At 34.6% G+C, this 60,948-nt stretch overlaps 3 protein-coding genes and 1 long non-coding RNA gene across 6 annotated transcripts; all 4 read left to right on the top strand.

Annotated features, from left to right (window-relative positions):
- Positions 1-2,887: 2,887 nt before the first annotated feature.
- On the top strand, positions 2,888-5,033 carry LOC127806903 (uncharacterized). The gene is made up of 2 exons (XM_052344476.1): positions 2,888-3,075; positions 3,584-5,033. The coding sequence occupies exon 2, from the start codon at positions 3,639-3,641 to the stop codon at positions 4,743-4,745; it is 1,107 nt and encodes a 368-aa protein (XP_052200436.1). The 5' UTR covers positions 2,888-3,075; positions 3,584-3,638; the 3' UTR covers positions 4,746-5,033.
- A 14,207-nt stretch (positions 5,034-19,240) lies between these two features.
- Positions 19,241-20,809, top strand: LOC127806902 (uncharacterized). The gene has a single exon (XM_052344474.1). It carries the CDS (start codon positions 19,277-19,279, stop codon positions 20,615-20,617), a length of 1,341 nt encoding a protein of 446 aa, XP_052200434.1. The 5' UTR covers positions 19,241-19,276; the 3' UTR covers positions 20,618-20,809.
- A 7,706-nt stretch (positions 20,810-28,515) lies between these two features.
- LOC127806901 (uncharacterized) lies at positions 28,516-30,521 on the top strand. Its single transcript, XM_052344473.1, has 2 exons — positions 28,516-28,651; positions 29,150-30,521. The coding sequence occupies exon 2, from the start codon at positions 29,205-29,207 to the stop codon at positions 30,462-30,464; it is 1,260 nt and encodes a 419-aa protein (XP_052200433.1). The 5' UTR covers positions 28,516-28,651; positions 29,150-29,204; the 3' UTR covers positions 30,465-30,521.
- A 16,201-nt stretch (positions 30,522-46,722) lies between these two features.
- LOC127806900 (uncharacterized) lies at positions 46,723-60,494 on the top strand. 3 transcript variants are annotated; one of them, XR_008024532.1, is made up of 5 exons: positions 46,723-47,324; positions 47,532-53,428; positions 53,636-53,738; positions 57,636-57,776; positions 60,351-60,494. It is a non-coding gene; the product is annotated as an uncharacterized LOC127806900 (long non-coding RNA). The 3 variants fall into 3 exon arrangements; XR_008024531.1 differs by lacking the exon at positions 60,351-60,494 and having other exon boundaries at positions 47,532-47,634; positions 47,985-53,428; positions 57,636-58,020; XR_008024530.1 differs by lacking the exon at positions 60,351-60,494 and having other exon boundaries at positions 57,636-58,020.
- The last annotated feature ends 454 nt before the right edge of the window (positions 60,495-60,948 follow it).

Here is a 60,948-nt window from a genome sequence, read left to right as displayed (position 1 = left end):
TCATTTTGTACACACTCCATTTATATGAACGAGAAGTATTTTTAGAATCTCTTTCTCTCTCTACAGTTTCTAGCTTGTGGAGTTTAAAGGCTCAAAGGGAAAGGGTTACTTAGCACCAATGGAGCTTAATTGGTTTAATACTAAATGATACACGCTGACTCAGAGGAGTAATTAAGGCGTTACAAGTGGTAATATTAAAGCCACATTCGATTGCATGTTTGCCTTCATTTGCTACCTTACAAGAGTAAGCCATGGAGGAGTCTTACGTTGCTGATGGCAAGGCTATTGGAAAGTCTAGCAATATGCATAAAAAAAAAAAAAAGCCAAGGAGCAAGCCTGAAAAGCTAGAGAGGTGGACGGAAGATTGGAGGACACTACCAAAAAAATATAATATACATATATATATTTTTAGAGATGAAATTTATTTTTGTCTTTAATAGAGACAAATTTTAAACACGAAAATAAATTCTGTCTCTAATATAAATGGATGAGCAAAATAATCAAAATGTGTTTCATAGAGACAGGTGGATAGTTTTAGAGATAAATTTTTTCCATCTCTAAATCATATATAGAATTAGTAAACGTTTTCTTCAATCAGGGATGGAATTATAATTAAAATCTTTCATCTCTAATATCAGATAACGATGTTTTTGAAATTAGAGATAAAATTTTTTGTTCTATGAATTTTGCTTGATATTGAGATGAAATTAAAAATGAAAAAATTTTCGTCTATAAAATATTTTGGAATAAGAGAAAGAAATTATTCTATCTTCGATTTTTGCCTACTTTTAGTGATGGAAGAAAATTTTTCATCTTTAATTGTTTTTGTCAGAGATTGAAAAATTTCTATCGCTAATTTTAGAGATAATTTTTTTTTTGGTCTCTGATGATTATTTCAGTCAAAGATGAAAATTAACTTTCTGTCTTTAATTTAAATTTAAACAGAGAAAGAAATTAGATTTCAGTCAGAAGGAAAGAGGTTTTTCTTCTCCATTTATGGGTGATTGGAGTTGAGTGAGCTACGGAGATTTCACAGCTCTAAAGTGGAAAATAATTGACACTTTAAATCTGAAAGCGGCGTGATCTGAAACGACTGTGGACGAGTCAGATCTGAGGATGGTGGCGGCCATAACAAGATTTGCTAGTCAGCAGTCAAATTCACTGAACGAAGTGACAGATCCGAGTGGTGGCAGCCAGGTCTAGGGTGATTGAGGCGTTGGGCAGCAACGATAGCGAAGGGAGCCGCGGGTGCAGGTGACGATAGTGAAAACTACAGATCCGATGGTGAGATGGTCGCGGACGAGATCGGTAAGATGGGTGGGGACGAGGTCGCTGGCAGATCTGTTAGATCTGGCAACGCAGTAACTCTGCGACGTGGCGAGATCTGGTGTGCGACGGTAGGCGACAACAAGATCCGGCCTGTGTGGCGACGAGATCTAGTGATGGTCGCAAGTGAGGCTAGGCGAAGGGATCTGGCGGCCGGTAGTGGTTAACCTTGACCGATGGCAGCGACGGTGGCTAGAGCACTGATGGTAGCGACGGTGGTCAACCTTGGCCTTGGTGATTGATGCAAGCAGCCGACGATTGATTTGGAAAGACGAAGTGACGGTGCAGGATGCGGGCGTCAGATCTGGCTGGTGATGTGTTTGACGACGGATTAGAGCCGCGCGATATGGACGTCGGCAAAGAAGTTGCGCGATGGCAGTCAGGTTGGTTCAACCAAGCAACGAAGTGGTTGGTTTTAGCCAGCAACTGGAAGATGTAAGAGGGTGTGGCCAATGGGCGAAAGAGATGAGGGCTCTAGGATATCACAAATTGCTCTGATACCATGTAAAAATCTATCTCAAGAGTAAAAATCTATCAAAAAAAAATACAATCTACCTGTCTAGTCGGCCAACCTAAGTAATAGAGTAAAAACAGTAAGTCAAAATATACACTGAGAATCAAATCTGATTCTCAACAATCTTCAAAGGCAGCTCTTGGAGACCGCTAATACCTATGATGCTGGGGAAACCCCCAAGTTCACAATGAAGATGTAAGTAGATAGGGAAAAATATAAATGCATTTCTGTGGTTCTGGACTCGATTGTTTCCCGACTTCAATTCTCCCCAACAGCTCTCTTCGATTGTTTCCTTATTCTCCCACCACTCTTTTCGCATATAAATCTTAATAGTTGTATTCAAGTAATAATAAATGAAATACTAACGATAATTTTTAAAGAATAGGTTAAATATTAATGAGAATAAAAAAAATCAAGAGAAATCAATATAACTTAAAACAAACTTAAAAAATGATACGCAAATTAAAGTTAAATGCTAGTGATTAAAGACAATTTACTCTTCGTGAAAAAATGGTATAACCAACAACGAAGCATGTCACATGCTCCCCTTGGGTGGAGGACCTAAATTGGACTATATCAATTAATGGGCTGTTATATCATGACATTATTATTTTAATATTTAAGAGCTTGCATGTCACATGCTCCCCCTTGGGTGGAGGACCTAAATTGGACTATATCAATTAATGGGCTGTTATATCATGACATTATTATTTTAATATTTAAGAGCTTGCATGTCACATGCTCCCCCTTGGGTGGAGGACCTAAATTGGACTATATCAATTAATGGGCTGTTATATCATGACATTATTATTTTAATATTTAAGAGCTTGCATGTCACATGCTCCCCCTTGGGTGGAGGACCTAAATTGGACTATATCAATTAATGGGCTGTTATATCATGACATTTTTATTTTAATATTTAAGAGCTTGCATGTCACATGCTCCCCCTTGGGTGGAGGACCTAAATTGGACTATATCAATTAATGGGCTGTTATATCATGACATTTTTATTTTAATATTTAAGAGCCAAGCTCTGCAACGTCTCACCAGTTACGAGCAATACGCCCAATTCAACATTTAATTAAATATATATAGAAGATGAAAAGAGTAAGTTGGGGTTAGTCTATCTTTCTCATAGATATTAGTTCTTCAAAAGGTTTTATGCAGATCGATCCGCAGGAAGAACAACAACCGACGCAACCCCTAATTATTATTTTCACCCTCTTCTCTCTCAGGTGAGGCGATTACTTTTGATTAATGGTTTCTGTTGATTAGCATAGAGAGAAATGGTAGTAATGACTCTTTGACCAAAAAAAAAAAAAAAATCTTTGCTTCAGATCTGTTCGAATCTGGCTTCTCTTGTTGTATCGGTACCATATATACTCATTGAATGTGTATCTGTTTTGTATTTATACCAAATTCCAACGCGAAGACACTATTTTTAAGGAGAAAAAAAAGCTTTATATTGTTGTGTATTACTCAAAAGAAAGATTTTCTTTTCAGTAATTTAGAAGAGGCCAAAGCTAATAACGGTAGTTGAACTTCTGGAATTAGGAAGTCTTAAGACTGCATTAGTATTAGAACTGAGTAATATTTGACCCTCGATATGATCTGTCTTCTGCATTCTACGGATATTCATTGTGTTCTGCACAAGGAAATTTTAAAATTTGTATAAAAAAGAACATATATATACGTACATATATATTTACAATTCTTATACTAAAAAATATTGGTAATTTGCAGGTGACTATACAAATCCTTTCCTAGCAGAAATCCTTGCCAAAAAATAGAAGAAGATATGGAAGAAGAGCTTCAATTGCAATATAAAAGGGTGGTGCAAGAGGCCGCTTCCCTGAAAGATGTTACAAAAGGAATCTATCATCCAATCATTGTAGCAATGAAAGGGCCTCCGTGCACAGAAAGGAGATTAGTAGCCCTTTGGTTGGCAGCTTCGTTTAGATGTTTCCTTCTTAAGGAGGATGACTTTCACGATTGTATCAGCACAACCCAAGAATTTTACCACATGGTACCCCAAATTGTTGAATCCCAGCTCCAATTTGGGCTCTCTATTATTATTGATTCTGAGCTCTCTGATCATTCCCAGTTTAGTCAACTGAAGGACGTGGCCAAAGCTAATGAAACCCCACTGTTCATTGTTGAATGTATAATTCAGACGAATGAGTTGAAATTATGTCGGATTCAAGAAGAAGAAAAAGAAGACATAGTTATGGCGTATGATACGGGCGATATCCCCAAGTTTACAGCGGACATTACAACAACTGGTGACATTAGCAAGTGTGTCTCCGAGTTGCTGCAATCGTTTGTTGCCCATTTTAAACCGCCTGATCGAAGTTCAAAATGCAATTGGCATTTGGTTCGCTTTCAAGATGAGCAGGAGAAGGAGAACTGCAAACAGTGCCAACAAAGTATCTCAGCACCCTCTTATAGATGCAAACATTGCGACTTAATATTTCATAAGTCGTGCACTGACCTTCCACAAGAGTTTTCGATAGATATGGATATAAACAACTACGTTTTGTCCCTTCGATATGCAGATGATGACCACAATGAAGATGTTAGGTGCAGCTGTTGTGAACAACTGATCAAAGGATATTACTACGACGATTGTGGTATGAAGTTTGGTCAGCTTGACCTCGACTGCATTTTTCTGCCCTTCATACGCACAACAAAGTTTCACGAACACCCGCTGATTCTTTTTTTCGCGCGCGAGGATTATAAATGTGGTGCATGTGGGATTGATTCCAAGAAAAGGCCTCGCTACACTTGCTGGATATGTCAGTATGATAAGTACATAACGATAGATCCACATTGTGCTTTGTCACCAGAGACAGCAGAGTATGAAGGCCATCGACATCCCTTCGAGCTCACTGTCTCTCCAGTATAGGAACAGGATGATTCTGGTAAACCGGTTTACTGTGATTTCTGTACGGAAGAAAGAGACCCAAATTACTGGATGTACTGCTGCGCTGAGAACTGTTATACTGCTCATCTCCGCTGTCTCGTTCCAGCAGAAAAGGTTTGGCCTCGTCTGGATATAGTAGATCATGTGATTGTAGAAATATAATCTTCAAGAACTTTAGTTGGCAATTGCATTCGAGGTTAGGCTGTTAAAGCTTTTTATGGGTTTAGTATTTAACGAAGCGCATTTTAATGACATATGCATTCAACTTTCCTTATCCCCTTCTTGTCTTGAACATATATATGGAACTAATTCATGGGTAATCGGTAATGTTAAACTAAATTGCATTTATTATCATTTCTTTATAATTTTAAATAATTTTATTATTAATTTGATGATAAACATATTATGTCCTAAAACATTTAATTAATTAACACATATCTTAAAAATAAGATACACTTAAATTACGATTAATTGGGCATATATATGGTGGAGGGGAAGAGAATGGGATTGAAAATGATACTCACAAAATGTTGTTTAATTGTTATGAAAGAATGAAATAACTCATTTTTTAGTGAATGACCCTTTTTCTTCAAACTACGTACATATATAAACTTCTTGTCAACCACTAATTCAGTGATTTTTATTTACTATTACTCCTTTTTCTTCACGCTTTCTTTCTCTACTAACAATTACGTCGGTTTCTAAAAAAAAATCCATCATTGACGGGTTCCTTTATTGACGTCTAGCTAAAATAATTTAGTGTCTTTTCTGAAGTTTTTTTAATACCGATACTAGAAAAATGTGATGTAAATATAAAGAAATCAGTGTATTGAGAAAAATTGTGATTTTGTAGACATTTTAAGAGTACGATTAAACAAACATGCAAAAAGACACAAAAGCCAAAAAGATTTTGTAGACATTTTTCAGAAGTGATTTATGATAAGACATTTTTTTTTTTTTTGGGTCTTTTCAGAAGTTTTTCTGTTCTAAGATTTAACACAAAAAGATTTTGTGTAAAATTAAACAAACATGCATGGCCACTCCAATTATTTCAGTTAGGTTAATTGAGATCAAAATTAAATTATTGGCCAAATAAACTCAAACTTTTAATTTACGGGGTCAAATAAACTCAAATTTTGCTCAACTGTCATGTGTAACTTACACGTGCTGCTAACCCTAAAAAAAAATAAAATCAAAATGCTAACGATAAAAGCCTTGATTTCTCTAATCTTCCATCCAAAACAAAAAAATCTAACAAATCAAAGAATATAGAATCGATGGACTCACCAGGGAGATCGACTTCAAGTGTTTCCACTATATCACAACAATGTCAGAATAGCGGTCGACATAAATTCAACTACAAAAGGGGCGTACTGGATATTCCCATTGCGGTATGAGGGCACCAAGATGGGTATCTTGAAATATCAACAATCTAGGCAAAAATTCTACTCTTGTAAGGTATTTGCTTGCAAAATTATTATTATTTTTTCTTTAATTTATAAAAAAATTTAATAAGAAGCTTGTACGAATAAAATTACTTGATTTTATTTTTTATTTTTCTTTTTCAAATGATGAATTATCTATTTTTTGAGTGGTATAATCCTGAGTTCACAATAGGTATGTGAAAGTAATAAATGAACTCAGATTTAATATAAAGACTCTAAAAATGCAAATAAAGAAAATGAAGGGATGAATTTCAAGTCAGACAGAAGAAAGTGATAATAGAAAAGATTTGAAGATTTTGAAATTGAAGATAAAAGTGGTAGATAAAAAGGGATCAATATAGCAAATATATGTGGAGATTTATGTATAGATTTTATGTTTTTTGTGTTCATGAATTATATTTGTGAGTGTTGGTTTTGCTTAAAATGGGGTAAAAACTATGATAGGATAGGATCTAATAAACTAAAGGTGGTTGTGGTGGTATTAACAACAGTTGGAAAGTGTGTTTTGTAAAGAAATGATAGATTGGTCATTTAAATGCAATGGAATATGTTGTCAAACACAATTCTTATCAAATTATTTTTATCTTTATTGTTGCTATCTAAACTGCAAAATATTTCGTGAGAATGGAATGAAAAGTAAACCAACACAATAATTTGTTAGGTATGCGTAGAGTAATAGCCTAGTCAATAGTTTTATAGAAATTGGTCGACTATTTTGGAAACAGTCAACAATTTTATTTAGGCAGTTGACACAATGGAATATGTTGTCAAACACTCCCTCTTCTTGCGCATAAGGAGTGTAAGTCACGCATAGATGTTAAGTAATAATCTGTGAAGCACGGAAATAGATGTTAAGTAATAATCTGTGAAGCACGGAAAAGGCACGGTGACGCCGTTTCGGCATTTTTGAACCGTTTCTTGTTTCGAAAACATTTCCCGAAACCTTTTTTGGATCATTTGTGTAATTTTCAAAAATTTTTAGGCCATTTCATAATTTTAAAAGCTTGGCTGGAAACACGTTTCCAGCGCACGATTACAACACAGCTGTACTTAGATCAGATCTGGCTCATTCCCTCTCTTCTTCCTCTTCTTCTTTTTATTCTTCTTCTTCTTCCAGTTCAATCTCTCTCGCCGCCGCCATCTGCTTCCAGTCCAATTGCTTCGTCGCCGTCTGCTTTAGGCTGGAAACAAATAATCAGAAAAACCTTTCATGATTGCTTCGTCGTCGTCTGCTTCCAGTCCAATTGCTTCTTCTTCTTGTTGATTTATGTATCTTACCAGCATGGTATAAATGGTATTAGTTGATGGCCACAAAAGTGACACTGCTGTGCCCTTTTCGCAGTTATTTTTCTGATTATTTGTTAGTATAAAACAATTTGTTGATGGGTTTTGTTTGGGTAAATTGATGCTTTGTTGTACTGTAAGATCTATTTATTAAAGGTTTTTAGGGCTATAAACAAAAAATTGGAAGATTTCGAAGGTTATGTAATGGGTACTAGTAAAATTGTTTATATGTGTATATGATATGGTCCTCTTATTTTTTATGTCTTGAACATTGTAAAATTGCGTGCTTAGGATTTTCGTTTTTTAATCTTGGTTGATTTATGAAGTGTTGTGTTTTTAATTTTTCAAATCCTTACTATTTTAGTACTTATGTTTATTGTTTATATTTGTTTTATAATACTTATGTTTATTGTTTATATTTAATTTTTTTTATTTTTTATATTAAAAATTATATTTACAAAAAAATCTCTATATTTTTAAATTTACAATTTACCATGCGTTTCCGTTTTCAACCTTTTTGAAAAAAATATCGTTTTCATATTTTTGTTGCTTATCGAAAATGTCTCCTATTTTCGTTTCCGTACAACTTAGATAATAATTAAGTTTATTTGCCTCATAAATAAAATGTTTAAATTTATTTGGTTGAAATCTTAATTTTAAATTCAATTAACCTAATTAAAATAATTGAGGAGTGGATTTGAACTTTTTTTCATTTAAAAATGGAAAGTACTGGCATCAATAAATTGCCATTTATGATTGATCTTTCATGACTCTTGATATTCATGCTCATGATTATATCAGGAAAAATTATATGTATAAAGTTTTATTTCACTGCACATGGCGAGGATCGAACTCACGATCCACTGAACTAACATCGACATATCACTTATCCAATCGTTTAACCTATACTTTAAGTGTTTATCCCATGTAATTTATACTCTCTATATGGTATAATGTTATTATAAGTATTTTGACCCTATGCCTTAAGAAACGGAATAAAAAAAAGCCCTTAAAAATATATATTATTATATCCCTTAAACAAACTTATCTTTGAAGGCCCTATATATATGTCGAAAGACAAAGTCAAGGAATGAGATATTATATATTATCTGTCAGTGCGTGCCAGCCCGATCGGGCGCTTCCTCTCCTACAAACGAAGCCCGCTTCAATTGCAGATGAAGCTCGATCGAGCTTCGATTGCAGACGAAGCCCGATCGGGTGCGACTAAGCCCCACACCCAATTGGGCTCCCCCGACTGTTGGGCTATGACACAGCCCGATTATCGCTGCCCAACAAAGCCCAATCAAGTTTGGGTTGCGATGATAGGGTTGGGACAATTGGGCTTCTTCTTCTTTTACTTGTGCTTTTACATGTGCTAAGACAATTGTTGTTTTTGTATTTTTTTTTCTTACAGATGGCTGAACAACAAACTACAAAATTTACTTATGTTCATGCTCACCGAATATTACCCCCCAGAATGCGAGTTACTACTCATTGTGGGATCAAACACCTTGAGGCGATGCGTCGTGCTCTAGACCGATACAAGTTATTGGATAGATTCCTACAGGGCCCATTAGGACATTTCTTGAAGATGCCTTTGTCCTTCCATTTGACTGCACCACAGTTGATATATCATGTTCTACTTAGGAAGGTGACATTTTCGAGTGTCCGCCACGATGAGATGTGGTTCGAGATTGGCGGCACACCATACAGGTACGGGAGGCAGGAGTTCATACTTATTAGTGGACTCCGATTTGGGGCTATTGATAGGGAAAGCCTTGAACCGAAACCTATTGAGCCAGAGAGTTTACGTGCTCGACTATTTCCACAACATAAGAAGGGGGTGACTGGAGACGACCTTGAATTACTTATTAGTACCAAAGAGGACATGGTTTCAGAGGATGCCCTGAAACTGATTTACATTGCTGTGGTCGACATATTTTTGTTGGGCCAGGATGAGCGTGGGCATGTGGATGATTTCTTGTGGACTATGGCCGAGGATTTACAAGCATTTGAGATGTTCCCTTGGGGTACATATGTCTACAGTAAGAGTCAACATTACATCCGGTTGGCCACGAAAGAAAGAAAATTGACTGGTGAAGGTGGGCAGAAAATCAACCTTTATGATTTTGTATGGGCGTTTCAGGTACTCTCTCCTTATTGTAGATGATTTGTCGTACTCACTCCTTATTGTATATGATTTATCTATAGTAATTAAATGTTTGTTTTGTTTTTTAATTTTTATTTTCATTTCTTTTTTTCTTTTGCTTTCTACAGTGGTGGTTGATCGAAACGTTCCCATGGATTCAGAATAAATGGGCCGTCAGATTGTCCGACGCAGACATTCCAAGATGCAGAAAATGGCTATCCAAAAAAATGCCACAGATAAAAAATTACGACTACTGTCTTAGGAAAGAAGTAAGTCTGCAACTTACCTCTAAATTTAGTTTATTTTTAAATCATATCTATCTATATAATACAATTTTGCAGGCACGAGGATCGAGTCCGACTCTTGAACCCACTGATGATGAGAGGGAAATGAATTTTTGGAGATCTTTTAACCCTCAACACTCGGTTGGGGTCGACATCTATAAATTTGGGGGCGGAAGGGGTGAAAAAGAGGAAGAGAATGACGGGGATGAGGACGAGGCGAGTATGATACATTTAGATGAGGAGGGAAAGGAAAAGAATGGGGAGGAGAAGGATAAGGAGGAGACAAGATTCCCTGATAGTTCGCACCACGGACAATACGAGACAGGGGTATGATTTTTATTATAATAATGATTTTAATTTATAGTTTTTGTAATTGTTTATATATTTTTTATAGGAGGGAAAGGAGAAGAAGGATAATGAGGAGGCAAGGTTCCCTGACAGTTCACATCACAGACAATACGAGGTAGGGGTATGATTTTTATTATAATAATGGTTTTATATTTTTGTAATTGTTTATATATTTTTTGTTTGCCTTTTGTAGATCACCGAGATGCTGAAACAGACTCTAGATATGTTGCGGAGAATAGATGGGGAAATGAGTCAGGTGAGGACACAATTGTTGAGACTAGAGAGGGCGCAGGAATCACTAGAGAGGGGGCAGGCAACACTATGTGCTCATCTACGCATCCCACATATTTCCCCAGATCGCAGCGATCATGCTCATGAGCAGTCCCAGGGTGGTGATCAGGTAGATCTTGATCATCACGATGAGGAGCAGGCATCTACATCTAGAGTAAGTTCCAAATTTACTTTTATATGTTTTACTTCATTCTAAAATACTATTTTGTAACAGTTAGGTTTTGTTCAGCTACAGGAGGAGAAAGTGGTTAGGGTCGACAGACGACCTATGCGAGATAGATTACCATCGCAATTTCGTCGGCCACCCTTCACCGATCCAACAAAATATAAAAGAAGAAAGAAGGATGCCGCTTTGGAGGGGTCGGACGTGGACTCGACGCCACCGGTACTAGACCTAATCCCGCCGGACATAGAGACAGTGCCCCCTGAGGGCTATATTGAGTTCATAGGTTCCAATGAAAATATTAGGTAAGTAACAATATTTATATTTTTTCTATTTGCATCAACAATATATTCTTACTTTTATTTTTCTTGGTTGTTGTAGTCTTCACACTAGTTTCATTCTCAACCTAACACCGGATGACCTCCGAAACATAGAGAATGAGGCCAACTGGTTGGAGGGTTACCATATTGATAGTTACATGTGTTGCTTGAGACGTATACAGTCTCGGCGTCAATATGACACAAACTACGCTATCATGTCAACCTCGCTTTTTGTGAGTTTGCACTACTTATTTATTTTTTTATTTTTTTTGTATTTAATTTAGTTTATGACCAATATTTTTATTTTATTTTTCAGGCATCCATAGTAAGATTTTGGGAACAGGAGTACGGGGGCAACAGGAGGTTTTTTGCGCCTTCTATCGCATCTATCTCGGAAGAGTGAACCGATTTCGTCGACGGACGCACTGACAGGAGTCTCCCTTGGTGGACGATCAATTATGTAAGTCTTAATTCATTCCATTTAATGATTTATTTATTTATTTTCGTACTACTGACGTATTAAAATAAAATACAGGTGTTGCTCCCTTGTAATGTAGTGAATTCTCACTGGTTTCTCTTAAAGATTTGCTTGAAAGATAGGAGAATTGTCATATATGACTTCAATGCCATGAATGAAGACAGTCGTAGGAGCAGGGTCGAAGCTATACAACCACTTGTGAGCCTTTTACCCATTCTACTAAAGAAAGCTGCATATTATGAACATGTAACCACAACTGCGACGATAGACAGAGATTGGGAAGTGGAGAATACTGATCCTCAGAAGTTGCCTCAACAACCGGATGGGTAAATTAATTTAAATTATATTACATAGTCAATTTTCAGGTAAATATGGTTATGCTACCAATGTGTGTTATGTCTAATACAGGGCCAGCTGCGGGTGCTACGTTATCAAATACGTCGAGGACATATTGAGGTATAATGAGGATCACTGGTAAATGCACCTGACTGTGGATGTCCGTACCCTCTAGAGACAGATTGAAATATTTTTATATAGACATAGTACGATAGTACGGTAGTATACTTGTAGATTAATAGATTAGAAGATTCTTCGTTTTGTGTTTTTATTTTCATATAGTTTAAATGTTGTATATATTTTTGAATAGGTATAGCAAATAGCAAATTATGTATTGTTCACTTGATGAAATGTGGTTTGTGGTGTTGTTGAGGGTAAGGGATAAGTGGTTGTGGTGGCAGTATGTTGTTGGGAAGAGAGACTGAGTCTCTAATGTTTTGATGTTGTCATGTTATTCCGTTGTTGGACATAGAGACTGAGTCTCTAATGCAGGTAGGATGACCAAGAAACAGGGGAGACTCTGTCGAAATTTTTAAATCATACTTGTGGGGTAATTTGAAGATCATTACATCATATTGGTTAAATGTTAGTACTTAGAACAATTCATCATGTATTTGTTGTGCATTCTACCTTCAACTAACCCAAACAACGTAATAAGAGATCATTTTAGTGTTAGTGGAAACCATAGATTGAGAGAAAAAAAAAAAAAAAACTTGAAAATGACAAAAGAAATTTTGAAGTTGTTCCTCACACAAAGTAAAAAATAATGACGTTGTTGTGATATATACATTCGGGCTTACCCAAATAACATTAAAAGACATCATTTTAGTGCTAATGGAACATACTAATTTGAAAAAAAATCAAGAAAAATTAAAAAATTTCATTTTCGAGCTTGGTGGGCCACAAAGCCCGATGGCCGGGTTTCGTGGGCTACAAAGCCCGATGGACGGGTTTTGTGGCCCACAAAGCCCGATTTTTTTTCGATTGAATTTTTTTTTTTGGTAGTTTCCCACTATTTGCCTCAAATAATAATGATTGTTAAGATAATACACTCTAATTTTTGAGCAAGTTTATTATCATAGCATTATTATCTTGATTTGTCCAATTATTAGTACCAATTGTGATCATGTGTTGGTTGGGTTGATGGTAGATGGACATTCTCATATAAAGTGAAAAATAATGACGTTGTTGTGATATATACATTCTGGCTTACTTAAATAACATTCAAAGACATCATTTTAGTACTAATGGAACATACTAATTTGAAGAAAAAATCAAGAAAAATTAAAAAATTTCATTTTCGGGCTTGGTGGGCCACAAAGCCCGATGGCCGGGTTTCGTGGCCCACAAAACCCGATGGCCGGGTTTTGTGGCCCACAAAGCCCGATTTTGTTTTTCGATTGATTTTTTTTTTTTTGTAATTTCCCACTATTTGCCTCAAATAATAATGATTGTTAAGAAGATACACTCTAATTTTTGAGCAAGTTTATTATCATAGCATTATTATCTTGATTTGTTCAATTATTAGTACCAATTGTGATCATGTGTTGGTTGTGTTGATGGTAGATGGACATCCTTACACAAAGTGAAAAATAATGACGTTGTTGTGATATATACATTCTGGCTTACCCAAATAACATTAAAAGACATCATTTTAGTGCTAATGAAACATACTAATTTGAAGAAAAATCAAGAAAAATTAAAAAATTTCATTTTCGGGCTTGGTGGGCCACAAAGCCCGATGGCCGGGTTTCGTGGCCCACAAAGCCCGATTTTTTTTTTCGATTGAATTTTTTTGTTTGTTTGTAGTTTCCCATTATTTGTCTCAAATAATAATGATTGTTAAGAAGATACACTCTAATTTTTGAGCAAGTTTATTATCATAGCATTATTATCTTGATTTGTCCAATTATTAGTACCAATTGTGATTATGTGTTGGTTGTGTTGATGGTAGATAGACATCCTCACACAAAGTGAAAAATAATGACGTTGTTGTGATATATACATTCTGGCTTACCCAAATAACATTAAAAGACATCATTTTAGTGCTAATGGAATAAACTAATTTGAAGAAAAATCAAGAAAAATTAAAAAATTTCATTTTCGGGCTTGGTGGGCCACAAAGCCCGATGGCCGGGTTTCGTGGCCCACAAAGCCCGATGGCCGAGTTTTGTGGCCCACAAAACCCGATTTTTTTTTTTCGATTGATTTTTTTTTTTTTTTGTAGTTTCCCACTATTTGCCTCAAATAATAATGATTGTTAAGAAGATACACTCTAATTTTTGAGCAAGTTTATTATCATAGCATTATTATCTTGATTTGTCCAATTATTAGTACCAATTGTGATCATATGTTGGTTGGGTTGATGGTAGATGGACATCCTCACACAAAGTGAACAATAATAACATTGTTGTGATATATACATTCTGGCTTACTCAAATAACATTAAAAGACATCATTTTAGTGCTAATGGAACATACTAATTTGAAGAAAAATCAAGAAAAATTAAAAAATTTCATTTTCGGGCTTGGTGGGCCACAAAAAGCCCGATGGCCGGGTTTCGTGGGCCACAAAGCCCGATGACCGATTTTTTTTTTTAAATTAAATTTTTTTTTGAAGATTCCTAGTAGTAGTATCAAATAATAGTGATTGTTAAGAAATTACACTCTAATTTTTTAGTATTATCATTGCATCATCTTGGTCCAATGTTGTTAGTAATTCATATATCAAAAAATTTTAGCAAAGTGTCCCTTGTTTCTAGGCCATTGAAACTGCATTATATACTCAGTTCTCTACTCAATAATATACTACAACACAAGCTGTCAATCATTAATTATGAGTTTAGATGAAGGAAACTGAAAGATTACGAATATGAATAAATCTCAATTTCAAATATTAATGTAAAAAATAATATTCAATACTGAACTCCAACAAAAAGAGATTTGATTGATGTTGTCATCCTTTTTGTATCGTGCCAGTGATTTTTGAGCATTGCTGAAACACAAAAGATATATGGTCAGAAAAAATTCCATTAACACTTTGCGAGTAAAAAATATTTTTTTTTTTTCACAAACGATCTAACAACTATTGATAACATATGTGATAACATTATATCATACATGAATGAGTTAATGCCTATTGATTGTTTTCTTCATTGATAATATTATCATAACCTGGAATTGACAACTGTACAGAGCACCGACGACGAGTGTGTCCAGTTTCTTTGCAAATGTTGCATTTCCGGCTTGCCCTTGCAGAGGCCCTAGCAGCGCCCCTGGATTCTGGAGTAGTGGTTGTGCTCGACTCTCCAATGGAGGTAGTCCATTCATTAGGGCAACCAAGACTATTGTGTCCTAGTTCACCGCATTTTCCACATTTTTTTCTTCGACGAGCTTCCCCCATGGAAGGAATTCGACCATTTCTCGGTCTACCCGGTTGTCTTCTTTGCACAAGTGAGAGTATAACCATCTGTCTGACGTACGCTGGAAGAATCCAAGCAGCCTTGTTAGGGAGAGGATTGATGGGAGGTGCATATGCACGTCTGACCCAATCTGCGGTGTAATATGAATGACAAAGCATATGGTAGTGCACCCTCATGAAACTGTCGCATAAGGCAAAGAAACACATAGTGTTAACATATCACACTAAATTACGAACATAAGACGCAAATAAAAGTCAAACTATGATACCTGCTAATAGTAATTGCATGAAGACATGGCATTTGATCAATGTCCCACTTGCGACAACTACATGTACTCGCAACAATGTCAACTATCCCATCGCCTTCCTTTGCATGTTGTACGAGGTATTTGTTCCCTTGTATTACAAGAACTACACGACATCCTCGGTCTAATGTTTTGGCATGCGCCAAATTGACATGTGCCACTGCAGTGGAGGTCACAATGGTTTCAAGTCTGGCAGATGCAGCACGCCTATCACTAAACCATTTCTGAAGCATATGTCTCAAAAATTCATGTGCACTTGTTATAGGCAACCGACGTGCTTTCATCATGCATTTATTGAGAGACTCGGCAATGTTGGTGGTCATCATGGAATATCTTCTTCTTGGACAATATGCTCGTGACCACTTTTCCGGTCTTGCTTCCATCAATGTCAGATGAGTCTGAGGATACATCGATTGTATTTCTGCCAAGTATGTATCACACTCTATTGTGGTGTAGCTGTATGCTGCAAGGTAGAATGCAGTCATCACATCTTTTCGTTGTCTACAATGTTTCTTCAAGTTTTGCTTAAGGTGGAAGAAACAAAAGACATGTGGGACAGAAGGGAAGACACGACTCATCGCATTCGCAATGCTTTGGTGACGATTAGAAACAATGACTAAATTTTCTCGCACTCCGATAGCCTCTCTCAATTTCGTCAAAAATCATATCCATGATCTGTCAGACTCACCATCTCCAAATCCAAAAGCGATGGAATAAATCATTTCCTCCCCATCTTTGCAAGTGGCAACGAATATCACCCCTTTGTGTTCACCTTTCAAATGTGTGGCATCAACGGCAACAACCGATCTTATGTAAGACTGGAAACCATGAAGGCAAGCTCCGAGTGCAAAAAATGAATATAAAAAACAATTATTTTCATCTGTCTCTATTGCCGTGATGCTGTCAGGATTTGTTTCTTTTAACATGTGAAAATATGAGGGTAGTTGCTGATATGATTCATCCGCATTACCATAAGTAAGTATCTTTGCATGTTGTAAAGACCTCCAAGCTTTAGTGTACATAATCTGCATACCATGTTGCTCCAACAATTTCCCCATTAGCATTCTAGGTGTATATTCACTACTCGTCACTCTTTCAGAGAACAAACTTTCGATGATAATAGCCTTCACACTTCGAAAATGTGAATCGTAGACATCCGGAGTACACGTGTGACTCGGCATAAATTTCACCACATGCCAAAACGAACAACCAGGTCTGCATCTTGCACGAAGCATAAATTTGCAGTTCACATCCTTGCAACCAGCCTCAAATCGAATTGTGCACGAACGTCTGACTCGATAGTCCATCTTCACATGAACACAATATTGTCCAAATGCCAAAATTAGTTCCTGTTTACTTCTAAAGAGTGCACCCATGTGTAAAAGATCACCCTGGTATGGAATTGACACTTCGGGTCTTGTTTCCTCAATTGCATAATTTTCTACACCAGGAACGATCCAGTTTCTTTGTAAATGGTTGTCCTCAAATTGTGAACCTGAAAATCTTACTTCTGGGTACTCCAGACTCACTCATCTTTCATCACCACCACTATCACTATTATCACCATCGCTATCGTCACTATTATCATTAGTTTCATTATCACAATCATCATTCGTGTCTGGAGCGTCATCTGACAAACCGTCCATACCATATGTACCAAAATCATCATTTTGTAGTGGACTATGTGCAGATAAATGGAACGACACCTGAATCTTGATTACCACCATTACGTAGGTTACAAACTCCAACATCTTTACAAATCATATCAACATACATCACTTTATATTTTCTGTCATCGCACATAATAAACCTGACACCGTAGTCGTCTTTGATAGGGAACTTGTAGCTTGAAGTTCGCTTGAGTGTTCCGTTACAAAATGAATGATGATGTCGTACCTTGTTTTATCAATTCCTGTCACCGTGTACACAATCTCAACCAATTGAGTAAAAGTCATATTTTTGTAGATTCCCGCACACATCCTATTACCCTCAATATACTTATTATCATTCCATTCCCCGTTCCACACGATAACCAACTGCACTAAATCCATTGCTGTAAGATTGAAAGGAAGAAAAAATTAGTCTCACCATTACCATGGATGTAACGGATCCACACACACCCAAATTGGGTTAATTTCCTCATTAAACCAAGTCATAACTATAAGTAAGTAAGTTTATTTACTTTTTGAGATTTGTATTTTATTTTCTTTTTCTAAAGAGTTGATTTGTACAATTAAACATGATTTTTGACTTATAAACCAACAACCAAGTCATGATAATTTTTCATATGTAGTTTAAGAAAAATATTTAAAAATTTTATGAAAAATATTGGAAGATTTTAACATAACACATTTAGGCACAAATGCTTAAGAAGTGAAATTTTGTTAAATAATATGATAAAATTAAATATATTATATTAAATTATATTATTTTACACTCATATATAATATTAAATTATTTAACAAAATATTCATATTATTTTAAAAATAATATATATAATCGTGCTTGTGGGCTACAAAAATCATAATCGGGCTTAGTGGGGTAGCAAAGCCCTATCGGGCTTAGTTTGGGAACAAAGCCCAATCTGATTTTGTTCGGCTTTGTTCTCCCACTAAGACCCATCGGGCTTTGTTCCCCCACTAAGCCCGATCAACTGTTATCGCCCACAAAACTCGTTAACGATGTGCAGTTTTGATTTTTTTTTCCCACCCAAATTAGTGCAGATTTGGAATGATATCTATCAAAATATGTTCTGCCAACAACTACAATCATTCTACACAACCTTAATAAGCAATGTGAACACAAAAATTATTTTAAAAAAATTAAATAAATACAAATCGAATAAATACCTTGAGATTGGGTTTGGAGAGAAAGAAACTTGTTGAATGGGATTTCAGTGAGGTCGCTGTAATTGATAAAGAAGATTGAATGACCCAACAAGCAAAAAGATTGAATGTATGAAGAATGACTAAGTTTGGATAGTTTGACAATGGAAAGATAGAGAGTAACGTGAATTTTGGAAGAAGAGAGAGAAGAAATGTTATATGAAAGAGATAAGGGTGTTTTGGTAAATGAGACTAAGAACAGTAGGGTTTTCTATTTTAAAATTTCATTAAGGGTATTTTTGATATCTTACATAAAAGTGGATATAGAGTGTAATTAGTTTGTTTGAATAGTTAAAAACGTTTTTTTTCTATGAAAAATATAAAAACGATTTTATACATTTGACTTTGGTCAAATGTGAATTCAGCCCTCTTATATATTATCTGTCAGTGCGTGCCAGTCTAGTTTCTCAAATTAACAAAATTTTATTTTCTTATCAAAGCATCACGAATGCGGAGTTTTTCCAAGTCCTTCGTACCTACATATTTTACTTGGAAAAATGGAGGACTGTCTATCCTTGAACTCAATGAATTGCCCCGTAAATTATGATTCATCTTACTGGGTATAGTTTATCCCATATAACTCATCCTCTGTATTTATGTAATAATGTTATATATATATATATATATATACACGCACGTATGTACATAAACATATGTGTATATCAGTCATGAACTCAAGGTCTTTTTCTTAGTAATTAGTCACTTATGTGTGGAGTCTTCTTTATTGGTAATTAGACAGGATTTTGTTATCACAACTACCAAATAAAGTTCCAGAGAGAGAGCGAGAGAGACAAGATAGAGCCAGATGGCGCAAAGGTTTCGAGGGCTATTGGTACATGATACAGAAAACCTTCGTCGAATTTTAGGAGCTGAGATTGAAAAACTTCAATGCCATCCAGTATTAATAGCGATGATGGGGCATCCCTGTACAGGTAGGAAAGTAGCTGCCTACTTATTGGCAGCAACTCTGAAATGCCCCCTTGTCAAAGAAGAAGATATCCAAGCAAAATCCAACTACCAGGTAATATGTCGAATCGCTGAGTCTCACCTCAACTTTGGGTTATCCGTGATTGTTGATTCTCAACTCTCCGATCAGTCCCATTTTAATCAGTTGCAGAACTTGGCCCAATCAACAAAATCTCAACTCTTGATTGTTGAGTGTAGACCGTACGATGAAATTGAGCTTTGGTGGAGCCTGCAGGATGAAGAAGAAAACGAAAACGAAAACGAAGTTCAAGCTCTTATCACCCGGGGGTGGGACAAACCATCTTCTCTCGAAGATCTTCAAAGGCAGCTCTTGGAGACCGCTAATACCTATGATGCTGGGGAAACCCCCAAGTTCATAATGAAGATGTCAGTAGATGGGGAAAAATATAAATGCGTTTCTAAGGTTCTGCATTCGATTGTTTCCCGACTTTATCCCGATCATCATCAAGTTGAAGGAAGATGTGAAAACGGTCATGCCATTGACTACAGAGACGAGCAAGAGAATGACGAAACCAGCTGCGACGACTGCTCGAAACCCGTCTCGGGATTCAACAGTTACAAATGCTCTAGGCAAGGATGCAACTTCATCCTACACAAATCATGCACCAATCAGTTACCGTCTGAGCTCGTGGTGTTAGAGCACGGTTTCTCGACTATCTATCTTAGAAATCCGGAGGACTACAAGAATAGGGGTGGTGTCCGGTGCAGTTGCTGTGAAGAACTCATCACAGGATACTTTTATCGAATTGATAATCTGAGCGTTTTGGACCTTAAATGCCTACTACTACCGTCTAAGCGTAGGGTCAAATTCCACAAGCATAGGCTTCAACTTACTTTTGATTCATCTGGTTTTGCTTGTGGCGGATGTGGGATTTATTATGATTACACTCTAGCTCTGCACTATGTTTGTCGTCGATGCCAACTTAGAGTAGATGTGAACTGCGCTTGGTTACCAGATACAGCGATATATAAACCACATCGATACCCGTTTAAGCTCACTCTTCGTCCGCAGGATGAGACAGAGCAGGAGTTGTACTGTATGTTTTGCCAAGAATTAATTGATCCGAATTATTGGATATACAATTGTGAAGGGGATTGTGATCATACTGCTCACACTCGCTGCCTCCTGCCATCGGCTCGGCCTCCTGAGAATGACTAACCCAATCGCCGATATTGATACTACTTCTTATGCAACATTTCAATTTCTTTTTTTTTTATTATTAAATGTAAGTCCTTGCATTAATTTTTTGTACTTGAAGTCTAGATATTGCTGTTGTGAACTCGTTATGTTTCCTTCGTGTTCTTCCAAATTGCCATTCGAAATCACTTCATTGTATCGTTTCGATTAAGTCTCACAGTGTGGATGTTCCTTTCCGTTTGCCCATAAGCCTTTAATGAGCTGGCTAGTTTTGTGAAGATTCTTTGCTCGTGATTTTTTTTTTCCCCCTAAAACATTACATCTCAAATAAGGTTAACTAGTTTGTTTGAATCTCAGAATATTTTACTAATAGATAGATAATATTTTGATTCGTGCATGTGATCGCATATTTACAGGCACATTTCACTGCCCGTGGAAACAACTTTTAGTAAAGGAGATGCAAAACCTAAATTAATAAATAAAACTAGCCATCTTTGAAGATTTAGTGGGTTGATTAAAGTGGTGGCGGGTTAACTGTAATATTTAGGATGGCTTTTTTGCTTGCGGTAGGTTAAGTTAGGGGTAGTCTGTTTTCTATAAGTTGTTTTACATGTATCAAACTGGAATTAATTTGGGCTGTTTGGAGATTTTTTTTTTTTATCGAAATTGTACTTACTCTTTCTATTAAAATTAATTAATTAATTAATTACACATTGCTTGAATTTTGTCATTTTGGCCTACACACCACTAAACAATGGTTAAAATATAAAAACTACGTTGAAAAGATTGGTTTAAGAGAAATGTTAAATTAAACTTACCCTAAATTTTTAAATCAAATGAAAATGAAAATAATTATAGAAAAAAATACAATAAAAAACGCAAAAGAAGGAGATAACAAATTAAAATTATAGTGGTTTGGTCCAAGTCCTACATCAGGGCTCTTTTTTCGAACGTGAATGAGATCTGGCAGTAGAAGCATAATTCATCTGGCTAGCTACAGTACTTTGCTAATATTAATTTTATATTGTAGTATTTGCTTTTGCCTAATTAAAATTGTAACTTGTCGTAATACTAAATTTGTATTTAAGGCATTGAAAGTTCATGTTAATTATTATTATTTTTTTCTTAATGATATACTAGAGCTGAGAGGGGTGACTCATGGTATACAAGGGGAAATAAATAAAACAAAAAAAAAAATTAAATAAAAGTTCAATTTTAAGAGTACCACTTGTTTTTGTTTTTGTTGTTTAGTTTTCACTTTAATTATTTAAATAAATTTTAAATGAAAATGGACATAATACTAAAGTTATTTTTGCACCGGTATGACTTGAAAGGTTTTAAGCGCAAGCAATAAAATAGGTTTTGTTTGGTTGTTTTTCCAATCAAAGGAATATATAAAATATATTTTGTAGAATCAAAAGTTTCAAACACCACTTCTTGTTTGTTTAATTAATAAAATACCTAACCCTGTCATTATAAACATATATAGGTAAAGATGTAAATGAGTTAAATTATTCACTCGTTGACGAGATCGTTTGTACTCGGCTAACGAGTCTAGTTTGAACTCCAATTTAAAACTCGACTTATAAACAAGCCAAGATTGAGTAAAACAAAATTTAACTCAATTTGACTGGTAAACAAAGCTTTGAAACAAAATCATGAAATAAATATTTTTTTGTTATTATTTTAATATTTTATTATTTATCCTCATATTTGAAATAAGGATATTTTTGTTTATTTGAACAATATTATTGTATTTGTTTTGAGAATTTTTGTTTATCTTTGTTATATTTATTGTTATGCAAAAATACATTTTATTAACAACTTTAATTAAAAAAGTTTCTAAAGAGACGAGCTTAAGCTAGAACATATTTATGAGCTCGAGCTCGAGCTCGTCAAAATTCTAACGAGTCGAGTTTTATTACAATCTTATATATATATATATATATAGGTGTGACTAGTTATGAACTATATAAATATTTGACATATCAGCTTTTTCTTCTTTGGAGATTTTCTACTTAAAAGTTTTTTTTTTTTAATTTTTGGAGATTATCTTGCACCTGTTTGTTGTATACTTAATTTCTAGTCTAGCTAGCTTGTGCACTCCTTGTGTTTCCCTTCATATTCTTCCAAACGCCACTACGATACAAACTTTCATTATTATTGTATCTTTTCAATTATATATAATTGTTGTGTCATGAGAATCAGAAGGGAGAAAAATAAGAATTTTTAAAGCAAATATATTAAGGTTCGTGGCAATGTGATCTAAGCCCCATGAAAAAAGCCTCGTGGCAAGGAACCTTGCAGCAAAAGGCCTTGCGGCAAAGGCCTTATAGCGCCATGGACCTTGTGGCAAGAACCTTCTCTCGGCTAGACTAAGGCTCCCATTCAATAAACGACACATGTCAGCACCAAGTATATTTGAGAATCGTTCCCTATATATACCCAGTTACAAAACAATGAAAAGAACTTTCGAATTCGGTAAAATTTTAACACATTAACTATGCTTTGACTATTTTTCATGAATGATTATCTTCATCTGGTATTGACTCAGGCATTGGAGGGTTGTCGGAGGTAAGGATTCCCGCAAGCCTTCTAATCTATTTTCGAGTATCAACAGGGCAATATCTTTACGACGACTTCTCTTGTGGCGAGCATCCTCACGGCAAGATTCTTGAGATGAGATTTTTACGGCAAAATCCTTAAGGCAAATATCTTTACGGGGAAATCCTTGAGGCGAGATTCTTAAGACGAAATCTTTAAGGCGAGTCCTTGAGGTGAAATCCTTGAGGCGAGACTCTTTAAGGCGAAATCTTTGAGGTGAGACTCTTTAGGCAAAATCTTTGAGGCGAGATCCTAGCAGTGAGATCTTTAAGGCAAATATCTTTGCAGCGAACATCTTTGTAGCGAACTCCCTTGCGACAATGTTTCTTATGGTAATCTTATTTCACTAGACATCAAGCTCAAATAGAATTTACATTATAAAATTTAATTATTATATTTTTGACAACAATAATAATAATACAATAAATGGAGATCTAAGTCCCACAGTTGCTATTGTTTCCTTCGCGTGAAGATTTTTTAACATTTTTATTTTTATGGATTACATCTCAAGCGCTTTATTTAATAAATTTGTTTATATCTGATCTCACCAATACAATTCAAATATTTTATCAGTATGTAAGATAGATTATAATAACAGTTGAATTATTGGTGCATGTGACCGACCGCATGCTACGAGGAAACATAGAAAGCGGACAACAAATATCATCAAATATTCAGCAAACCAATGCAAAAATTTTTATGCTTTCTGGCCAGAAATTAAGAATAGCAACTGGGGGTCTGAAGTCTATCCTCATCTTCCAATCCAAACTTAAATTTAATTGAACAGAAAAAATTAATTCCAAAACAATGTTGGGAATTTCGATGGGGAATTTGTTCTCCATTCGTCACTCTTCTACGTCGACTCAATTTTATCGAGATATGTGATGAAATTAAAAATAATAAAAAATTATTAAATTTGATCTTTTTTTCTTATCAAGAACTAAATTTTAAATTTTTTAATTATTGATAGACAAAATATCATATTTATGTATTAAACTTAAGTTGATGTGTCTCGCTAATACGGTGTTCACTTGTAAAATTAGATGTGTTCAAGCACGCGCTAGCGTTCCATCACGATAATGACTTAAAGTAACAAATTTTAAGAATTAAGATATTAAATTTTGACGTTTTACACATTAAGAATCATGATTATATTTTTAATTGTTGAGGGATCACGATATGTATTAAACTTATTTTTTGTGATACATAATAAAATATGGATAAATGTACAATTAGAGATGTGAAAAAGACTATTACCTTCATATAAATAAGATATGTTAATAATTATTTAGATAATTATACTAACATCCGTTGAAGTTAGACGAAAATTTAGGAAACCTCTCATCTATTTTGAGAAATTATAAAGAGCTCCTCTAACCGTGACAAATTCAATTTGAAGTTGAGATTTGAGATTTTACCACCACCAATTTAATTTTTTTTCTTGAAAAGGGAAGGTTTAATTTGTTACATAGATTAGAATAATAATTCTACCGCTGGCGAGTTCATCTTCTATTGGTCTATGATTTCATGCTTAATTAATGTAGACTTAGATACATTCTTGTTTGATGAATCGAAAATAGTTTTGAGTTGGGAACACAGGTTCAAGATCATTAAAGATACTGTTTCACAATAACTGTATTTTTATGAAAGGTATGAACAAATTGTCATAGAAATGTGAAGGCCATTAATGTGTTGCTTGATGCTGAGCTCGGCCTTTGGATCCGCGAGATTCTATGAGCATGATTAGAGATTTAAATTAATCTTTATTTAATTATATTTATATATTTATTTTAATAATTTTTGAAAAAACATTATAGTTATATCTCACCGTTTATATTTGTTTTAGGTTATTTGAGACCTTTTTATATTCTTAAACATGACATGATGGTTGAGATAATTAAAATTTATCGTCTAACACTAAGTTCATTAAGATAAGAAATAGAAAAAGAGAGAAAAATGAATAAAACAATCAGATTAATAAGGAAAGGTTTAAATAGAATAATGTTATTTGTACATATAGGGTTTTTATATGTGGGTTTACAGGGATTTAAATGACTATTTTGCCCTTTCTTCTCTTCTCACAATAGCCATTTTACCGCTTCCTCTTCTCTCTCATATATTCTCTCTCTCATCTTCCCCCTCCAGCATTGCTTTTCCCAACCTTCCTCTAACCACCTGTTGCTAATCACTACATCGTACCCATCACTTGGAGGGAGTCTTGGGCTTATATGTGCTGCTTGGACAGTCACCTTTAAAAAAGTGGTTGCCTAGGCTGTTATAGTGTGGTATCAGAGCCGACTCCCAGGGACTCAATGCATTGCAACCGATAAATTAAATGACCTTGGCGAATACCACATCGATTGGCTAGGAGGGGATGCTGGGTTATTTAAGTCCAAGCTAAGTCTAGGTCGTGACACTTCGACTCATCCAAGTAGTATAGTTTAGCTTGCTTAGTTCCTGTCCCAATTGTCTTCCTTGAATGTTGATCCTGCACAAGACAAAAGTTGTTGATAAAGGTTGTATAACATGAAGAGGTTTGAGTCAATTTGACCACAAATATCAAATTGAGTTTGAAAGAAGGAACACAAAGCACATTATAAAGAACCAATTTACTAGAAAAATGAATTATCCCTACATATGTGACTTGAGAAAAAGCATGGTTTGGTAAATGGACATAACGGTTGGTGACATATATACTACTGGGAAAAAAAATAAGGGAACAAATCATGTAATCAGTGGCTCCTTGTCAAAGATCCATCTAATACCCTTATCATATATGTGAGAGTTAGGGGGGATACTTGAAAGATTGCTCACTATTGACACTTGATTTGCAACACTAACCATTTTTGTTCGAGCAATGAGTTCAAGAAGATCACGATATTGTTTAGCAGTGAGACTATAGGGGAAAGAGGTTTCAGTCTTATCAAATTTGGAAACAACATGATGAGCTCTGGAAAAATCGTTTGAGGGACCCTTCTTATCCCCTTGAGTATTTGTTTACTTGAGCTTGCGACATACGTCGATGGTGTGGCCTTTGTAACCATAATGATCAAATTTAAGATGTTGGCGTCAATTGTCAGTGGCATAGCCAACAAGGTTATAGCGATCGCATTTGAGATGTGGATTTCTTGGTGAGTAATTTTTGTTAAAATTTGGTGGTCCATATTTGACAGCAAAGGCAGCTACATCTAGTGTTTTTCCAATCATATGTGAAGAGATATTTCGTTATTTTTCATCTTGAATAATGAGGGAAAATATCTTGTTTACAGGCCTCAAGGGATCCATGAGTAGGATTTGCCTTCTAGCTTCTGCAAAAACGAGGTTGAGTTTCATGAGGAATTGAATAATGCGTTGTGTTTGTTAGTACTCTTCCAACTATTTTGCCATGCTGCCATTAGTAGATGAAAAAGGAAAGAGGGCATCTCGTGTATCCCACAAGCTTTTTAATTTTGTATAGTAAACACTAATGCTCATGTCACCTTGAACACACTCATGAATCTCTTGGTAAACATGAAACAACCACACATTATTCGCATGAGAGAAACACTCTTTCAATTCTAGCTAGATTTTGAATGCAGTGTCATTATACATTACACTGTGAGAAATATTGGGTGAAAGAGTGTTGAGGATCCAATCTTTGATGAGGAGATTGCAACGAGTCCATTATTTGTGTTCTTTGATGGATGTTGCTGAAGGCTCCGTCTACAAAACCATCATTGTTCTTGGTGGTGAAAGCCATGAGCATGGCATGGCTTTAGAAGAGATAGTTGTTTTGTGTCAATTGATAAGGCACAAGAACCAAGCTTGGCTAGTTAGACTGATGGGGAAAAAAGGGGTCGTTTGGATCATTATACATGTCACGTTGAACACACTCATAAATCTCTTGGTAAACATGAAACAACCACACATTGTTCGCATGAGAGAAACACTCTTTCAACTCTAGCCAGATTTTGAATGTAGTGTCATTATACATTACATTGTGAGAAATATTGGGTGAAAGAGTGTTGAGAATCCAATCTTTGACGAGGAGATTGCAACGAGTCCATTGTTTGTGTTCTTTGGTGGATGTTGTTGAAGGCTCCGTCTACAAAACCATCATTGTTCTTGGTGGTGAAAGCCATAAACATGGCATGGTTCTAGAAGGGATAGTTGTTCTGTGTCAATTGATAAAGCATAAGAATCAAGCCTGGCTAGTCAGAGTGATGGGAAAAAAAAGGGATCATTTGGATCATTATACATGTTGGAAGAGGGCATAGTTGCCCTTGAAGGCGGCGTAATTGGTTGTGAAATTTCATCATTCTTTGCCATGGAAGCTGAAATGAATGGGTGCTTGGAGTTTAGTGAGTTAAGGGAAATTTTACAGCTCTAAAGTGGAAAATAATTGACACCTTAAATCTGAAAGCGGCGCAATCTGAAACGACTGTGGATGAGTCAGGTTGGTTCAACCAAGCAACGAAGTAGTTGGATTTGGCCAGCAATTGGAAGACGTAAGAGGGGGTAGCCAATGGGCGAAAGAGATGAGGGCTCTAGGATATCACAAATTGCTCTGATACCATGTAAAAATCTGTCTCAAGAGTAATTCTGTATATATCATTTTAATGTACAATAGTATAATTTATACATAAAAGAAAAGATAAAAAAAAATACAATCTACCTGGTCTAGTCGGCCAACCTAAGTAATAGAGCAAAAACAATAAGTCAAAAAATATACACTGAGAATCAGATTTGATTCTCAACAATCTTCAAAGGCAGCTCTTGCAGACAGCTAATACCTATGATGCTGGGGAAACCCCCAAGTTCACAATGAAGATGTTAAGTAGATAGGGAAAATATAAATGCATTTCTGTGGTCTGGGCTCGACTGTTTCCTGACTTCAATTCTCCCCAACAGCTCTCTTCGATTGTTTCCTTATTCTCCCACCACTCTTTTGGCATATAAATCTTAATAGTTGTATTCAAGTAATAATAAATGAAATACTAACGATAATTTTTAAAGAATAGGTTAAATATTAATGAGAATAAAAAAAAATCAAGAGAAATCAATATAACTTAAAAAATGATACGCAAAAATTACGCAAATTAAAGTTAAATGCTAGTGATTAAAGACAATTTACTCTTCGTGAAAAAATGGTATAACCAACAACGAAGCATGTCACATGCTCCCCTTGGGTGGAGCACTTAAATTGGACTATATCAATTAATGGGCTGTTATATCATCACATTTTTATTTTAATATTTAAAAGCCAAGCTCTGCAACGTCTCACAAGTTACGAGCAATACGCCCAATTCAACATTTAATTAAATATATATAGAAGATGAAAAGAGTGGGTTAGGGTTAGTCTATCTTTCTCATAGATATTAGTTCTTCAAAAGGTTTTATGCAGATCGATCCGCAGGAAGAACAACAACCGACGCAACCCCTAAGTATTATTTTCACCCTCTTCTCTCTCAGGTGAGGCGATTACTTTTAATTAATGGTTTCTGTTGATTAGCATAGAGAGAAATGGAAGTAATGACTCTTTGACCAAAAAAAAAGATCTTTGCTTCAGATCTGTTCGAATCTGGCTTCTCTTCTTACATCGGTACCATACTCATTGAATGTGTATCTGTTTTGTATTTATACCAAATTCCAACTCGAAGACCCTATTTTTAAGGAGAAAAAAAAGCTTTATATTGTTGTGTATTACTCAAAAGAAAGATTTTCTTTTCAGTAATTTAGATGAGGCCAAAACTAATAACGTTAGTTGAACTTCTGGAATTAGGAAGTCTTAAGACTGCATTAGTATTAGAACTGAGTAATATTTGACGCTCAACATGATCTATCTTCTGCATTCTACGGATATTCATTGTGTTCTGCACAAGGAAATTTTAAATTTGTATAAAAAAGAACATATATATACGTACATATATATTTACAACTCTTATACTCAAAAATATTGGTAATTTGCAGGTGACTATACAAATCCTTTCCTAGCAAAAATCCTTGCCAAAAAATAGAAGAAGATATGGAAGAAGAGCTTCAATTGCAATATAAAAGGGTGGTGCAAGAGGCCGCTTCCCTGAAAGATGTTACAAAAGGAATCTATCATCCAATCATTGTAGCAATGAAAGGGCCTCCGTGCACAGAAAGGAGATTAGTAGCCCTTTGGTTGGCAGCTTCGTTTAGATGTTTCCTTCTTAAGGAGGATGACTTTCACGATTGTATCAGCACAACCCAAGAATTTTACCACATGGTACCCCAAATTGTTGAATCCCAGCTCCAATTTGGGCTCTCTATTATTATTGATTCTGAGCTCTCTGATCATTCCCAGTTTAGTCGACTGAAGGACGTGGCCAAAGCTAATGAAACCCCACTGTTCATTGTTGAATGTATAATTCAGAATGAGTTGAAATTATGTAGGATTCAAGAAGAAGAAAAAGAAGACATAGTTATCGCGTATGATACGGGCGATATCCCCAAATTTACAGCGGACATTGCAACAACTGATGATATTAGCAAGTGTGTCTCCGAGTTGCTGCAATCGTTTGTTGCCCATTTTAACCCGCCTGATCGAAGTTCAAAATGCAATTGGCATTTGGTTCGCTTTCAAGATGAGCAGGAGAACTGCAAACAGTGCCAACAAAATATCTCAGGACCCTCTTATAGATGCAAACATTGCGACTTAATATTTCATAAGTCGTGCACTGAGCTTCCACAAGAGTTTTCGATAGATACGGATATGAACGGCTACGTTTTGTCCCTTCGATATGCAGATGATGACCACAATGAAGATGTTAGGTGCAGCTGTTGTGAACAACTGATCAAAGGATATTACTATGACGATTGTGGTGTGAAGTTTGGTCAGCTTGACCTCGACTGCATTTTTCTGCCCTTCATATGCACAACAAAGTTTCACGATTACCCGCTGTTTCTTTGTTTCCGGAGGGAGGATTATAAATGTGGTGCATGTGGGGTTGTTTCCAAGAAAAGGGCTCGCTACGTTTGTGTCGAGTGTCGGGGTGATAAGTTCATAAGTATAGATCCACATTGTGCTTTGTCACCAGAGACAGCAGTGTATGAACGCCACTGCCATCCCTTCAAGCTCACTCTCTCTCCAGCACAGGAACAGGATGATTCTTGTAAACCGGTTTACTGTGATTTCTGTACGGAAGAAATAGACCCAAATTACTGGATGTACTGCTGCGCTGAGAACTGTTATACTGCTCATCTCCGCTGTCTCGTTCCAGCAGAAAAGGTTTTGCCTCGTCCGGATCCTGATTCATAGTAGATCATGTGATTGTGGAAATAAAATCTTCGAGATCTTTAGGGCCTGTTTCGCTAAGTTTTTTTTTGAAGGAGCTTTTAAGTTACATAATTTTTAAGCTATTTAAAATTTTAAGCTAATTAACATTTAATCTGATAACATATTTAAATAAATATATTTTTAACTTATCAATTAATAATTATGTATTTAGTTTGTTAAAACTAATAAACTATTAAAATTTGATAAAAAAGATTAAAATGGATATGCAAGTGAATAATAGAAATATTAATTTTAATTAAAAAAATTATAAATTGATATTCAATTGTTAAAATATTTACAATCACACGTTGATATAATAATTTTTAAAAATTATATTAATATAATAAATATTTAGATAAATATATTTTTAACCTATCAATTAATAGTTATATATTTAGTTTGTAAAAATTAATAAATTGTTAAAATTTGACAAAAAAAACTAAAATAGACATACAAGTGAATAATACAAATATTAATATTTAATTAAAAAAATTATAAATTGATATTCAATTGATAAAATACTTACAATCACATGTTGATGATATAATAATTATTAAAAAATATATTAATACAATACTTATGTTTAAATTTAGATTTAATTCTTAAAAAACTTTAATATATATGTTGAGACATTATATAAACTTTTTTTTATATTTTATTAATATATATCAAGTATAAATATATAAATACATATCAATACTTAAATATATATTTATTTCGTTCATAAATTTGATATATATTACAAAATTACAAGATTAGATAAGACACAATAATTGATAATTAAATAAATTTAATAATTATAAAATCCAAAATTAGATAACACACAATATTTGAATTGAATGTCATTTATCCCATACATATACAAAAAGGATTAGTAGAATAAAATTACAAATTTATATACAATTATTGTGATTGTTCAATATCTAGAGCTATAGCATCTCGCATTGCCATCCAATAATTAACACTCTAGTCCACTTCATCATCAAATAGTATAACAGATTATGCATTAGGAATATAGTTTTTATTTTCAACCGTAGTGAATACATCATGTACCCATTTTTTTTCTAATATAGTTATGGATGACTATTATACCTAGAACTATGTCTCGTTGGGTATCAAAACTGTATGCAGACATATCTCTCATAATCCTAAATTTAGTCTTCCACACACCAAAAATGCGCTCAACAAACATTCAACATTCTGCACAAAGTAAGTAATTAAACTACTCTTTATGCCTTATGGGTGCACACAAACGTGTTGTTCTTGAATGCCGAAAATCTTCAAAGTAATATCTTATATATATTCGCACTCTTGTATGGCCCCATATATCCAATCGTTTAAGAATACCCTACATCTACTAAATAATATTTCTCTCTTATTGGGTGGGAAAAATTCAAGTCAGACCTAGGAATTGTTTCACCAAATATCCTGACATCACGAGTTGATCCCTCTCACTCGACCCATGTAAATGTAAAACACATGTTGAAATCTACAATTGCTAAGATATTTTGAGTTGGATATCCTTTAAGTCCTATATAGGGTATTTATCACCTCATGGTAGTCGAGGTTTTACATGACACTACAAGAAAAATCAAATTTAGTGACCGAAAAAATCTGTCACTAAAACTGTCCTTGTAGAAATTTAGTCACGAATTTAGTGATAGATGATTTTAGCGACGAAATCAGCAACAGGGGCTTCCCGTAGTAGATCTGTGACGAAAATCCCCCTGTTGCTGATTAGCGACGGGGTTCCTCCCGTCACAGATCAGTGACGGGCAGCCCCGTCACTAAAATATTTTTTAATTATAAAAAATAAAAATTATATATTAAAATTTAAATAAAATAAAATTATTTTATTGTTAATCTGTGACGGGAAGCTACCGGTGGTTAATTAGCGATGGGGACTTTTCGTCGCTAAATTATTTTGTAAAATAAAAAAAATTATATATTAAAATTTTAATAAAATAAAATTAAAATTAAATTATTTTAATTCTTAATCTGTGACGAGAGGCTTGTCGCTGATTACCGACGGGACAACCCGTCACTAAATTATTTTTAAGAATAAAAATTATATATTATAATTTAAATAAAATAAAATTATTTTAATTCCTAATACGTGACTGGTTTACCGTTACTGATTAGCGACAGGAACCCTGTCATAGATCAGCAACGAGGCAACTCATCACTAAATTATATTTTAAAATAAAAAATAAAAAATATATATTATAATTTAAATAAAATAAAATAATTTTAATTCTTAGTCTATGGCGGGGTTACTGTCACTGATTAGCGACGGGAACCCCATCACAGATCAGTGACGGGGCTTCCTGTCACTAAATTAATTTTTATAATAAAAAATAAAAATTATATATTATAATTTAAATAAAATAAAATTAAAAATAAATTATTTAAAGTCATGTAAGAATCTAAAAATTAAAATGATAATGATTAAAAAATTAACATTATATATTAAAATTTAAATAAAATTAAATTATTTTAAATGTAAAAATTTAAAAAAATAATTTTATTAATTAAATATAAATTAATTTTATATAAAAATAAATATTTTCATAAATACTACTATTTACGAATGTTTACAGTTAAAATTTTTAATTTATATATTTTTATATAAATATATTAAGAAATATTTTAATTAAAAATACAAGTTAAAATTTTAATTTTTATACAAAATTATAATTTTGATATTTATATTTATATATATATATATATAAAATTTGATAATTAAAAATTTAATTAATTAATTGAATAGAAAAAAAATGTGAGATAACAAATATAAACACAAAATTCAAATCCATAAATTCCATTTCTACAATCATAAATAGTCCACATTAGAATTAACAATCATCATCATCATTCTCATTTTCTTCTCATTTTCTTCTTCTTCACTCTCTTTACTCTCGTCATTATAAAATGGATTTTCACCCGATGAGTTTCTTGATGGTCCAAGAGGTGTTGATTTACTTAATACTCTGGACATCATTTGATTCATTTGATCCCTCCATGTCATCATATCCTGAATCTATTGCTGTAACTGTACATTCTCAGCATTCGTTAGGGACATCGTCTGTCTCATTTTTTGATTCTCCTCGTTCATCTGGGTGAATTGTAATTTCATTTGTTCAAAATCTTGTGTCACGAATCCACATGAACTATTGAAGGTGCTACCAGATAGAGATGGGTAAGATTGATTCCCTTGAGAGCCGAGGCCGTAGATACAACCCTTCTTATTTCTACTAGAGACAGCCTGATAAAAGATGTGGTGCTCATTAATTACAGGTGAAGAGGACGAATCGCTCTCAACTGATTAAGAAGATGCCTCGGCGTTTAATCTCTCAAACGCCTCCTATATAAATTAAAATTAATATTGATGTTTATAATTAAATAAAAAATTCATCAAATAACATACATATAGGTAAATCTAATTACCGTGACAGTTTGTGATTTATGATCAACCCACACTTCTTGTTCTTGATCATTTTCTCGAGTGTGAGTTTTTTTGAAAATTTCAAATTTGTTAGGCTCGTGATTTAATTCATTTGCCTGTATGACAAATACATATGAAGTAAATAAAATAAAATACAAACCACTATATAAGTTATTAAAATTCTGAAACATTGATATAGAAAAAGTAATTACCAACCTTCTTCAAGTCTTAGTGAAAGGAATAGATCTGCCTGTGTGCACTGACTTGCCAATCTCTGATGTGCGATTTTTTTTATTTTGTTCAAATTTTTTCTTGTACTCATCTTCGTTCCACTTTGTTTATAATGACCTTCACACGGATAGATCCATCCACTCACCCTTATCAATACCGCTTTTAACTTTATTCAAATTGTTTTTGAAATTTCGTCAACTTGACTTATTCCAAGTAATCCATATACAATTACTCTCTTCAGCCTGCCTCTTGAATATCTTCTACAATAAGTAAAATAAAAAGAATAAATATATATAAAATATTAAACTAATAAATAAAAATTAGAATTACACTAATTAACACTAAACTCTTCGAGCCACATTCTTCTTGTTGTTTCTAGAGTTTCATCCTATTGAACCTAAGGTTCATTATAACATCTCTTCTAAATTTTTGAGAGAATAGCTGGTGGGCCAATTTTAGGGATAAAACTATAAAATCGATATGAAATTAGTCAAAATATGCATTTATATGTGTAACAAAATAGATAAATGAATTTACACATAATATTAATATACTCACTTATCACAAATCTGATTACAGGATAATTTTGTTTGATGATTAGCTTGGTCTACATCTGTAGGTTCATGTTGAGTTAGGCTAACATTCTGCGGTAGAGAAGAGGACGAATGGTGTGGATGCGATGTCGACATAAATTTGTACGGATAAGCGGTAAATTGTGGTGTAAGCTCAAGTGGGTGAGTTATGGATATAATAGGAGTATGTCCCACCGGATATGACATCCCACCAAAAGGCTGTGAAAATTGAATCATGAGAATAAAATCATGTGGGTGCGTTGATTGAGGAAAGAAGGGAATAGAAGAGACAACATGTGTTGAAACAGAAGGAGAAGATTACGAGGCAGTAGTAGTAGAATCTAAAGAAGGTGTATCCCTATGGCATCGACGGTTACCCCTACCCTTACTACTTGTAACGCCCCACTTTTCCTAAGCATGCATTAACTCGAGATTTCGAGAATATTATTTTTTCTTCAATATCATACACACAACATAAGTCTCTCGATATACATACCCTCAACATAATTGTTTCCCGACTATCTCGATTATACCTTCTCAGCATATCAAATTTAATAATTAATAGAGTAAGACAAGTAATATCAATCACATCAGCAAAAGTAAGATCGAAACCTCAATGATATGTAACCGACAAATTCTTTTTACAATCAAATAACCAAATCGATGTTTCACATGAAAATATCAAAATATTACATAACCTCTGAATATCGTAATCATAGACAAAGACCTACGAAAACTAAACATAGTGGCTACATCTCGACGACATCTTTTCCCTTGGGACCACTGCTTTCATTTGGAACGTTTGAATATTCTAGGGAAATAATCCAAATTAAATGCTAAATCATCTAAGTGAAAGTTCAAAAACATTTTTATGATATATGCAAGAACATAACAAAATCGACAAATCTCAACACACCCTAGCCCAAGAAAATCCCATATAGCGCTTAACCCACACCACGAGGAAAGAGCAAATCTCTCTAGAGGCAACCAGACCACACCGACATATTGGCATAACACAACCCTAGCTTAAGAGCGGCAACATTAATGCATGAACTCGAAAATCACCCCGTCATCATTACGTTTCCACTCAAAGTCATTTTGGGTCTCATCAACACAAACCCTGGCCACCAGATGATCAACACTATCCCTGGGAATCTACGTTCACCTTAGAAACAATGTTGTCGCTCAAAGGAACCTGGGGTGGTGTACACTCTCAGCCCCGCCACTTTTGACTCACAAGGGTGGTGTCTATTCTCAGCCCCCGTCATAGGTGGACATTGATCCTTGGCACGTTTTCCCAGTGTTATCACTCAAGTACCGTAACACAGGTTGACATCCCAACATCCCACATGAATAACACAAAAAATATGCCAATGCCATAACCACAACATATATCAATGAATTACGAACAACAACATTTCAATGCACATGCAAAAACATTTTGGATGAACCATCCACATTAAATTAACCTATCACGGGCAACAATTTGTATGCAACAAAATCGAGTATAAGGTCATACCACCCACAATAAATCAAAAGTGGTCAAAAGTAACAAGAATATGCACAAGAATTGGACTGAACAACTCACCTTGGGCTAAATTCAAGATTCCTTGAAATGTGTGCCCGACCTCGATTCTCGAGCCAGGCGTACTATAGTTTAACCTCGAGCCTCAACGATACCCTAGACATCATATGCATTAAAAGGAAAATCAATATCTATTTTTTCATTTTTCTCCTAATTTTTCTCTAATTTCTTCATATTTTTCTCTCGATAATTCCAAAGAAATACCTCTTCAAGCATTTTTCCAAATTTTTCTCCCCAAAAATAAAACAATATTTATAAGCCCGTGGAATTTTCTAGAAATTTTTCAAATTTTTCTCCTATTTTCTCCAATTTCCATAATTACTTTTCCTTGAGAAAATTTAGTTCTCCTTTATTTCCTTCAAATTTCCTCCATGAAAATCACCAAAACTCTTAAAATAAATTCCTTATCCTTCTGGAATGTTCTCATAATTTTCTAAAAATCCCTCATATTTATTTTCCATTTACTTTTCCTTTAAAATATCCAAAATAATTATCTCCTCAAGAAATTTCCAAGATAAAAATTCATCAAAATAAACTATTCATTTTTCCTGAATTTCTGGATATTTTTCCATAATTTTATTTCCTTTATTTCTATTTTTTTCGAATTTATTTTATTTTTTGACATTAAAAAAATATAGAAATTACCTCCGGTCATTTTTTCCAGCGCCAGCACACCGAAAAATCAAACCGACGACACCGGGCTGCTCCTCTCCTTTAGCCGATCCCAATAGTATCCCTCTTGGTCAGAAAACACTACCGAAAGCCCTTCGATTTGGTTGAAAATAGTTCGCCTAAGCCGTCCGCCACCGAACTCCGGTGAACCAAATTGGCCTCCGATTCGAACTCCGATTGACACGAAGCTTTCTAGCCTAGTTGCCCATAGTCTCATGACCAAAATCCCCTTACTAGATCCTTTGATCGCTCATTCTACAAACCGATTTAAACCCTCACTCAATATGTATACATATATATAGGCTACCGACCAGCGAAAACACCCTTTATACCATTCCAAAAACTCTCAAAATCTCCAGAATTGGTTCTCACAACTTGGGAAACAAAAGCCCTTTATCAAAATGCTCCAATTCCTTCCCAAACTCTCAATCTAAGCCTATGAATTTTGATGGAAACCCTCGACCAAAACTCAACAATTTATAGCCAAATCCGACCCCCTTGTGGCTAATCACCCGCCATAGCTTCTCCCACACGCCTCTTAGACCATGCTTGGCCATGCCCTGAAAAGATTTGGATGCCATTTCTCTAGATTTTCAGGCCAAGCTTGCGGCCAGATTGGCCATGCCTGTGTAGATCTTTTGGAAATTACACTTTGACCCCCCTTGAAACTTTCTTTTGCATTCTGGCCCTTATCCTTAAGCCCCTGAATTATCCAAATATTCCACTAAGCCCCATAAGATCTAAACCCTTCATTCCACCCCCGAAGACTTAGAAAAACCATCGTTTCGACCTCCCTCAACCAAAATTAATAAATTACACTTAAGCCTGATTATACGTAGAATCATATGTTGACCAAAAATCCTTATGTTTCTTCTCGAAACCTCTTAAGGGTTGTTTCTTATATTTAATATAGCCCTTGTAACATCCCGTTCGAGCGATAGGAAGATCCGGAACAACTTATCCTGATAAGCCTACACGAACTTCCCAGGAGGGTCACCCATCCCTGGATTACCCCAGGTCAAGCACGCTTAACTTGGGAGTTCTTTGCCAACATTCAGCCCAAAAGGTATCTAGCTGGTGTTATTTCTTTTCTTACACTATCCTCGATATATACTAATCTCTCTGGGCTCTCGGGGTATTACATTTTTCCCCCCTTAAGCACATGACGTCCTCGTCATGCGACCTTACAACTGGTCCCACACCTTCTCCTCTTGGGGGCTGCCATCCTAGAAGCCTGCCAGAAGTCGCTCCTTGTACAGGCCCTCAAGACCCGCGCGCCACTCTCCGCCCTCATCGGACCGCCTTCGCCAAGGGTCGGCTCTGATACCATTTGTAACATCCCGTTCGAGCGATAGGAAGATCCGGAACAACTTACCCTGATGGGCCTACACGAACTTCCTAGGGGGGTCACCCATCATTGGATTGCCTCAGGTCAAGCACGCTTAACTTGGGAGTTATTTGCCAACATTAAGCCCAAAAGGTATCCAGCTGGTGTTATTTCCTTTCTTACACTATCCTCGATATATACTAATCTCTCTGGGCTCTCGGGGTATTACTAATCTCTCTAGGCTCTCGGGGTATTACAGCCCTACTCGGGGTCCCGTTAACTTTCTAGGAATCCCTTACCATCATTCGGTTTCTTAGCCTAAATTCTAGCTATATCGAAAACTGTTTCAGATTTGATTTTTTTCTATGCCATAAATCTTATCTCAGGACACTCGCTACTGATGTACCATTTTCTTTAGGCATCTAAGTCCCGAGATACTCCCTTCTGTCTATTCGACGATTTATTTTTACTATCAAGTCATTTTTCGATATTTTAAACTCATCTAAATTATATGGCAACTTTATAAAGATATGGGGTATTACACTATCCCTACCCTTACTACCCCTATTTCTTCTGGGAGGTGAATGTCCTGACATCTATTTCAATAATTACATGAAAAATAAAAAATGATAAAAGTACAATATCACATAACCATTAATATTTGATCCTTAATACATTTGGATCTTTTGAGTATTATATACCATAACCATTAATTACGTCGTTACTACTAACATTAAATCTATAACACTAAATAATTATGACATTAAATGTAATTGTTATAACATTAATTTAAATTCTTTAACAATATTAGATCAATCTAATTATTTTCATAACATCAATCTAAATTTTAATGTTCTTAATTATAACACTAAATCTAAATATTTTTATAACATCAATTCTATTTAATGTTATAACAATATTTTAATAAATTTAGATTTTTATTACATTAAATCTAAATATTTCTAAAACATTACATTTTTATAGCATTAAATATAATTATTTTTAGACATTAATTTCATTATTATTTTAACATTTTTAAATTGTATATTTATTAAAAATTTTATATATAATCAATATTTTATATTTCATATTTCATTTACAAAGAAATTTTAAATTTTTTATTATATTTTATAACATTATATTTGTATTTCTAATTTTAAAGCTTGTATTTAATAAATACCTAACTAACCAACAATATTTATAACATTATTTTGTATTTTTAATTATAAAATACAAATATGAACTAATTAAAATACAAATATTAAGCTTTTTATTTAAAATTATTATAATGTATTTAATAAATAACTACTAATTAAAACACTGTTTTTACCCCAAAAAATTGTATATTTATTAATTTTTTTATATATATTTAATATTTCTTTTACAAAAAAATGTATATTTTAAATTTTTTATTAAATTTTATAACATTATATTTATATTTCTAATTGTAAAACTTGTATTTAATAAATACCTAACTAGCCAACAATATTTATAACATTATTGTTGTAGTTTTAAATTTAAAATACAAATAAGAACTAAATTTCAATAAAAGAATTTAGCTTTTTATTTAAAATTATTATAACATATTTAATAATTAACTACTTAAACACTGTTTTTACGAAAAAAAATATATATTTTAAATTTTTATTAAATTTTATAACATTATATTTGTATTTCGAATTTTAAAACTTGTATTTAATAAATACCTAACTAACCAACAATATTTATAACATTATTGTTGTAGTTTTAAATTTAAAATACAAATAAGAACTAAATTTCAATAAAAAAAATAGCTTTTTATTTAAAATTATTTTAACATATTTAATAATTAACTACTTAAACACTGTTTTTACCCAAAAAAAATATTTTTAAAATTTTTATTAAATTTTATAACATTATATTTGTATTTCGAATTTTAAAACTTGTATTTAATAAATACCTAACTAACCAACAATATTTGTAACATTATTGTTGTAGTTTTAAATTTAAAATACAAATAAAAACAAGTTAAAATATAAATATTAAGTTTTTTATTTTAAATTATTATAATATATTTAATAAATAACTACGTACTATACTGTTTTAAAAAAAATGTATATTCATTTTATTTTTTATAATTACTTAATATTTCATTTACAAATGTGGATTGACATAATATTTTTTATACACATTTTTTAATAATTTTTTATAGAAATCATTAATAATATATACATAATACATAATAATATATACAAAATATACAACTATATAAACGTAAAATAGATAATAACATATATGCAATAAATATAGATAATAGAGACATTGAAATGAAATTGACATATCAATTAAAAAAAAATTATAACTAACATAAATATTTTTTATCTTAGAAATATTTAAAATATATCTAACATTAAAATGATAAAATAATAAAAATAAAATATAAAAAAAAAAGCAAAGAAAAATACCTTATAAGAAAAGCTATGATGCTCGATTAAACGGCCAAATATAGATTTATCGTGACAACAAGGGAGAGAGAGAGAGAGAGATGCAGATATAGAGTCCAACAGAGAGGGGGAGGCGATAGGCAGGGATTTAAATAAGGAAGAGGTGAGCAGAGAATTAAAATAGTGGCGGAGGGATTTCAATTTTGCATCGGGGGGCGGGGACACGTGGGGGAGGTGGGGGGACACGTGGCTGTGGGAATTAAAATAAATTAAAAATATAAATAATAATATATTATATAATTAAATATAATATTTTATAATATAATATAAAACATAAAATATTGTATTATAAAATTAAATAAATAATATTAAAATATACTATTTTAATAAATAATATTGTATTATTTTATTGTATTAATTAAAATAATACAATAAAATTAAATATTGTATTATATATTATATAATATTGTACTATTTTATAAATAATATTTATAAAATTAAATAAATATAATGTTTTATAATATTGTATTATACAATATATTTAAATATTGTATTAAAATAAATAATATTTTTTTATTATTTAATTTTAGAATATTAAAATATACTATTTTATTTTTAATAATTAAAATATAAAAAATAAAAATAATATAAATACTAATAAAAATAAATATTTTATTTATAATATATATCATAAAATATAAATTAATTTTAAAAAATAATAAAATATAATACACAAATAAATTAAATATAGATTTAAAAATTATATTTCTCATTGATCAAGATTATTTCTTTGAATCTTTATAGCCCTTTATTTATGTTTTTGAATTTGCAGCATAACTGTTGAAAGTACTTGATATTAATTGTTAGATTTTTAATTTTATTTTTACTTGATATAACATGTCAAGTATTATCAAATGTACGATCTCTGATTATGCTGATTTGTGAAGCACGGAAATGGCTTGGAGGTGTCGTTTCGATGTTTTCGAACTGTTTCCCATTTCGGAAACGACAAAAACTACCTGAAACGTTTTTCAGGCCGTTTGAGTAATTTTCAAAAATATTAGGGCCGTTTCATAATTTTAACAATTTTGCTGGAAACGTGTTCCAGCGCATGCCATCTGCACTGCTTGCCCTAAAATATTCTGACTGCCTTTTTCCCTCTTCTTCTTTTTTCTCCTTCCCTTTTTAGGTAGCCGCCATCTGCTTTGTCGCCGCCGTCTGCTTCTAGAGCGACCATCATCTGCTTCGTTGCCATCTGCTTCCAATCGCCCACGCCGTCTGCTTCCAGAGCCCTTTGCTTCGTCACCCTCGCCATTCCCTTTTGCAAGACTGTAAGTAAGTTGCCGACTTCTACTGTTCAAGTTAGAACAATAATATTTAAGCCTCGGTAGCCTACTACTGTATTAGGAATTTTTTCCAATATTGAAATGCTGAAACTGGAACAGGGAAAGAGCTTTAATGAGAGACATCCGTACCAACAAGCTTAAAACCCAAAAGAACCACACTCAATGCAAAAAAAGGAGTGGGATTCTCTCTCATTCATGTTTGTTATTATTTGTGATTCAAATATTGTTTGATTTATATATATGTTAATAGTTAATTTGGATTTGCATTACATATTCATTTGTATTGAATTTATGTAACATGTTGTTGCTGCCTTTTATTTTTTATTTTTTTTTTATTAAAAATTATATTTATAGAAAAATTCTTATATTTTTTAAATTTACAGTTTACCCCACGTTTTCATTTTCTACCTTTTTAGAAAAATGCCGTTTCCGCTTCCTATCAGAAACGTCTCCTATTTCCTTTTCCGTGCAACCTAGGTGTTGATATTGGGGTTCTTCATAAATCTTGGTCGATTGATTCATACATATAGAATTATAGAATATTACAAACAAAAACAATCTTAATATGGGTATTACTCAAAAAACTTGGTGTATCAATTCCAATGATAAAAGAAATTTCTTTTAGGAATTTCTATATATTTTTTGATAAAAGAAATTACTTAATTAATATTATGTCCTTTTGGATGCATTTGTCTATATGATCATTGATTAGTATATTAATTTAATATTTTTTTCATATGTGTATATATATTTTTCCTTTAGGACGCAAATAATCCCACTTATCTCTGCGATCTCATTTAAATTTTAAAATAATAAAAAAATTATTTTGAGATAATGATATTGTAATATCTAGAAATTTGGGAATTAAATAAATGATTATTAATTTAGTTGGGAACAATTAATAATTGCTAAACTTTGCATTTGAAGTGATTTTGATTTATTGGAATTAAATAATTTGGTGAATGGTTGATACTTAGTAATTATTGCGTATAAGTTGATTGTTAAATATTTTTGGGTTTAAGAGAAATATTAATTATTAATTATTGTGGTTGTGGTGATTATTGAATATTAGCGGATTAAAAGAAAATATTAATTTATTTGGGTATTTGGAGATTTAAGAAAAATGATTAATTATGTAATTTTGAGGAAATAGGAAATTTAGGTTTAATTAATTTAATTGGTGTTAATAGTAATTATTAGTAATTTGAAAGTATTTATGGAAATAAGAAAATAAATTAATCTAGTGGATTTTCTAGAAATTATGGGGTGTTAGTGAAATAAGAGGAAATGGAAGTTTGGGCGTATGTGCAATTAATGAAAGTTCTGGGTGTTGAAGCGTGATTTGGGGAAGTGGCCGCAAATCACTTTAAATATAATTGGAGCAATATATGTAATGAAGAAGCGGCTAGCGTAGGCGGTTCGCGCGCGAGGGATGAGGCGGGAGGTCGCGGGTTCGAGCAGGGGGAGAGGCGCGTGCTGGAGGACTTTTGCTGATTTTTCAGCTAAAACCCTTGCCCAAAACAACTCCCGTTTTGGGCAAGTCAGTGGCAGCCATGCGTGGCTATTGGGCGCGCCACGTGGCGCGCTGTGGTTCGCCCATTTGAAGCCTCCGTTTTGCTTCAATTTAAAGACCAATTTCGGCCAATTTCGAACTAGCAAACAGAGGAAAAAAATGGAAGAAGATGAGCAGTGCACAGAGCTAATTTTTGGGAAAAATTTCAAGATTAAAGGAGTTTTAATCGCTGTTTAATTATCCAGGTAAGTAGAGAATCAGATATTAAACATTCTGTACGATTAGAATTTCATTTTGGACCTAATTTTATTAACTTTGGGAATGTATATTAATTTACAGCGTGTATTAATTTGGTGGTGTTTAAGCATGGAAACGCTGTAATCAGCTTAAACGAGGCAAGTTCTCCTCTACCCTTGTGATTTCTTTCCATTTTGTAAACCACTCGCCTTCCCTTAATTCGTTTCAGTTTCGCGTATTAATTACATATATAAATGGAGGATATTATTGGTATTATTTAATTTAAAATAAATATGAGATTTATTGGGATTTTATTTGAGGTGCGCCTACATAGGATTTTAGACAGTTAAATTATTTATATTACACAGTTAGATTTAATTAATGCGAGCCACGGTTTTATTAATCGTTATTAAACGTTTTACTTCACAGCGGGAGTGCAAGAAAGGCAAGAAACGGCCGTGTAAAGGCAAGCTCCTAACCCTCTCCTCATGATCTTTAATTCCCGTGAAAGACCTCGTGATTTCCTGTATTTTATCCTCTCCCTTACTCTAATTCGGCACCTAGCATTAATTATTGAATTATTCTTTATTTGTTTTAATTTAAATTAAATCCGAGACTTCTAGAGTTTTATTTATTGAGTGCTTACGGGGTCTGTATCGCCCCCATTCCTTTCAGAATGATGCCGGACCCAGCTTGGGAACTAGGTTCCTAGACGTGTGAGTTTATTTACTGTTTTTTCTCAGATTTATTTATGGTTCAGTTAGAGTTATCGAGCAGTGGGGCAGGGGTCGGTTGTTGGTGACGTTGGGGTAGACTATTGTACGACCCTAATGTGGACAGTCGGGTGGACACTCCTAGTCACTAGCTGTTGATCGGTGCCAGGCACTACTGACTAGCTCTGCTAGTATGTGATTTACTGCACGTTTAGATTCATTATATTACTGTTCATGATTTCTTATGCACAGGGGTACGGGTTGCATGTTTGGATATTCATTTATTGAGTATGCTTGGACACGGACATTCTAGATTGGTTAGGTTGCATCCAACACGGGCATATGCATCGCGTGTGGTTTACTATGTGGGCAGAGCATGGCTTGATGCCTAGATATATGGGCGCCAGTGTATCTCGTTGATGCTCACTACGCCATTGCATTTTTATGTGCATTGCATGGCTACTGGTAGTATATAGTTCTTAGACAGGAGTACCATTCTGAGGGAGCCTATGGCTCGAGTGTCGGGAGTACAGACATGGACGGGTGACGGGAGTACCGACCCGGGACAGCGCGTGCAGATTTGTTGGAGATACATGTTGCCTTTCAGGCAACGAAATGTTGGTATGGAACTTGGGTGCCGTGTGTCTTGTGTAGGCCCCAAGGACTGGCACGTGCTTTTATTATGCTATACTATTGTGTTGTAGCATATCATGGCTTGTGTGTAACGCCCCGTAAATGCCAATTTAATTTAATTTTGGGGTAATTTAAATTTCTTATTTATGCATGCTAGGGTATTTTTGTCTTATGTCTATTTTTCTCTCCTCTACGTAAGCGCTTTCGTTCAGATAGACCGGGTGGTTGGGATATCCGGGCGGGGGTGCTTACATTGTGTGTACATGGGGGTTTATTCTGGGGAGAGTTTTCTGGATATGTTCAACCTTTAGCCTTTCTTTCTTATGCTTGCTGAGTCTCTCGACTCACCTTGTTTTCCATCATTTCAGATAGTGGCAGCGTGGGCCATGGCAAGGGAGTCAGCGTCTAGCAGCAGAGTCAATATGGTGTACAGGCAGTCTCGTCAGTTCTGGTCAACTCTGATAGTTTAGTAGGATTTACTCTATTATTTTTACTGTGCTAGATTTTTCCTCAAGTCTCGTGTATGTTGGCACAAGAGTCTGTTTTCATTTATTGATCATATAACCGTTGTGCTAGCGATATTCCTGTAATGCATGCATGTGTTTAGTTTTACTTCCGTTGTTCTTATTTTTGTGTATGCATGCCAGGGTGGTTTTTGGTCTCGTGTTCCATTTTTCTTCTCCCGTAGGCGCTCCCGTTCGGATAGTCCAAGTGGTTGGGGGTATTCGGGCGGGGGTGCTTATATTAAATCTCTATTTATAAAATTATTGCAGCGTTTGTTGTTTGCGATGGATTTTGTAATACCCCATGATTAGATAAGGTTGCCACGTAATTTTAATAAGTTTAGAATAATGAAAAATTGATTTTATAGCAATTTTAGGTACCGAATCAACTGCCGGAAATGCCTCGGAGTGAAATTATCTAAAGAAAATTATATAGCCTCGACAAGCGTATCGAGTTGTGATTTATGGTATCAAAAGAAATCGGATCGGGAACAGTTTTCGGTACAGATAAAATACAGCTGCTAATTAGGCTGAAAACTGAATTGTCGTAGGAGACTCCCGAAAAATCAACGGAACCCTAGGGGGGCTCCGGTTTTGTTTAACGAGCAACCGTTCAATGGTCTTGGGATGAAACGACAACCCGGTGAGGACAATGGGGCAAAATCGTCCAAATCGAGTACCTTTAAAGTTATTAATTTTGCGTTTTCTGTATCGAAATACAATTTTATTCAGTGTTTGAGAGTATAATTGAAATTATGGAGTTGCCCAAGTAATATAAGATGAAAATTAGAATTTAATGGTGTAATTTCTTATAAATAGTAATATAATATATAGTGTACATATGTATATATAAATACGAGCGTGCATCTGTATCTTAACATGCCCTGCAACACGCTGCTTCAAGCCATGACAACATTTGGATGAATTTGCACGCAATAGGTGACGTGTGGCGGCAAATTGAGTATGCCATACGCATGGAGAGTTCGCGTTGCCTATAAATAGCAAGCAAATAAAGAAGAAATGGCAATGAGCCTCAGAACTTCGGCAGAGAGAGAGGCAGTGGGATTAAGAGAGGAAGAGAGATAAATCGCGAGAGAAAGTGAGAGCAAGATCGGGAGATCGAAAGAGAGAGACGAAGCAACTAGAGCAAGCACGAAAGCTCGCGGCAGCCATGGCCGCGAGCGGGAGGCCACGGCCGCTACAGTGTTCGGCAGCAGTCGCGACGGAGGGCGGCAAGGGAGGCTGGGAGGCGGCAGGAAGCTGCAAGCTGCGGCCATGGCAGCCATGGCCGCGAGCTCCAGCTGCGGCAGGGCTGCACTAGCCACGGCCAACAATGGCCGCGAGCAGCTCCGAGCGACGACGGCTGTCTTGGCAGTTGCAGGTGGGCGCGGGAGGAAGAAACAGAGGAAGAGGAAGAAGGAGGGAGAAAGAAGAAAAGAAAAAGAAAAAAAAAAGAAAAGAAAAGAAAAGAAAGAAAAGAAAAGAAAATAAGAAAAATGATGGGAAAAATTTTAGAAAAATTCTGAAAAATAGAAAATTATGTTACGGTGATATCCCAGAGATTTTGGTGAGAAAAACGGTTCGGGCACGCTTTTTGAGAATATGGCCCACATATCGAGGAAACTTGAAATGCTGAGTTAAGGTAAGTAAAATCTCCTAGAAAATTCTAGAAATTCAAGAATATTATTTTATGAATTTTTTCAGTGAAATATTTGAGAAAATATTTTAGAAATGTTTAGTTTGGATTTATTGAAGAAAATTAGGAAGAAATAGGAAGGAAATTATAGAAAATGTCGTAAATTATGGAAAAATAGGTTTTAATGTTTATTTAAATAATTATGGTGATTAGGATGCTTTAAGGTTGAAATTAAAGAGACTCGTGCAAATTTTGAGGATGGCACGCAAATCGAGGCAAGGCACGGATTTCGAGGTAGCCCGATAAGCTCTAGAAGGTAAGTAGTACTTCCTCGAAAATGTTTTCATCATATCGACATGCCCTAATATGTATCTATCACGTAGAATGCATACATGACTATGAAATGTATGAATATACGTTGATATCATTAATCACACGCATATGAGGCCGTATGGAGTACGAATTGGCACTGCTGCCTTACCAAGAGTGCACCCATACACCCCAGCTTCGAAAGAGGTGGCCGCTAAAATGGTAGGTAGCATGAGGGATGCAGTTGACACCTACGATGAAAGACATTGCATACACTCATGACATAGCATTATGTACCCTTACTTAGATGGTTCATCATCTAACTTGGGTTCGCCTCTGGAACATTCAACGTTCCAGTCGGGACTTGCAGAAATGATTTCGAGATTGGTGAGATGTAGTGACGCGAGACGTCGAGAGGCGAGTAAATGTACCATGTTATGTTGTAATATGAGTAGTTTAAGAATTATGTACATTGTATTTATTGTCAGACGCTTATGAATTAACTTTGTAATGAATGTCATGTCTAGTATGAGCAGGTTCGATTCAACTTCCGCTTTGTAAATCGTATTTATCTCTGGTGTGTAAATTAAACACTAGATAGGGCTTAGGGAATTTTGGGATAATGTAAAGATAAAATAATAATAATAATAATAAGACCCATTTTTCTTAAGGTATAACACGCCCGAGAAAGTGGGCTGTTACAGTTGGTATCAAAGCTTAAGATTATTAGAAGCCCTAAGTGACTCAGATGTGGTTGATATCGAAGTAAACCCTATTGGAAGATTAGGGAATAACAATTTTGAGACTTAAGAGGATCCAATATTAATAGTACCGTTAGTAGAAACCCCTAAGTGAGGTTTAAGGGAAAGAAATTAATGGTTCGTAAGACGAAATCCCTGCTTGGAGAATCGAGGGTTTTCGGTTGAAGGCTTAGAGGTTATTGGATTTAAGTGTTGAGTAATGGAAGTACATGTCTAGGCAAGTTCTGGCTAAGGAAAGACTTGGTATTTAAGTGTGTCCATTTGTGACCCACCTCTCTTTCCTGGGAATTTACCTTGTTTACTATTCACATACAAACATTATTCCAGTATACGATTACTATTCTCGATGAATAAGAAAAGCCTGATGGACGCTAGTACAATGATCTATCTATTGAAGTTAGGATCCGATGATATGATTCGGGTGTAAGGTTGATTCGGTAACCATGATTAGAGATCCGAGAGAAGTAGAGATTGTTGATTTGAGGTCATTAGTCGAAATCATTGCGATAAATAATAGGATAGCTGGTAGTTATCAAAAATGATTAAATCATGGGCGATTAGTCTGATATGACATAGCGTAGATGTTAAGTTAGGATCGAATGATAAGTATTTTGAAGATCGTTTAATATTCGGAAATAGGATATATAGATCAGAGATCCAGCGGTTTAAGTCAAGCAAGAGGCCGAAGATGGTCAAATGATGGCATATGAGTTGTGTTAATTAATGAGCTGGCAGTGGTGTAACCGATGTGACAAGTAGAGATGGGTTAAGGAACTTTAGCAGCGTGATAGCACTACTGGTTCTGTGTTCGCAGTGACAGATCTGGATTTAGGGACCCACGTGCAAATGGCTGATGAATGGCTTGCGATAAGATACAGGAAGCCCGTCGATCGAAGCATCATAGTAAACTGCTTGGGAGACAATCAGATGTTGAAGATCTAGGGCAACCCAGTAGGGTCTGTACCTTGTAAGAGTCTAAGCCCCAATGGTCTAAGAGCGAAGTGTACCACTAGCTGTGATTGATTGAGGCCAAAGAATCAACTCGAATGAAATGGATTGAATATGAATCAAGTGTCGTATTTAAAGAATTGTATCGGGGTTCGCAGTCATCGTGGGAGTGGGTGACATGACGAACAGTGCAAGGCTCGAGGAATAGAATACCTCGGTATCTAGTATGATAATAGGGTCATGAATGGTCGTGTGCCAATAGCCAGCTGATCAAAATGCGAGAGTCAATGAAATTCTCGGTACACGAGACTATGACCAGTTCAAGGCCTTGGCGATAAATAGTGAGATAGCAACATTGGTTCGAGTAGAGTTCAGGTATCCAAAAAAAAAAAATGAAAGAGTTTCTTAATAGGTCGTATCGACCCTAATGATAAAGAGACCTAACCAACAGAGGTTGTGACTACGGTTCGATGTGCCAAGTGGACTTGAGGATTCGAAAGTCTATAAGAGAAGACTTGCGAATAAGTTATGCCTTATGTATCGGTATGTGGACCTATATCGTTATTTGAGGTTTAAAGTATCATTCGGTAAAGAGTTCTTGCGAGTATAAGGTTCGGTTGTTTTAATAATTAGAACCAGGTAACGTGATCTGAGTAGAGATCTTCAAAGATGAATCGATTTCAGATTTTCGAGGAATTTCCCCTAAGGGATGAGAATCTAAGGATTTGTGATGAGACTTTAAAGTTTTTCAAAAAAAAAAAAAAATCCAGCAAGGATTGGAGTGCCGTATGTGACGAAGGTACCTGCCTGCTCTAACTGGTAGTATAATTATGGATTGTTATCTAGAAGATTGTGCGAATCTTAGATGTGATAAAGGGAATCAAGTGATAACAGATGTGCCAGGATGACGGGTTGCGATAGGAAATGCTGCAGGCCTAGATCGATTTGAAATTCAAGATTTCGATTTTGGAGAATGAAACCCTCGTATGACTAGATGGTCAGTCTAGGTAGCCCTGATAGGCAAATCGGGAGATATATAGCTGAGTTATGTTAGCAAGTTATGGTTATAAGGAGCCTATTGATTTGTGGCACTGGCATTTGCGGTTAGTAAAAAGTTGTAAAAAAAAAAAAAAAAACCAAAAGATAGTCTCAGAAGGTTTTTCAGATTTATTTTAATGATGAAATTGTCAATAATAGATTGAGGTTATTAGATGCTTAGCTATGAGTGGTTTGATGGAGAACGTAAATTATCGGGGTTTGAAAAATGTGATAATTAAGAGTCGATATCTTTACCTCGAACTTGATGAATTATTAAACAGGTACAAGAGGTTATGATATTTTCTAGGATTGATAAACGATCGAGAAGTAAAGTAGACCCTTGTAATGTTAAGGTTACGTGTGACGCTCCTCAATTGTGATGCTTGAGAGTAAATGGTCCTAAGATTTTGGTTCGATGATAATGATGTCATAGATTGAGTGGACTAAAAGGCTAAAATAGTACGAATAAAGTTAATAGGACTATTACCAGGATAAGTAGACAATAGAGTCGATGATCAAATCTAGAGGTTGTGAGTTGGTAAGTGAACTTGTGCTACGGTTGATTGGACGTCAAGAGAACCGATGGTTAGATGCGAAGAAAGCAATCAGACGATTTTTGTACGATAAAGTGTGGTTGGCATAAGATGGTGTCTTAAGGATAAAGCTAGTTGATATGAGACGTTATTACTCGAGGATTAATTCAAGCAAATTTGAGGATCAAATGATTAATCGTATATGAAATGTTATTTGAGGATCACTTCGAAAAGTGCGAGGAGTTATGGATGAATGGGTTTTGGTTGGCGACTAAGTAACAAGGAGCAGGCGGTGTAAGGATATTAGTATTATTAGATTTGGAAGAAAACGTTAAATTTCGGTGGATATTAAAAGTTAGAAAGGAAGATTTGGAGACAGATAGAATCTATTAATTTCTTAATGAGATAGTTATGTGACTTGACTAGAAAATGATTATGGTCAATTGTCAAAAACTTGAGATTATATCAGGAGATGAATACCTACAAGAATGAGGAAACAACAAAAATCTCGAATAGATTAGCATAAGTAAAGATTAAGCAACGATTAAGTTTGTGATGACTTAAGGAGAGACATAGCTAGTTTCGAGGACATGTGATAACCGAGATGATATGATAAGACCACTGACTTGTTATAGCAATCTGGAAGCCTATGAAACAACCTCGTGATGACAAGATATGGATGTTTGAGGATTTAAAGATGCATGATATAATAATAAAAAAAAATGAGGATCGATTCTATAAAAGTCAAGATGTATCGAGGTCAGGGACTGTTGTGCTAAGGTTGGAACATTATCAAACCATGATTAATTAGTTCAAGAGAATTAACGTCGTAAAAAAAAAAAAATCGATAATAGAGAAGTGACAAGAATAAGGATATCGACTAGATGACTCAGTGAAAAGCAAATTGAAAATTGAGGATGTGGATATGAGAGCCGTGGATTCATTATAATGATGTGAGTATCGGCATGGATGGGAGTTTAGGTTAAGGCTCATGGTCCAAGAACCGAGTTATGCAGTTGTGATTTGAAAGGTATGCATGGTTGACAAGTGTACTTGTCTAAGAATTGATAAGTGTGGTTAGCCCAAGAATTCTAATTTCAAGGTTTAGAATGTGGTAAATTTCGAGGACAAAATTTTTGTAAGGAGGGGAGAATGTAATACCCCATGATTAGATAAGGTTGCCACGTAATTTTAATAAGTTTAGAACACTGAAAAATTGATTTTATAGCAATTTTAGGTACCGAATCAACTGCCGGGAATGCCTCGGAGTGAAATTATCTAAAGAAAATTATATAGCCTCGAAAAGCGTATCGAGTTATGATTTATGGTATCAAAAGAAATCGGATCGGGAACAGTTTTCGGTACAGATAAAATACAGCTGCTAATTAGGCTGTAAAACCGAATTGTCGTAGGAGACTCCCAAAAAATCAACGGAACCTTAGGGGGGCTCCGATTTTGTTTAACGAGCAACCCTTCAATGGTCTTGGGATGAAACGACAACCCGATGAGGACAATGGGGCAAAATCGTCCAAATCGAGTACCTTTAAAGTTATTAATTTTGCGTTTTCTGTATCGAAATACAATTTTATTCAGTGTTTGAGGGTATAATTGAAATTACGGAGTTGCCCAAGTGATATAAGATGAAAATCAGAATTTAATGGTGTAATTTCTTAAAAATAGTAATATAATATATAGTGTACATATGTATATATAAATACGAGCGTGCATCTGTAACTTAACATGCCCTGCAACACGCTGCTTCAAGCCATGACCTGCAACATTTGGATGAATTTGCACGCAATAGGTGACGTGTGGCGGCAAATTGAGTATGCCATACGCATGGAGAGTCCGCGTTGCCTATAAATAGCAAGCAAATGAAGAAGAAATGGCAATGAGCCTCAGAACTTCGGCCGAGAGAGAGGCAGTGGGATTAAGAGAGGAAGAGAGATAAATCGCGAGAGAGAGTGAGAGCAAGATCGGGAGATCGAAAGAGAGAGCCGAAGCAACTAGAGCAAGCGCGAAAGCTCGCGGCAGCCATGGCCGCGAGCTTCCAGCAAGCTCGAGCGGCCATGGCCGCGAGCGGGAGGCCACGGCTGCTATAGTGTTTGGCAGCAGTCGCGACGGAGAGCGGCGAGGGAGGCTGGGAGGCGGCAGGAAGCTGCAAGCCGCTGCCATGGCCGCGAGCTCCAGCTGCGGCAGGGCTGCACCAGCCACGGCCAACAATGGCCGCGAGCAGCTCCCAGCGACGGCGGCTGTCTCGGCAGTTGCAGGCGGGCGCGGGAGGAAGAAACAGAGGAAGAGGAAGAAGGAGGGAGAAAGAGAAAAAAAAAAAAGAAAAGAAAAGAAAAGAAAGAAAAGAAAAGAAAATAAGAAAAATGATGGGAAAAATTTTAGAAAAATTCTGAAAAATAGAAAATTATGTTACGGTGATATCCCAGAGATTTTGGTGAGAAAAACGGCTCGGGCACGCTTTTTGAGAATATGGCACGCATATCGAGGAAACTGGAAATGCTGAGTTAAGGTAAGTAAAATTTCCTAGAAAATTCTAGAAATTCAAGAATATTATTTTATGAATTTTTTCAGTGAAATATTTGAGAAAATATTTTAGAAATGTTTAGTTTGGATTTATTGAAGAAAATTAGGAAGAAATAGGAAGGAAATTATAGAAAATGTCGTAAATTATGGAAAAATAGGTTTTAATGTTTATTTAAATAATTATGGTGATTAGGATGCTTTAAGGTTGAAATTAAAGAGACTCATGCAAATTTTGAGGATGGCACGCAAATCGAGGCAAGGCACGGATTTCGAGGTAGCCCGATAAGCTCTAGAAGGTAAGTAGTACTTCCTCGAAAATGTTTTCATCATATCGACATGCCCTAATATGTATCTATCACGTAGAATGCATACATGACTATGAAATGCATGAATACACGTTGATATCATTAATCACACGCATATGAGGCCGTATGGAGTACGAACTGGCACTGCTGCCTTACCAAGGGTGCACCCATACACCCCGGCTTCGAAAGAGGTGGCCGCTAAAATGGTAGGTAGCATGAGGGGTGCAGTTGACACCTACGATAAAAGACATTGCATACACTCATGACATAGCATTATGTACCTTTACTTAGATGGTTCATCATCTAACTTGGGTTCGCCTCTGGAACATTCAACGTTCCAGTCGGGACTTGCAGAGATGATTCCAAGATTGGTGAGATGTAGTGACGCGAGACGTCGAGAGGCGAGTAAATGTATCATGTTATGTTGTAATATGAGTAGTTTAAGAATTATGTACATTGTATTTATTGTCAGACGCTTATGAATTAACTTTGTAATGAATGTCATGTCTAGTATGAGCAGGTTCGATTCAACTTCCGCTTTGTAAATCGTATTTATCTCTGGTGTGTAAATTAAATACTAGACAGGCCTTAGGAAATTTCGGGATAATGTAAAGATAAAAAAAAAATAAATAAATAATAATAATAATAATAATAATAAGACCCAATTTTCTTAAGGTATAACACGCCTGAGAAAGTGGGCTGTTACAGATTTGTTGTTTGGGTAGCATGTATGCTCATGTCAAACTAAAAAGTGTTATATGCAATATCATATTTTAGTTTTTTAATCACCAATATGTGCTGATTTATCAAATGCATTGAAGAAAAGAAAAATGAAGAGAAATCAAAAAGTTTAATGAAGAAACATGCCTAGTTGGTTTCAAATAATTAAATAGGTATTATCAAATATTGATTTATTATCAAGAAAATTAATGATACCTCAACATATGTGTAATGACCCTAAATTGGGTCTAGGTGTTTTAATATTTAATTTTAACTCAAGGGCATTCTAAATGTGGGTCGAAGTATTTTAACAATTTATTTTGATGGCATAAAATGATTTTGGATTAATATGAAATTTTCTGAGTGCATGTGATCATAAATTTAAGTGTATGGGTCTAAATTTTAAGAATTTGAGAAATTAATATTTTGGACTCCATTTAAATAGTTAAATGAGTTCATGGGTTTATCAGGTAGGTTAAATAAATTGTTGGGTTGGGCTTGGGCCCAATGGTAAAGGAGATTCAAATTTTATTATGAGAATAAAAAAAAAGAAAAATAAATTAAAATAAAAATAATCGCCAAATGTCAAAAACGCCCCGAAAAGCTTGTCTGTTACCAGAAAAAGAAGGGGCAAATCAATCTTTTGGGGGGAACAGTAGCAGCCTTCTTCTACTGTGTCTTTTTACTTTATGCTCAGACCATAACTGCATTTTTTCAGTGCCTATATACCCATGTTGCTCTACTATTGCATTGTTTTTCTTCTTCATTCGCTTGCTATGTGTTTCCGTTGCTGGTTGAGTTTTGCGCATTTCATCAGGCAAGTTTCTCAGTTCATAATAGTTATTGTTGTCTCTGCTAATGTTGTTGCTGTAAGTTCTTTCGTAGCCTCTTCAACTTTCAGCAAGTTTTCTTACACTATTTTTTCAAGTTGTTAATCTCCATCGTTAACCTTTGTTCCAAGCTCGTTATATATATATATATATGTACTTATCAACATGTTTATTCATACCTGTAACATTTCTCTTCATTATGGAGTTCTTATTCATACCTGTATCACCCCAGAAATTTAGATAATTAGCACTTTTAATTTCGGCATTTAAAGTGATTATTGAATATTCGAGGAATTAAGAAAAAATATTTAATTTATTGGCTTTAGGGTGATTTATTGAATTATGTGAAGTTTATGTTAAACTTGGTATGTTGTTGGAAGTAAAAATAATTATTTGAGATTATTATTTGAAAACTTCAGAGAAAATTAATTATTTATGGTATTTGAGATTACTATTGAATATTTGGAAATTTAGGGAGAATAGTATTTCTGATGTTTTGAGGAAATGAGGAATTAAGGCAATAAATTTAAATTAATTGAAAGCCATTGTGGAAGTAATGAAGTGAATTAAATTAGTAGATTTTGGGACAATTGGGGCATAAGTTAAATAATGGAACTTGGAGGGGAGAAAAATCAGCTAAAGAATTAATTTGGTGACTTATTAATCAAAAGTGGCAGGTCAAGTGGTCACGCGCGAAGGTTCTTAGCAGTGGGCACGCGTTCGAGTCTTCAGAAGGGGGGGGGAAGAAATTAAGCTGGGTTTTGCTCTCAGCAAGGCGCCAAACGGCGTCGTTTCGAGGCCGCATGGCGCCCATTCGTGCAGGCGCGAGCGGTCATGCCTCGCGCACGCCATGTGTGCAGCCACGCGGCCCTTTTGGCCGAACCAGGTGGCAGCCGTTGGGCTGCCCCTTTGCCTTTGTCTGTCACACTCTCTTAGTTCTCCAATTTTGATGCTAAATTCTTGGAATTTGAGGGAGTAAATTTAATCATGATGCTCTTTAATAAGGAGCATTGCAAGGAATAAATGGAGAGACTTTGCAGAGAATTTAATGATGAATGGTGCAGAGAATAGTTCAGTGGGGTTGCAATGAATTGAGGGTATCAAATTGGAAGTATAAATAGGGAGTAGGGGTGTGCAATTGTAGAAGGAAGAGAAGCAGTGCTCGTGAACTTGAGGATGAGTTTTGCAATAAGGTATGATTAATATTAGGTTATTATTAATTAAGTTTTGAAGTTAAGCAATTAGTGGATTGATTTGATAAATAGGGTTGGGAATTAGTGAATGTAGTGTATTAGTTAAACTAATGACTTAGCTTAGTAAAATTAATCTAGTGGAAATTTATTGGGAGATTTTAGTAGAATTGATGCTATAGATCTATTTAATTTAATTTGGAAATTTTGAGAGTATTGACGTACACTATTGAGTTATCGGTTTTCTTATTAATATGCAAGTTCAGCTTCTCATTTTTCTCAAGTTCACGCTTGCAAGTTCAGCTCCCATTTTATAAGTTCAGCCTTTTTTGCTCAAGTATGTTTAAATTACAAGTGTTATTCTCTATTTCTTGCTATTGCACGGTCCTATCTTTTAATTTTCTAAATTGTAAGTTCCTATTACTATTTTGCAAGACCTTCTCCTGTTTTACAAGTTAAATTCATCTTCCTCAAGTTTATGTTTTAAATTGCAAGTTCCATATCCGTCTCTTATTATTACAAGATTCTACTTCTTAATTTTCTAAAATTGCAAGTCATTTTCTATTTTATAAGTTATTTCCTCTTTGCTAGTAAATTATCCTACGATTTAAATTTATACTTATTGAGTCTCCAATGGGGTTTTGTATCACCCTATCTTTTCTTGGGAATGATTCTTCATTGTGGACATGCAAGGGTTTGATATTGTTTTGCATGAATGTTGCCTTATTACTTCATTAATTGCATGCCAGTTATATATGAGAAATTATTGCGAATATGCATGTTATGTAATGCATGAAGTATATGCATGAAAATGTTTTATAAAAAAATATGCAAAGGCCTCAAGATGCGTGCAGCGAACAACTCCGCAGAATATATCCACAGAGAAAGTGTTGAGCTCAAAGTTGGACTTTGGTCCCAAGTTTATGTTATGGACTTCGATCCCAAAGTTTTGGACTTCAATCCCATGTTTATAGTTCTAAAAAGTACTGCATATGAGCATGGATGCATGTATCATCATTTTATCATGTGAAAGTATCTTAAATAGCATTCATGTCTCTTTTGCTTCTTGATATCCATGACTTTTATGCTCCTTTCTTCCTGTTATACTTGTTGGGCCTTGTGGCTCATGTTTGCTTGCATCATTCCAGGTAAGAGTAAAGCTAAAGTAGAGAGCGAGCCAAGAGAATCAGGATTCATGGGATAGCGGTGTGTACAGAGCCGTCTCAACCAAAGGTTCTTGGGGGTGTTTTGGGTGCATAAAAATTAAGTCATGCATGTTTATGTTTCAGGTAAGACTCAAGGGGATATGGTGGATTTATGAGCCCTGATGTGATGTGTAATATTAAGTTATTTTTTTTGAGTAAGTGGGCACCATTATGTTGTATATGAGTAATAATCTATTAGTATGGTCTCCGTTGTCAATAGGGGCGTGAAATGTTCTAATGGGTTCTGACTTTTATGTCATTTTGTTGTGGGTCCCTGGCGAGAGGCCTCTACAATACATATATATATATATTTGTAGTACTGTGCGAATGCCCTAGTTCCAACCAACTCACTGACCCACTTCCATATACACTCATATATATTTATATATGTATGTATATAAAGGCTTAATAGAGAGGTTGGCCGAATGGAAGCTCTCCCTCTCCTTTGCTGTTTCGTTCGGATACCCCTTACCTTGCCCAAATCTTATATATATATATATATATATATATACATACACAACACCCTATACAAGGCCAGCCCTGGGCATAGGCTGCCTAGGCTGCCGCCTGGGGGCCATGCCCATTTTCAGCCAGTAGGGGGGCCATGCCCATTTTAATTTTCAGATTTTAAATTAATTAACAAAATAAAATTAATTAAAAATAATAAATTTAAAAATAAAAGAGACGTTAAGGGCCATGCCTATTTTAAACCATTGTAAATTTTTAATTAATCTTAATCTCTCACATTTTTTTATCAATAATTAATCCCATGAGTATCAATATAATTTTTAATTAATCTTAATTTCTCACATTCTTTTATTAATAATCAATTTCATTCCTATGCTTCTCTAGTAGCACCCATCCCCTCACAACTATTCCATGCATTTTTAATTAATCTCAATCTCTCCTTTATATGATTATATCACAACTATTTCCATACATTTGGCAGTGGTCGCGACTCCATCGTCTTCCTCAGTTCCACTCCTTCTCAATTTTTTATCCATCCATTATCACTGCATCTACCATCAATTTGCACAGGTGTAGGTTTTCAATCTAATTGATTTCATAATTATGCATTCTCTTTAGTAATTTCATTTTTGTCCTCATCATCCCGTTGCGTGATTTATCAGTTATGTCTTTTGATTTTTTTTATTAGCCCTTCAACTACTAATTAATTTTATGTATATATTTCAATTTTTGTGATCTATCTGTTATTAGTGAATCTATACTAATGGATTGACGATCATGTTTATTGGAAAACATACGTTGGAATAAATTAATTATAATAGTTTAATTATTATTTTTTATCTAAAAATACTAAAAAATAAATTTAAAGTGAAATATTATAAATTTTATATAATAATTTTTTTTATTTATATTAATTTTATTTTTAAATATAGTCACAGAGGACCTCATAAAAAAAAAATAGTTTAGAGCGCCTATAATCTCAGGGCCGGCCTGATCCTATAGCACCCTATTTCGAATGCCTTGTTTCTGTTGCAGCCAATCCATCATTTACATATTCATATATAGATATATATGCGCGACAGTGTACTCCCTCTCTCTTCCTCCTTGTTACATTTAATCCTCACCCGCTTACATTTAATCCTCACCCGCTTACATGTATACATATGCGCACACATTGAAACACCACTGTGGACGTAAGGCACCCAATTGAGTAATATACATATATATATATATATTATTTACCCACTGTAAGTTTAAGGTACCCACGTAAATAATATATATATATATATATATATGTGAACACATGCACCCACTCTAATTTGAACTCCAACCCAAATAATATATATAAATATATACATAAAATAATTCCCTCTCGTAATCATTTTCTAAAGAGGAATTTTTGATACAGAAGTTTTTTCTGATTTTTCTTTAATTATATTTAGTTATATATATATATTAGAATACATTTTATCTTATTTTGATGTCTTAAATTGAATAATTCAAATTATATGTAAAGAAAAATACATATATAAATGCTTGATATGCATATAAATAAATTGTAAGGAATTCATTAGTAAATTGATTAAACTAATTCTTGAGTAAATTATTATATTTCGTGTGCATACTTGATATGAATGAAAAAACTATCCAATATTATAAGATGGGCATAAAATATATATAATTATGACAACAGCTTGTAAGATGAAATTCATGATATTTATATATATGTGGAAGTGAATGCGTGACATGTTTCACACACATTCAGTATGATCATATTATGTGGCACATTATTATTTATCTTTGCACACCTAATAGTTTGCATTGAGGAAAATGGTACCCTAGAGCACCTGGCACTGGACGAGGTGGCCATAGTCTGGCAGATTGACTCCATATTAAATGTGAGTTTTTATTCTCTTAATGCACTTTGGCATATGTTGTTTGATGGCTTGCGAGCCTAAGAGATTTGATTCTGATACTTAATTTTACATGTACATTTGCCTAGTAATATATGGTGACATGATGCATTTAAATTGAAATTGATAAAGTCATAAATTTACGAATCTTGTATAAAATTGTTGAGTTCTTGATTACTCTTTTTGATGTCACCATATTCTTGATTCTTGTTCACTATTCATTGCTTCTAGAACTTGCTGAGCCTTGTGGCTCACTTGATATTCTTTGCCATTCCAGGTAAAAGATAGGCCGTTATTGGGAGCAAGTCTAGTGGGACTAAGGCTCAAAAATAGTAGTGTACGGAAACGCGTCCTAATTTGAAGATCCTGTTTAGCATTTTGGTGAGATTTGAGATGAAATGATTTTTATTTTATTAGTTAACATTAGGCCTCTTAATTATTTTATATGACCTTCAAGCCCCAAACTTATTAGATATTGGAAGTGTAATTGAACCTTAATTTAGCTTTCGCTGTTAGTACTGAATTGAGTTGTTTGTTTTATTATGATTTGTTCTATATCATCTTTGTGATGACCTCCTTTCGAACATCCTATGCTAGCGGGAATATTTGAGAGTGGGCTTTTACAATATGAGTTTTTTAAATTTTCTATATGTTGCATGATTTCATTTGAACAATAAATTAATTCAATAAAAAATTATTATATGAAAGCTTGTATTTAATTATATATAATCTTTTTGTCACGTAATCATATTTTGATTAAATGACGATCCCAGCCTGCATAAATAATGTTGTGAAAATTTTATTCATGTTGCGAGCTGTAACAGCCCGTCTCCCAGAGCCCCTACCGCGAATAGAGGATACGTGAGAAGGTCATT

The sequence above is a fragment of the Diospyros lotus genome, chromosome 7 (genome assembly GCF_014633365.1).
Source record: "Diospyros lotus cultivar Yz01 chromosome 7, ASM1463336v1, whole genome shotgun sequence".
NCBI lineage: Eukaryota > Viridiplantae > Streptophyta > Magnoliopsida > Ericales > Ebenaceae > Diospyros > Diospyros lotus.
Note: the sequence above shows the minus strand (reverse complement) of the source record. Positions and strands in the feature narration are given on the sequence as shown.

Coding starts and splice junctions, on each gene's coding strand:
- LOC127806902 (XM_052344474.1), top strand. CDS start 19,277: ATGGCGCAAAGGTTTCGAGGGCTATTGGTACATGATACAGAAAACCTT.
- LOC127806901 (XM_052344473.1), top strand. CDS start 29,205: ATGGAAGAAGAGCTTCAATTGCAATATAAAAGGGTGGTGCAAGAGGCC.
- LOC127806903 (XM_052344476.1), top strand. CDS start 3,639: ATGGAAGAAGAGCTTCAATTGCAATATAAAAGGGTGGTGCAAGAGGCC.